We start from the raw sequence: 60948 nt of genomic DNA, 5'->3' as shown, positions 1-60948 counted from the left end.
GGGGATCCCCCGGTGATGCCGCGAAAAGTAAGTTACTAAAGTCGAATTTTAGGATTGTTGTAACTGAAAGACATGCTGGGTAAAATACCGCCACTCTGACAAAAAAAATGCTTTATACATTTGGAGCAAAATCATATTTCAGGCAGTTTTAGCTTAAAATGAAAAATACATATAGCTAATCCCCAACAGGCCTTATTCTCATATTATAGCGATGTTCTGCCAAACGACAAGCTTTAAAACACGTTTTTTCTTACTGCTGAAAATTATATCACTGATAGTAAAATTTTCCCTCCCTCTGGTAACATTAACTTGCATGCAGTGTAAGCTTCACGGTGAATATTTCTACATCACTCTTGTCAAAGTAGTCTATAGCAAAAAAAACTAAACAAAAAAACAATAGGCTATATTACATTACTTAAATAGCCTGTATAAAATGTCAAAATAAAAATTCATCAATCAGGACTTTTTAATTAAGTACATTAAAAAAATCAAGTACTTTTGTACTTACACTAAAGTAAAATTGAAAAGGAGTACTTTATATTTTTACTGGAGTAATATTTTATTATGCATATCTGTTCTTTAGTGAAGTACTTGATTAGTGCACTTCGACCACCACTGTGAAAAAAAAATTCATCTGACCCAGTTCAACATGCACAGATCACAAGCAAAAACAGTCCAAAACATTTGTAGACAAATATGTTGATATATTTTAATGTGAGAGCAAACAAAGGGATGTACTTTTCCCGCTGAAGGAAGTGTTATGGATTATGGACTGATATCTTGACAATAGTTGATGGTATAACCCCACTAAATGATGTATTTGTTTCTTATAGCCTTGCAGTTTTTTTACACTTTACAAGATGTTAATTGTTGTTAAAAGTCAAGTGGATTACTTGTGTATTGCTGTGATGTTTTTAACAGATGTTTGAAAACTCATTCTGACGGCACCCGTTCACTGCAGAGGATCAATTGGTGAGCAAGTGATGTAATGTTGCATTTCTCCAAATCTGTTCAAAGAAGAAACAAACTCATCTACATCTCGGTTGGCCTGTGGGTATGTTTTCAGCAAATTTTAATTTTTCTGGGTGAGCTATAAGTGCCATGATGCAAAAAAATTGTCAGACCAATATCTCAGACTGAGTGCAGCATGTCTACTAAAAGAGGCCCAGTAAATGTCACAGCTCAGCTCAGAGGTGCAGCAAGATGTAGAAGTCAATTACATGCATGAGTTCTTCAGATGAGGGGAGCAACATATTCAGGCTGCTCATTATCATGTCAGCGTGCAGCTCCAGACACTCATGGATGTTTTTTTACTTCGCTCTGCTGGTAACGCTGGTGTCCAACCTGAAGGAGGTTGTCAGGATATGGGGCCGTGTTGCATTGGACAAAACCAGTCATGTATTACTGAAGACTTGAGGAAAGATCGCTCCTATGGGGAATGTTACTGCGACCAGGCGAGATGACATCACACTTTTGTCACGACTATGACCTTGCCTGTCAAGTTTTCTATAATTCTATCTTTTTCAGATGCTATATTTTATTAGATTTTATCCAGAGCTTTTTATTGAAACCCTTTTTTCCTGAAAATATAATAATTACTCATTATTAACTTATCCTGCCATTAGCCTACTCCTGTCCTCAGTGTCACATGATCTTTTAGAAGTCATTTTATGCTGACCATGATACATAGAAAAACAGCATTTATCTGAAATATATTATTTTGTAACAATGTAAATGTATTACAGGGCTCCAAACTGCGACTAAAATGGTCGCATTTGCGACCATAAATATTAAAATGCGACTGAAGTTTTTGCTGAGGTCGCCACTGGCGACTAGGCCTATGTATTTACATGTTATCTCTTAAAAAATTGCATGTAATGCCTTTTTTCCTGATTGTTTTGCATTCACATCTTTTGTTATGTTCGCGCATTGAGAGAATGCGCATCGAAGTTTTAGTGGGAAAAAGAGTTTTAAACAGTCCTAAAAACGCGTGGAACTATAAAGAAAACGATAAAGATATTTAGTTTTAAAAATCGTTCTCACTATTTAAAAAAGAGTCCACACCACAGCTATAATGATAAAGACATAGATAAACAATATCATTGGAATCACTTTAAGAACTATTTTTTTCCAGCTGATGAACGATTAAAAACATTGACAGCCAATCAGAATCCTGCTATAAGAGCTGGAGAATGTAAAGCAGCGGACGAGCGTGTGCGCGCTTAGAATAAACAGATTATATCGTTCGCTGCTGTGGACTCTATTGTTATCTTAATAGTTATCATTCATTGTGTGAACGGGGCTTTAGTCTGACAGTTATTGTTATATTTTCAAATTATATTATCTGTAACCTGAAGCTTGAATTAATTGTTCACATTTATATAACAGTTTTCCAGGGATCCCCAACACAAGCATGATAAAGCTATTCAGTAAAAAGCAAACAAGATCAGAAATGGTTAAGAGAGATAGGGAAATCCTTTGAAATATTACTGATCTCTTTACAGTCTATTGGCATGTTTGTAACATTATATAAAATATTAAATATTTGTCATAATTTATTTTAAATATAGAGTAATTTACAATATAATAATTTAAAATGCAACTGAAAGTAATTCAAAATGTATCTGAAATTAATTAAATATGTAAACCAATGTTATTATCTTCACAGATTGTTTTAACGGACTCCCATCCATACTGTTGCAGCACTGTAGCAGACAGCACACTTTTCAGAACTGAGAATCAGTGCAGTTCCTCCTGTACAGAGCTGCACTGAAGGGAGCAGAGCTGGCACAAACCTAGAACAATGGTAAGTAAGAGAATTATCAAATTCTTTAATGTATGACATAATTAATAAACTTTGATTAATAATATTAACACGCCCCATTGGTATGCCTAGAGAGTCAAGCCAGGTCCTGTCAGTGGGATGGTGGTCCTGTTTTCAAGAGAGGAAACTCGCTGAGTGGTTAAGGTAGGAGGAAAGTGTCTAATATTGATACATCATCTTTTCATATCTTGCTTTTATTCATAATGTATAACATGCATTTGATTAGCCCTAACAGAAAAAATACAAAAACACAATCATAATGATTATGGCTCTATTCATTATGCATGCAACTTGTAATGATGGTGGAAATTTTTTATTTTTCTTAATGGTCAATTTCAATAAATATAGTAGTGTTATAAAAATATAGTAACACACCATTACACTGTCATAATTATTAGTATTTGTATTTTACATAACTATTAAAACTGTATTAAAGTTTAAAAAATTTAAGTGTGGATATTTACATGTTTACACTACACTGGTGAGCAAGAAAACATATTAAAGTTACATATATTTGCACTTACATAATATTTAATTTACATTTTATATTGTAGTCTGTACAAATAAAACCAAATGAATCCATCCCAAGTTTTTTGTGTAAGGCCAGATCTCTCTGTGGAAGATCGACTGAAAGGTGGACCATGAAGAGGGGGAACTCATCGAAAGGGCTGCAGAGACTGACACTGTCAAAATAAATGTTAAATAATTATGATACATGCATGCAACGTGTGCATCAAAAAGTGAAAATAAATATAACATTTTCTTTCTCTGTCACAAACAATACAATATCAATATTTACCATTGCATTGCTTGTAATTCCAACTTCTCTCCTCGCTTTAGCTGTCCTTGCTCTGGTCACACGAACCATGTGGAATGCAGGTACAATAATTCTCCAAATGGCCATTAAATGGATCTACTTCTCAAATCTAGATTGGATGAGACATGTTTTCAGAAAATACACAACAAACAATGTAAAAGGTTTGTTTGCCTACACTGAACCTGAAGGATACTTAAAAATGTATAATGTATTGACATACAAGTGGAAAAAAGGTAGGTCTGTAAAAAGATTTTAGCTGGGGTTTTAGCTTATTCTCCCTCGTGTCATTCTAAACTGTTCTGAATTTATTATGTGGGGTCTATCTAGATAGCTGACTGACGGTAACATTATTTACAACATTTCTGTATGCCAATGAACAAAGCAAGCCATATGGGTTTACAGTGACATAAGGTTGAGTATATGATGACAGCTTTATTTTTTTATTTTTGGGTTAATCATCTATTAACACGTATTGCCTTGATCCACGGAAGAGGTTTTTAAACAAACAGGCAACCACAGCGACAAAAAATAAATAATGACAATTAAAAAATTCACAATAGGCCTACATTGTGCTCGTTAATATAGTAATAAAGGTTTAGATCTTACCTAGTGTAGATTCACATGCTGTTGTCATTCTTGAAGAGGCGCCTGCAGACTGAAGTATCAGAAGTGATGTTGAAATCCTTAAATCTTACATTACTAATTTGAATCCACTTATTTCGAGTTTCTACATCCAGGGGAGAAGTGTGAAAAACCTTTGAGGAGCCTCACAAAACGGGTCACAGCAATAGCTGTGTAAACCACCCTCACAGATGTTTATGGAACTCTTCATTAAATAATTATATTACTTTGGTATACTTAATTTGTTGTATTATAGCAAAATGTATAAATATTATTTAATATTCATCGTTTATGGATAAAAGTTTGCAGCTGGTAATGCACTCACACAGAATAAAGACAGACATGATATTGGTACAGATTTTGTGTAATAAACAACGCATGACTGTATGTTTCAAGTTGTAAAAGACATTTAGCTCCCACTTTAAGTGAACCTTCATTCCCAGGTCATCTACAAGATGGATTAAAATGCTGATAAAGTCAAGAAAAGATGAGACATAAACACTTTAGTATGATTAAAAAGTTCAAATGTAAAATAAATAATTTAAATAAAACGCATAAAATATTTTTATTCTGTGGCACCTAAAAAAATCATTTGGCACCTAAGTTTTTTTCTTATAGGAGCCAATGGCTCCTTACTCGATTTTTTTGTTTGGAGCCCTGTATTATAAATATGTTTTTAAACAGATAAATACATCTTTGTTGAATGAAATTAGTTAAAAAAAAAAAAAGATTTTATATGAATGCATTTGGGAAAGTATATATTTTAGGTGCTGCAGCTGTTTATTATATCTCTTGTTTCCCAATTTTACTTTACTTTAGTCTTGTGAGTAATTGATGTTTAAATAAATCTTAATTGTGAGCAATGATATACATTTAGTACAGAATGGGAAATGTGTTGTGAGCAATAAATTGTTGCATGCATCCATACAAAAATGCATCTGGGCTTTGAAAACTTCTCACTGTGGTATCTTATAAATGTGTCTGCTTTTTTATTATTTAACACACTGGAGGACAAAAGCTTTCAAACATCTTTTTAGTGGAGATTGTTCTGTGATCCTGTCACAGTGTAATGTGTAATGGTTCAGTTAAAAACTACACTGGAGACACTAAACCTCATTTAACATGCAAGGAAGCCTTAAAGGCACAACAACAACAGTAACAGCAAAAAAGACTGTGTAGTTTAAAATTTCAGAGGGAGGGTGGAGAAAAGTCACGAAAACCTAGACTTGAGTGAAATAAATATAAAAGATTGAGTGAAAATTGAATTTTTGTTACAAACCCTTTATTTGTGTTGCTGCTGATTATCATATTTGTGGATTTCATTACTTTAGCTGCCACATACTATGAGCGAATGGAGCATGTGTTCTGGCTGTCTGGAGCCGTGTAAACCCACAATGCGCACCAGGCAGAGACAGGTGATTCAGGAAGCACGTGATGAAAGTGTACCCTGTCCCTCTCTACATCGGACCACAGGCTGTGTGGAGTATCACGACCAGCACGGTCCCTGTCTACAATCACTATGGCAATCTACAGCTCTACGAGATGTCCTTAAGCGAAGCCATTTGCCATCCATCAACACAAATGTAACATTTCATAATCAACAATGGATAGTATCTCAGTAGGTCTGAGGTCAACCCTTATACCCGTAATAAAAGCTACTGGTAGTCACACAAATGTATTTAAAATGATTTATACAACCATTATTTTTCCATCGAATTGTTACTCTTGGATGAACTCCACAGAACACATTACAACCCATTTATCTGAGGGAATATTTATCTTATATAATCACATTATCAGTACATAGACTGGTTCTGACTGTAATCAAAGGATGAACTGTAATCATCTTCGTCAGTGCATATTCTCGAGGCACTAAAGTGGCAATCTAAATGTCGCCTGTTATCCTGTGCAACCGTGTGCCTTTGAAAATTAGTTGAACCTTCTTAAGAGACTGCAGGTGAAGTATGGGGGCACATATGCATTAAAATCTCTTTTCCATAATCTTTGACCTACTCCCGTCTTATTATTTTACAGTCCCAGCTCTCATCACCATGGGTGACTATGGAAGTGCAAGGAAAAAGAGGAAGATTTTGGACAACATCACAGGGTAAGATGTGACAATCCAACACTGAAATGTAAAAAAATATTTTTTTTTTTACATGTGAAAGATATCAAAAATCACAGCAAAAAAGTAAAATGATTAATATTGTGAAACTAATCAATTTGAACTGTTTTCGATTAATAACATTTCAATAAAAGCAGTAATATTGTGAAATATTATTTTATTTTTAAAAAGCTGTTTTCATTTTGAATATATTTTGAAATGTAATTTATTCCTTTGACGCAAAGTTGAAGTTTTAGCAGCCTTCAGTGTCACATGATCCCCCAGAAATCTAATATGCTTATTTGGTGCTTTAAGAAAATACTAGTGTCACTTCCATCAATTTAATGCATCATTGATGAATAACTGTATTGATTTCACTGACTCTTAAGTATTTGAACTGTAGTTGACAAGATGTAGATTTATTATTAGGTACTTTAGCTGTAAATCAAGCGGTTATTCATTATGTATTAGATTACAAGCAAAAAATATATATACTAAGACAAGCCATTATTGTGACAAGTCTAAAATCTTTTAATGAAGTAGGCCAGGCTTTTCCAAGTAATTTAAGGTCTCAAGACTAGATCTTGGCCACTAGAGGGAACCATGACACATCTATAAATATTCAAAAGCTTGTGTATAAAACATCTTGTACTGCTTTAAGACTTGTGCACTCATTTGGAGCACTCTAGAGCCTTTTAGTAAAAAAGAGAGCAATTGCCTGTTTTATCTAGGTTAAATAAAAAATTTTGTAATACTATACTGATATTTTATATTAACCAACACATAAAATGAGCTGTAGCCTTGTATAGTGTTCCATACTAGGAATTTGTGCTCTGCATTTAACTCATCCAAGTGCACACACAGCAGTGAGAAGTGAACACACACACACAGAGCATTGGGCAGCCATTTTTTTTTATTTATTTTTTCGGTGCCGGGGAGCAGTTGGGGGTTCGGTGCTTCGCTCAAGGGTCTCACCTCAGTCACGGTATTGAGAGTGGAAGAGAGCACTGGTCATTCACTCCCCCCACCTACAATCTCTACTGGTACCAAGACTTGAGCCCGCAACCTCTGGGTCCAAGTCAGAATCTCTAACCTTTAGGCTACGACTGCCTGTATTAATGCTTGTATTAGTTATAATGTAGAGTTGAAACTGTTAACCTAGCTCAAGGACAGCAGCCAGAGCGATACCCATTACTCTATCTGCCTTCCTCTATCATCTTTTACCATCACATTCTCACTCTTTCAATCTTAGGAGCATGTCTCTGCACTGGCAGGCCGTGGGGAATTCTCAAAGCAGAGGGCTGTGGAAATGGGTCCGTCGACGAGACTCCTGTTCCTGTCCTACTGTACACCATTTTCTCTTGATCTAACTTGCACACTTCAATCAGGCTAAACGGGGTCATGAAATTTCACACTTAAAGTAGTGACAGCAGAATATGCAGAAACTATTTTGGTATCTCAAATCAGCTCTAGGCTTGTATGCCAAATGATTCAGTTGATACCTTATTACAGTTCATTATCAAGAAAAAAATGCCATATTAGTCACAGTTAATTCCCATTTATTCATAAAAGACTAATGATAATGGCCATCATATTATGATTAAAGGAATAGGTCATCCCAAAATTATTATTTTCTGACAATTTACTCACCCTCAGGCCACCGAAGATGTAGATGGGTTTGGTGTAGATTGGGTCAGATTTGGAGAAAATTAGCATTACATAATTTGCTCACCAATGGATCCTCTGCAGTGAATGGGTGTCGTCAGAATGAGAGTCCAAACAGCTCACGAAAACACCACAATAATCCACAAAAAAAATATCCACATCTTGTGAATAACATCTTGTGAAGAGAAAAAGGTTCTAAACAAATATTATTGTGATGCTTTTATCAGCTGTTTGGACTCTTATTCTGATGGCACCCATTCACTGCACAGTGGATCCATTGGTGAGCAAGTGATGTAATGCTCCAAATCTATCCACATCAATTAATTTTTGGGGTGAATTATTCCCTTCAGCATTAGTAATGTATTTTAAGCAGTAATTATCCAGTGTTTTAATAAAAAAGAAGGAATTTCATGGCATCACTTTATATAGCAGAAAATATTAGGTTGCTTTTTATTTTCTTAAAACAAATTACTTTTAAGTGTGAGTTAGGTTTCTAGTTTTTAGGGGGCTGTAGGGATACACCATTCAAAGTCATGTGAATAAACTCTTAATGACAACACAGAATAATAGGTCAAATTAATCATCTGTATCATTTATTTGATTTCCAGCCAACCAAGGGGGGAGAGGGATCTCTTCTTCAGACTGCAGAAATCAAAAGATTTCAGGACATTTTGACACATTTTTGGCTCTTTTTCCTATATAAGACAAGGAACTGGCTTTTTGTCACATACAGAACAAGTTACAGCTTCAGAGGTACAACATGCATTGAACAACATAACACACATACAGAAACAACGGCATAGAAAGTCAACAGGTAGAAAGATTACAAAACAAACAGCCTTTAGACCTACAAACAACATTATAGAAGATTTTGGGAAAGGGAGGGATTGTAAACAGTGCTCTCTTTGTTTAGTTCCCTGGAAATTCTATACGTTTACGGTAATATCTTTTAATCGTGAAATACTTCCTAAATTTATACTTCTAGTTACCATTGTTATTGTACAATTTCATAAGAAAACAAGAAAAATCTAATAAATCTTATTTGTGCTTTCTGGTTGAAATTAGTTACATAAATCTTCACAAATCCTCCCATTAATAATCAACTGAATTAAAAGTGCTGATTATCTAATAATACATGTTACTGTAAACAAAAAAAAAAAAAAAGTCACATTTAATTTTCAAACAGTGTCACTGTTGATGCTGGAAGCATCATCAGGTCATCACAGTTTGACACGTTTGTGAGGAAATTTTAATACCACTTAATTTGAAGGATTTTATTAATGTACCATGATCAATTGAAACCTGCACTGTTGTGTGGATGGGTATTTTAGACACCTTTAATGCCATCAAGCCATACAATAAGACACTGACATTGGACTAAAATTACTGATTGTCATCACTGTTTGTAGACTGATGTCAAAAAATATCCCCAAAATAATCACTAATATATAATTTGCTCTAATCTTTGTTACTGCTCTGCGCACACTGCACTGCAAGTGTTTCTGTGGGAATTTACAGAATGACATATGCAGAACATATATCAAAATATGCTAATTTCTGACATCTCTGAGCAATTAACAATGACTATGTGGGGGTGAATCTCACAAAACCTGTCATGGACATGTCTGGCATGTATTTCAACAAAAATGAATAAATAAAAAAATATACATATTGCTTAAAAAATATGAAACCAGTATTATCAACTAGTTAGATTTTTTGAATTGAAACATGTTTTACATTACAAATTTCCCCCTGATTTTTATACCCCAAAATGTATCTATTTTATATTTTCCCCTTAATTTTTAGTCTGGTATTGGTATTTATGTAGGGTGAAATCGTTCTATTTTTATTGTGACTTTTATTACAAATTAATTGTGTGTGTGTGTATATATATGTATATGTATACAGAAAATTCACTATTTCTCCCAGAAAACTGTTGCAATTACCAAATGCTTTGGTATTCTTGTGTTTATTTCTTTTGTTTGTATTGGAACGACACAAAAACAAACAAAAAAAGCAAAGAAAAAAAAGCCAAACCTGAGACATTCTACACAAAACTCCAAAAAAAGGACCGGACAAAATTATTGTCACCTTTTCAGAATCTTCAGAAATAATTGTATTTCAAGCATGTTATGCTCCTTTAATTTGTAGTTAAACTCACCTGTATCAATTCACAGGTGCTGGCAATATATAAATCACACTTACAACCAGTTAAAATATCATACTATTCATCGCCATCTGAATGAAAAAGGACACTATTGTAGGAGACCCAGAAGGATTGTGCTGCTGACACAGAAACATAAAAAAAGCCAGATTGGAGTTTGTCAAAACATACCTGAGGAAGCCAAAATCCTTCTGAGAGAATGTCCTGTGAATAATTGAGACTAAAATAGAGCGTTTTGGTAAAGCACATCATTCTACTGTCTTCAGAAAATGAAATGAGGCCTTCAAAGAAAAGAACCCTGTCCCTACAGTCAAAAAGTGGAGGTTCACTGATATTTTGGGTTTGCTGTCTCGGGCACTGAAAGTCTTGACTGTGTTCATGGCATTATGAAATCTGAAGACTACCAAAGAATTCTGGGGCACAATGTAGGGCCCATTGTCAGAAAGCACAGGTAATAGGTCCTTCAGCGGGACAATGACCCAAAGCATGTTTCAAAAAGCACCCCAAAAATGGTTTAAGACAAAGCACTGGAGAGTTCTGAAGTCACCAACAATGAGTCCAGATCTAAGTCCTATAGAGCTCCTGTGTACATATCTCAAAACAGCAGCTGGGAGTAGAAGCCCTTTGAATCTGAAAGACCTGGAGCAGTTGGCAAAAGTAGAATTTTACAAAATACCAGTAGAGAGCTGTAAGAAACTCATTGATGGTTACAGGAAGTCATTTTTTTCCCAAAGGGTGTGCTACCAAATATTAAGTTGAGGGTGTCAATTTTGTCCAGTCCATTTTTAGAGTTCTGTGTAGAATGTCTCAGATTTGGCTTTTTTCTCTCTGCTCTTTTGTGTTGTTCCAATACAAACAAAAGAAATACACACGAGAATACAAAAGCATTTTTAATTACAACAATTTTCTGGAAGAAGTAGTGCATTATTGGAGAGAAATGCAGGAGTATTTTAATATTTTTGTCTATCACTGTATGTATATATATATACTGAATATATAAAAAGAAACCATGAAGATATATTGTAGTACTGAACATTTTGGGAACAAATGTTCAATATAGAATATTGAATGGATGAAAAATGCATATATTAAAGTATTTTCTTTTGATTTTTGGGTGAAATATGTCAGACATTTCTTTGTGGGATTCACCCATGGATCATTACAAAAAGACAGAGTTGACACTGACCTTAGGGCACAGCCTAACAGGTAAAGGAAAGACAGTTTTGAATGGATTAAGTAAAGTCACATTTTAGCACTAATGGTCTCTCCATATGAATCTACTGAATTAATAGAGCATAAAATGTGGACCATACACCCGACAGATCATGGATATTATATAATATCCACATAAAAGACCACAAGTAGAGCAAGGGACTAGCACTCAGAAAGAAGCTTCCTTTCCCACCATTACAGTAAGCAGTACACATTCATAGATGATTCTTTATTGAGGGGAGAGTTAAGATCCCTCTAATTTTTTCCATCTTCCTCCCATACACGCCCTCCTCCCGCTCTCTTGCAGAAATTGGTATTCCGTTCACACCTCAGTTCAACTCAGCTAAAATCGTTGAGACAAGGATGGAAGCATACACAGACTCACAAGTCTTAGGAGAGGCAGAGTTTCCCCCATTATTTTTGCACTCCACAGATAACACATGCACACACATACATGTTCTAAGAGACAAGTATATTCTGACAATGTGACTTTTAGTGATGGTATTTGTTGACACAGATGCAATTGAGTGCATGATTTTGATCTAATTTAGCCCTCACTATCCTGGTTTTCAAATTGGATATGAGCACTAGCAGGGAGGGCTTGTGGTCACCATGGAAACTGGATATAGTCATCTTCAGGACATTGTCTACATACCTGTGAATACATGCTGGGCTATGTGTATGTGTATGGTTACAGAATGATGAGGATGGCAATGTTAGAGATAAGGATCTAATCTTTCAAGGGTATTAAGTTTGTGCAGTGTGAAAGGATTGTATCAAATTTGGAGTTAAACCTGGCCGTGCATTATGTACTGTATTACAGAGCTCTCTATCAAAAGGATAAATGCTTGGGATTAACTGGTGGTCTTAGTGTGGTCACATAATGTGTGTTGAGCCTGAATAACAACTAAGGACACAAAAGGTCCCATAAAACCTTTAATCAAATCAAATTGTTTCAAATAAACATTCTCCTTGGCAATGCAAAAGTATGAGACCATCTCCCTCGTTTTTCATGATCATCTAGAAAATATTTTAGAAATATATATTTATTCTTATATTCAGAAATATTTATGTTTGACAAAGCAGCTACTGCCATGAAATTGGTAATTCTAACTGAAATGTTAAATTGACCTGACGTATTTCTGTAAGTTCTATCTTGGTCAGATTTATTCTAGCCTTTCATCATATACCAATATCTGGTAACAACAGGGTGAGGTATGCCAATACGCATGTGCTACATACTTTTTTACATAATAAAAAAAAGTGCATCTTCTGTCATTTTTTTTAATAACACTTTTTGAACTTTAAAAGGAGTTAACCCAAAAAATTAAATTCTGTCATTTACTCACCCTCTTATTGTTCCAGACTTGTATGTATTTCTTTATTCTACGGAACACAAAAGACAATATTTTGAAGCATATTTGGGTCAAAACAACATATATATTTCAAAATATTCTTTTTTGTGTGTTACACAATAAAACTAGCACACTGGAACGAAATTAGACAAAGAATACAATGACAGAGTTTTAAAGATTTAAAGATGAAACAAGTAAATGAGGGGAGGTAAATTTAAACTCTCTTCTGATGAAACAATTAACAGTTTATTCTTACTGGTGAATATGACAAGAAAAATGTGTGACAGTATTCTACAGATAATCTTCATGTCTATATAAAAATAAATCGGTCAAAAAGAATCACACACCAATATATTTTGAAGAGTGAGCTTGTGTGCAGGAATGTTAATTATTTTATACGTGCACATTATACCATCAAACCTCCCTATTTCAAATATGCTTGCACATAAACACTCATACTGTATGTAGATCCATAACTGCAGTTAAGTAAGGCCAGTTTATTAGGAGACAGGGTATGGGTGCACTAGTAAACAGGGTATAACATGTCTCTAATGCTAATACTTAAGAGTTGAGCCCTGGACAGTGACTAGCTGATGTGGGCAGTGGCGGACTGTCCCCCTTGATTTACCTTGATTTTAACACATCTGCGCTTAAATATCTGTTAAGTTTTCAGCCTCAAGCTATTTATGCTTTAGCAACTGTAGACCAGATCTACTCTGGCTGATCTTACCCCTGCAATGCACCAATGCAGGCTTGTTAGAAGAGGAAAAAGGGCAAGAGGTGTAGGCAGTGGTACATCCTCAAGATCCTGTTCCTTAAAGATGTAATATGACCACTGTTTTCCAGTGAACCTTCCAGTGAACCAGGGTAGGCCCCCTGGTTAGGTGCCTGGAAAATGATTCTTCATTGTATATTAGTCTTTGCTTTCTTCAAAGTCCTTGACTGAACTTGGCCTTCTTTCCTCTGGAGTCCAGCTCACGGCCCTGAGGCCTCAGAGGCCCTTATCAAAAATGTTGGAATGTCCCCTGTCCCCTTTAGGCCTTCGTGAGTTCTCTGAAGCCACATGGTTCTCATGGCCAGCACTTGGGCTACTTCCCAGTGGGAATAGGCAGTTTTGACCTAGCAGCCTTTGGGCAGCTTCCAAGTGGTTGGTTGCCCCCTGGTAACCACTGAGCCGAGGCTTAGAGCTCAGGCCACCCAATAGACACTCTGATGGGCCACCTTCACGCAAGAGCTCCTCGTCATCTGTGTCAGCATCGATGTACTTGCTGATAGATGAGTCATGAAAAGTGAAGACTGTAGGGGTGAGTGCCTTTCTCTCGGGTGTCTTAGGTGGAGTCCTGCTGCTGGCTGTTGTGTAGACTGACACCTCTGGGCTTAGGAGGGAGTGGTCAGATAGAATAGAGCAATCAGACAGAGCACCACCTGATGGGCTGGCCTCCCCACAATTGCGATAATTCACCCTAACCGAATGCATTTTCTGAGAGTTTCCAAGAAGTCCTTGTTGCCGTAAACCCTCGTTGTTGAGAGGTTTAGCACCAGAACATGGTGGTGTGAGCATAGTCTCATGCTCCAAGGTGGTCTGCAGGCTTGGATTAGCACTGACCCGACCAGAGAGGCCAGAAACAGAGCTGTGGGAGAACCGAGAGCTTTCTGGGAAGAATAGACCTCCTGCCGGACTGTAGGGGAATCGTGGGTTCTCTTGGAAGTCTGTTGCACAGCTGATATAACTGTCAATACTTGACAAACTTTTCATGTCTACCACCCCTTCACGACCACCAATCAGTGGGTCAACTCCTTGACCTGGCAAGGCTTCCAGTTCAATTTCATCCCTTCTATGGCCTGCTCTGGATGAGTTTCTGTCTTTGGTGTTCAGGTTGGGCTGTGACTGAGTCTTTGCCATCTGGTTGTACATCTCTTCTAGTTTCTGTGCATTAAGCCTTTGTGGACTAGAAGCTCTTGCCTTGCTAGGAGAACCTTGGTCTGGGTTGAAGGAACGATTAGAACTGGTTTCTGAAGCTGCCCGCTTGGATGACCATTTCCATCGACTGGGTGAGAGATGGTTGTCCTGGGTTCTCTCACCCTTGTCCTTGACCACCACATCTAGAAGCTCTGCACCACGGGAAAATGCCTCTCTTACATTCATGGACACTATGCTGCCATTGCGTTTGGCTCGCTCTAGAGCCTCACGTCTCTTTAAGGCCTTCTCTTGGCGTTTCTGCTCCTTGTAGAATTCAGAGAAATTGTTGACGATGATGGGAATGGGTAGGGCAATAACTAATACTCCTGCTATGCAGCAGAGACCACCAATGATCTTACCCAGAAGTGTCTTGGGGTAAATGTCCCCATATCCTACAGTGGTCATGGTAATAGTGGCCCACCAGAAGGAGGCAGGGATGCTCTTAAACTTGGTGTCATCCTCGTCCTTCTCTGCAAAGAAAACTAGACTCGAAAAGATCATGATTCCCATTGCTAAGAAGAGGATAAGCAGGCCCAGCTCATTGTAACTCCGTCGTAGTGTGAAGCCCAGAGACTGCAAACCAGTGGAGTGACGTGCCAACTTGAGGATGCGCAAAATCCGCATGATTCGAAAGATTTGCACCACTCGCCGTACATTCTGAAACTGCAGCACACTCTTGTTGGACTCTGTCAAGAATATGGTGACATAATATGGTAGGATGGCCAGCAAGTCAATGACATTGAGAGGACCTTTAAAGAATTTCCATTTGTTTGGTGAGGAAAGGAAGCGAAGAAGATATTCCATGGTGAACCAAGCGATGCACACCGCCTCCACATGGGCCAGCTGGGGATTATCAGTTGTCTGACCAAACTCGTCTGTGTCTTGCAGCTCTGGGAGGGTGTTAAGAGACAAAGCGATAGTGGAGAGCACGATGAATAGAATAGAAATTATGGCCAAGATCTGAAAAACAAAAAAGGAAACAAGAAATCCACCATTATAAAATAAGAAAAAGCCTTCATAGTAAAGAAAATGTTGTATCTTATGTCCTCGTACATATTAATTAACACTGGATATACCATTGTAGTGATGGCTTAACAGATCATTCATACTTTGTAAAATTTTCATCTACTAACCATAAGAGAAATCCAACACTGGTACTTAAACCAAGACAACTGCACTAAAAGTCTGATGAAATGCACAGTGGCACTGTATATAAAGTTTCCACTAAGGAGTCCTTCTTTAATTTATACTGTAGGTGCATAGTCAGGATTAATTAAAGTGAGGCCAACAGAAAATGAGCTTGAAAAAAAGTGATGAGTCAGGTCTAGGCAAATCATAGCGACTGACGATACATTTTTATCTGTGACTGTGAGCAAGAGAAAATACCACTGTTGTAATTAGCTAAAATGCTTGTAGAAACATGCTTTACACCAGAAAACCTGGTTAGACAACTACATTGTCAGCCAAATCATCTATATACAATCTAAACCTTTATACTTACTGCTGAGTAGTGAATGTCAAGATATTGCATAATAATGGCTTTACCTGTGTTGCTAGGTCAAGAAGGCAGTATAAAGTAGTAAATAAATGAGTAATGCTGAGAGGGCTGAGGGTTGTTGAGAAATACAGAAATGTTGTGGAACATGTCATGCAATAACCAGTAAAAAAAAAGTTGGTAAGACAAAATCCCCCCAAAAAGTCTAATTATCGTGATAGAAAACTACACTAAAACCCCTAGTAAAAAAATAACTAGCAAATTAATAAAACTAACAGCTACACAATTAAATTGGGTATTTGAATATCTTTAGAAATCAAGAAACAAAGAACACTTGAGTCAGGTTTAGGTAAAGCATAATGACTGACAATATATTTTTTTATTTGTGACTGTGAGAAGGAGATTATACCACTGTTGTATTTTGCTAAAACCCTTTGTGGAAACATGCTTCCCACAGAACAATATAAATCTGTTACAAAAAAATGGCAAAAAACATGGTACAGTCCTAACTCTACCAAGCCAACTAAGAGGCTTTCGTACCAAATAACTCAAGAAGGACAATTGTCAGAAAATGAACAAAACCTAAACAGTGACCGAGTTGCAGAGCTCTATGGCTGAGAAAGAGAAACCTGGACAAAGCAACTCTCAAAAACCTCTTCGTAGACTCCTTGGGGGAGTAGAAAGAAGAAGGACACTTATGGTAAAAGCCTGGAGTAACTCAGTTCAGTATTGGCAATGTGACTAAAACGTTATATTGAAAGATTGCATTTTGACTTTTTCTAAAGCAAATCATGGTGGTGGCAACATGATTCAGGATTCCTAAGTTGTGAGCCAGTTTTGGCGATTACAATGAAGTATGCCTAAAGGGATACTACACCCCAAAATGAAAATTTTGTCATTAATCACTTACCCCAATGTTATTCATTTTGTTTTATTCGCGTACAAAAAAGTATTTCCATTGCTTCATAATGTCATGGTTGAACCACTGATGGCAGATGGACTATTCTGACGATGCTTTTCATACTTTTCTGGACCTTGACAGTGTTATTTACTTGACAGTCTATGTCTTAAATTGTGTTCCGAAGATGAACAAAGCTTTTACGGGTTTGGAACAACATGGGGGTAAGTGATTAATGACAAAATGTTCATTTTGGTGTGGAGTATCCTTTTAAACATTGCATAAATGTTGTCTCATATACACACTATTTGTGAAGGAGAAATTGGTCTCTTACAGCCACACTGTTGTTGTGAAGCTAAGACATAGCAGAATTAACTCTAACTTTTTCCTCTATCTTCTTATTTTAACCTGCTAATCTCTTTTTGTCAGCATTATCAAATGACTTGCCTTCATATGAATAGTATGGAAAATCATTTGTGACTCATTGCATTTGTAGGTGTTTTTTTGTGTGTATTAATATGTCTAAGAAGAGATGATACCCTGCAGTCACGTGAGTCATGAGGGTAAGTTGAAAACAGTAAGAAGATTAAAAACAGCCCATAACCTATAAACAACAAAGATTAGCCTTTTATTTAAGTTTGCCAGAGCTTCAACAGCATTATTTACACACCGGTATCAGCAACCACAATCTCTGGTAAGTCACACTGGAGCTCCCATCCCCCTTCTTTTTTAACCTCACTGTCTGATAAAAGGCAATAATATTGGCTGAATATGCATTCTGTTGCTATAAAGTTTTTTATGGGTCAGAAGTGGTAAGCATTGTAGTTCTTGTAATTAAAACTCCTCTATAAAAAACAAATGATTAGAGTAGAACAAAATGAAAATTCCCTTAAGGGAAATGACATGCATTGTCTTTAATATCTCAGTTTTTCTTCTACAGAGCAATAATATTAAATCCTGTGAAAGACTGTAGTTATCTCATACGTTTCCTTTAGATTTCAGACAAGATCTCATCATTGTCATGTTTTTGCAGTCAAAAGACAGATATTTGAATATGTTTAGTTTCAACTCAAACAATTCTCCTCAATTATTTCGGGAGCCAAATGGAGACAAATTGTTGACCTAAATTAAAGACACATAACCGGCAAGTCCATTATGTCTCCTGAGCTATGAAAGAGCAACCACTGAGCAACAACAATTTACTACAGCTCTAAGTGATTCTGAACCCTGAAGCTAAGAAATCCTTTTTAGGTCCTTTCATTTTCTTGCCTTTTACATCAAACGTGTGCACGTGCATTAAACATTATTCTTAATGTTAAAAAGAGAAAAGGGCAACTAAAAAAATACAGTCCACTTCAGTGACAATGAATCTTAAAAACAAATGAAAGGCTTTAGCACAAATTCTCAGTGTGCAATCAATTGAGCCATTGACCAAGTGATAATCTGTAAATAATGCCTGTACACACTCTGTACACACTCAAGCTGAGGAAGGCATAACAGGTTCAACTCCCTGTTTAGAGATGGCTAAGGATGCACAGGGAGAAATCTCGGGTGAGCAGCTCATTATCACATCCAGTGGGGTGCTCCTATGAGCATGTACAAATTATGTTCTCCTGAGACACACAACAAATATTCTCATGCATACAAACACGCGCACACACAAACAAGCGTATGAAGGGTTCAAAAGCTGCTGTTCACAGCAGGACATGCCATAAAGGGGATTTAAGCAGCCTCCTAAGATATAGTTTGGGTAACATGCATAGAACAGGTATACCTTTAGTTAAGATGTACCTAAGACATATAGTCTTCATAGCGCGCTAAGAGACAGCGTTATCGGGAAATGCAGCCTTCATCTTAATAGAGTCATATCCTCTGGGTCTGAGTGCAATTATTAAGGAAGTATAGGAAGTCAATCATGTGACATGTGACACAAAAATATTATTATAAAAATAATTGTAGATATTTAGAAGATTCATAGTTCATAGGAGTTCATAGGAAATCATATGAAAAATATAGACTATCATTTATAGATGTGCGTGTGTGTGTGTGTGTGTATATATATATATAATTTTTTTTGTGTATTTTCTTTGTATTATTTTTTTTTATGAGAATTTCTGTATACCAAAGTACTCTTTACTTAATGGTTACTTGACAACTGAGAGCCATTTATGATGCAAACGCTGCACTCTGTGTGTTTTTCTAGACCATATACTAATTTATCATTATATTTATTTATCACCATTTTTAAATATAAGCCTGCATAACACACTCGTTGTGCAGACGTTTCTGTGACTCTTAAGTGAAAACTTCTTCTTTGACCTTGACCGCTGACATTCAACCACTACTGCAGCATTGTCATGGCAACCTTCTTCAAGCTCGGTAGGAGGCAGTCACATGAAGAGGTTTGCTTGAAAAGTGTAGAAGTCTCTGCCCCTATTATCATCAGCATCAACACCATGCCATACTGGTTGCCTCAAACAAACATACAGCGGTCTGAAGAAGGGAAATGACAGCTGCCAGTCCTGTATTAATCGATTTTGTAAGTTTAATTCATACTGGGTACATTCATAAATCTTTTTTTTTTTTTTTTAAGGTTATGGGTTTGCCTGCTTGGAAGATTTAACAACCTGTGCTGTTTCTTTTTGGCCTTTAGTATACTACTGGAACTAGAATGGGAAATTATGTGGAACGAAATGGAAAATGTCACAAGCCAGATTTGAACTTGCACTACTCAGTGTGCCAGTCAGAGCATGTGCTATAAATGTTAGGCCACGACTCCAATAACAATATATCCCATTGACATCAGTGATTGATTTTGAGTGTATGGCAATTATCACTGTGAACAACCCCCTAACCTTAAGTACTTGTGTGTAATTCACCCTGCACCATTACTGCTCAGGACATGAATGATACCACAAATCATACTTAAAGTAAGGTATCATATTAATATGACCCCTTATGAAACAAAAATATATTGCAGTATATTGTAAAATATCATGTACTTTATTAGGCATATATTCTTATATATATTTATTTTTCCAATATATTGCAATATATTGAAAGCGGCAATCATTTGTATATTTTGCAATATATTATATAATATATATATCATTCATATATTATTAAATGTATTCAAATATATAATATATTAGAAAATAAAAAGGGAAAATAATATATTACAATATATCACAATATATTTTAAGAAATATATTGGTAAATATATTTTCCTTTTGTAAGGGTTGGTTCCGGAAGTCTTTTTTTTTTCTTAATTTATTTCTTTTCCACAGGGACTTAAAAAGAAGACTTGATTTTAAGCGTTATAAACCATGAACCAATCCAACCAGTCATGAGGTGAATGATAACATTACACACATGTATTTAAAGCAAAAAAGTATTTAAATATCTGACAAAAAGACTAAAGTAAAAGTCTGTGTACTTGGAAGGAAGCAATTAAAATCCCATGAAGCATTGAAAATTACAATCTAATTTAAAAACTATCCATTTAAGACTGTTGAATATATACAGGTAGCAATGATTTTGACCTAGCATCATGGCTAGGAGTTTTTCTTCTAGTTAGTTCTAGCAGAAAGACTCGGGGAGGTGATACTATTCAAAATCATTTATTTTACAAAACCAAGACATAAAAAACTGAATTATTTGGTGTAGACCCCATCTGTAGCTTGAATCTGTAGGATTAAGATTCAGCTATTACTGGCGAGACAACGGGAGGTGCGGAGCTTACCCCCTGTATGGACAGAGCCAACGTGGTGGTGGTGGAGAGGATGGAAGGGAACGTCAATGTCTCTTTCTGCAAACTACAAAGGAAGGATGAGTAAAGAGCTTATATATTTCTTGTACTGAGTAATAATTGGCTAGATCTAATTCTAATGCGTGACATAGCATTAAGTCTTCCTAGTTAGACTTCTGCTAAAGTTTCCATTTCCATTCCATTATCAGTTATGTGATTGTGAACAATCATTTAAAAAATGCAACAATGTGTGAATCCAGACAGACCCAGACTTGCCGTTGTTGTGGGTTGTTGTAAGGGGAGCGGGAAAAGATGAGCTTCTGATAGAGTTGCGGAACACGCCTTCACGTCCCTCTGAAAGTGACACTGTCACCATGGTTACCATAAGAGACCATGTCTTCTACAGTTTCCACCAAACAATGGCATGGCAAACCACTCAAATGCACGCACACATATCAATGCAAGACAAATAATTTAAAAATGCTTTATGAATCGTTCAGTTTTAAGTTACTGTCCTTGAAGAATCGTCCTTGTCTCCTGTTTGTCTCTTGGAACAGCTTTGACCTGAGCTGGAAGACAAGGTTCGGCTGTATCTGTGAAGCCCTTGAGATACATCGGAAACAGCTGTGTCCTCGTGTGTGTGCATAAAGACACAGAGCTAGATGACCTGAGTGACTGGTCCTTGACAGAGCCCTATTTTTTTTTCGTTCATTATTCATTTGTCTGCAATGAGAGGGAAAATCCAGTTGCCAAGTCTATATATAAACCTGCCCAGCCCCTGACATAGTTATTAATAGCTATAGACGGGCAGCTTTGGGATCGTACAGGAGTCCTCTCTTAGAATACATAGAAACACTCACCCCTCATACGACAATCCAGCAGACAGCATGTGGGAATATTTCATGCTCCAATTTTTGTTTTAATTATGTTACATTTCATTGTAGGCAATTAGAAAAAAACATAAGATTTCAGCATTTTTTTATATTGCCTGTGCAAAAGTCATTTCCATGAAGCCAAGATTTTGTAGGTGGTTTCCAGGTCATTGCTGTGGTGTTATTTTTTTGCTATGCATTTTCTAGAGAGTTCTTGTGGTTGTAAGGTGGCTGCTCACTGACCCATAAGTCTCTATGATGTTCAGGTCACTACTTTTGCCTTTAGTTTCTCCTTTAATGTGTGGCTATGAAATATTTTTGTCTATTTTAATGTGAAATCCTGTCTGATTGCTTTGAAACGTAACAGCAGACCTCTCTTCAGCAAGCCAGATTATTTGAAGTATCATTCATGCCTGTAGTTAAACCAGCGCAGGATGACTTACACAGTGAAATGCAATACTTAAAGGGATAGTTCACCCAAAGAATAATACATTTTGAAGAATTTTGGTAACCAAACAGTTTTGACTGTCATTATATTTTTTGATCATACAAACCATATATTGGTCTGGTTGCCAACATCCTTCAGAATATCTTCTTTTGTGTTCCACCGAAAGACTGGGATGAATTGAGGGTGAGTAAACGATGACAGAATTGTCATCTTGTCTTTAACAATTAGGTCCCTAACCCAAGTATGAGCAATACGAATAGTTCTGCCCAATATATCTCATCTCTCATTTGTGTGTCATTCAGGAACATCAAAAGATGAGAAATCAGACAGTTTTGCATCGCTCAGTTGTCACACACCCGACCACACAAACGTATTCACATACGATGCTGACACAAAGAATCAAACACAAACCAAAAAACAGCGGTATACAAAGTAAACACATACACACGCCACTGCTTATCCTGGCAAAGACAGCTGTGCATTCAAGCGTCGCACAAGACACAGTTGCTATGGTGACAATGACAACACATTTTTTAACATTGCAGGGATGGGAGAGAGAAAAGAATGCATGTGTGTGTGCGCGCACGTGTGTCTCAATGGAAAAGCAGACAGTGGTGAAGGCATGTACGAAAACAAAAACGCAACAAGCTGAAGATGAAAAGTTAAGTGGAGAGCAGCAACACATCCTAATGTAAAAAGACTAAACCCTTGACAAGACGTGCAGTTGGTGTGTACACACCCAAAAGTCAGCTAGCAGCACAACATATCATGTTATTTGACTCTTGACCTGAATGTTTAAAGTTTAAAGGCAGTGACACCGTGCAACAAAGACATAGTGATCAGGATTACACTTAGGTCAAGGGAAAAGGTAATTAAGAGAGGCACACCACAGCATTCACATTATTTTTTAATGCATCTCCGAGATAAGTCTCAGTTATTTTCCACATGGAACCTACATTAGAGCTTACACAAGCATAACTAAGGCTCATTTACAGGAAACTGACATTTGCTGATATTTAATGTATAACTTACAGTATACGGAATGCAGTCACATTATTTAAGCGCTTTGACATAGCTTAGTGTGTAATGCAAAAAAAAAAGAATTGTCTGTCACGTTTGCTTAATGTCATGCATCCTTTTTGAAAAACAGCATAATTTTTTTAAGAAATAAAAATCTTTCTCGCCCCCAAATTTTAAGCGGTAAGCACAAGTGTCACTGTTTTCTAAGAAAGTTCTGTAAAATGTCTAACAGTTATATAAAGACCTTCTTTCATTTGTGAGTCTGGTTCTAGTCAAAATTCTTTGATGGTCATTCGCTCTTGCATATGCCTTAGAATCACATACTGGTTTTGATAAATCTTTCCCATCCATTTTTTTTTTACCCCTGTCCTTTGCTTCCCTGTCAAATCCATTCCAGCGGCAATCCAATCTCTGACACCCAGAGAAGGGTCTGCACTAAAGATGCCCTCTGTGCTTTAGTAGGCCTTGTGTAGTGTGTCTTACGGTCATTTCCATTGATTGCACTGACTATAATGTAGCATAGTGAGAGCTACCTGTCACTATAAACATGACAAGCCAAGTGGCAGGGACAGAATCAAATGATTACATGGGATGGTAAACTGTTGAAACCCACTCTCTTTCTATTTGCCATTCCTGTGATTTGTTAGCCGGTCACTCATTTGAATGGAATTTCTGTGCAATAGAAAAAGAAATGTTTTTTTTTAGGTCTAGTTTACACTAGTGCGTTTTCTTTTTAAAATGCCATTTTAGAATTAAAACATTTCACATTTACACTGGCGTTTCAGTTGCGTTTCAGAAACGATTTCCGTCTACACTGCATAACCTGAAAATGCATGTCACGTGACCATTTATGCACACTGGGCATGCGCGTAAATCACTGGCAGGTTCAACAATGAGCATGATGGCGAGGATGTTTTTGTGTGGACAGATGATGAGGTGGAATTGTTGCTCAAAGAAACTAAAGTAACTAACATATTATCATTTAAAAAACATTGCAATAATTAGATGTTTTGTTTCCAGCCAAGACCTGGAGAAACTTGTTCATGCCTTCATCACCAGCAGGGTGGACTATTGTAATGGGCTCCTCACCGGCCTTCCCAAAAAGACCATTAGACAGCTGCAGCTCATCCAGAACGCTGCTGACAGGATTCTGACTAGAACCAGAAAATCTGAGCATATCACACCAGTCCTCAGGTCCTTACACTGGCTTCCAGTTACATTCAGGATTGATTTAAAAGTATTTTTACTCGTCTATAAGTCACTTAATGACCTAGGACCGAAATACATTGCAGATATGTTAATTGAATATAAACCTAACAGACCACTCAGATCATTAGGATCGAGTCAGTTAGAAATACCAAGGATTCACACAAAACAAGGGGAGTCCGTCTTTAGTTACTATGCCACCCGCAGCTGGAATCAGCTTCCAGAAGTGATCAGATGTGCTAAAACACTAGTCACATTTAAATCTAGACTAAAAACCCATCTGTTTAGCTGTGCGTTTGTTGAATGAGCACTGTGAGATGTCCAAACTGATTGCACTGTATTTTACGTATTCACTTTATTTTATGTTAAATCATTTTATATTTCTACTTGTTTTAAATTAATTTTAAATTAGTCAATTTTTAAATAATTTCCAAAGTTTTAAAATGGCTTGTTTTGTTTTTGTTCTTTCATGATTATTTTACTTTATTTTATGTAAAGCACTTAGAATTACCATTGTGTATGAAATGTGCTATATAAATAAACTTGCCTTGCCTAATGATTACAAGGCTGCTGAAAATGTCAATTGGGAGTCATGCCAAAACAAATACAGCGACATAATCGACAGAGACATGATATGGTTACACAGTCGTCAAGTATACATAGAGATCACGTGGGCAGCCACGCCATCATTTCCGAAAGTCTCAGTTTTGGTTCGTTTACACTGAAACACAACCACAGAGTTTTCAAACTAAAACGGGGTCAAGTGGCGTCTCATTTTCAAACGTGGAAAACGCAGGAGTAATGTAAACGCTAGGCGTAACCGTAGCAAAAGTTGTGTTTTAAAACGAAATAGTGTAAACTGGGCCTTAAACAGTAGATACTAAAGAATTCATATTATGAATCCCCCCCCCCCCCCTACACACACGTAGGCCTACACCTTCCTCTGTTTATCTCACACTTACAGTCTGTTCCTGTTTCAGTCAAGCTCATGTCTCAATAGAGTATTAATGGCCTGGGAAAGACATCAGTAGAATGAGACACCATGTTCCTCTGTGATTCACTGACTGAAACCACTTTGATTATCTCTCCCTAGATTAGCCTACTCTTGTATTCCGGAACTTTCTGATCATTTCATAATCGCTGACATACAAGATGTGTCTGCTAATATACCCGGTTCACATTAAAAAAAGAGCACTGAGCTCTTCTATATAGCTGTTTCAAACCTTGTGAGGTGCCTTACATGTATAATTTGCAGAAAAGGCAATACAAAAATACATTGTGAATAGCGGAATTTGTTGATAATGTAAATAAATGTATGAATGAAAATTAGATTGAGGAATGTAAATTATATTATGAAAATATATAATAATAAATAATTTTCCCTAAAATAAAAATTATATCATATATTATTTTCTATTAATATATATTAAAATAGGTTTTATCTTTTTCATTCATATATATATATATATATATATATATATATATATATATATATATATATATACATACATACATACATATATATATATATATATATATACATACTGTATATATATATATATATATACATACTGTATATATATGTATTTTATAAAATGTGTATATATATATAAATATATTAATATAAATATATTAAATGTATAACAATAAAGATGATCATTATTTTTTTACACTACAAAATGCTCAATATTCCATACTACTGTTCTACTGCTAAACGACATATATTACATATTGACAAGGCTAAACTGTATACCAACATAATACCTTTTTGGGTAGGATCATGAAGTCCAGTAAAGGGACTCTTTAGATTTTCTTAATGCATCAACACATAGACCTTATGTCTAATGTCATATGAAAAGGTTAAACAAGATGGCGAGAAAACAACATTTAACCATGCTAGAGAAAGCCCTTTAATTTTATTGTAGGTCTTCTATTACATATTGCTCATGACAGTAATATACAGTAGCTTTTTGTGTGCACAAAAATATTACTCATCAAATCATGTTAATTAAAAGCTGTGCATCTGTATTGGATTTGCTGGTTCTGTTTATTTTCAAGGGTGATTTACACATTATGAAAAAAAAACTCTATTATGCCTTATCCAAGTGCTCACATTTCTGGAGGTGGCAGATAGTTCTTGTAAGGCAATTAAAGGCGTACGCTGTAGGCGTTTTTTTTTTAAGAATACCACGTAAATTGTCCCTTCTACCTGGCAGATATCACTCAAATAGGTGTCCTGAGAAATCAGACCTGTATTAGGGTGTACTCACATTTGTATTTTGGTTCTCTTGGTTAGTTTGGTCAGGACCTAAAAAGAAAACGATAAATTTGGTCCTGGTCTGCTAAGCATTCACACTGGTACTTTTAACAGCGAACCTAAAGATACTGAACCTAGAGGCAAAATGATACATTCAAAACCTGATTTGGTTGGTTGAATTACATATATCTTGCGACAGAACTCACTGAACACCCTAAACAAAAGCTGTGTTCTACTTAAAGTTCAGTGTCATCAAATCATGTCGCATAGTCATTACTTCCTGTTTTTGGTTCTTTAGAAGTATTTGGTCTGTGTTATGTTCATATTTCATTTGAACTGCACCGAGTTTATTTGGAAGAGGACTAAGACCCATCTTATGGCAGTGAACCGCACTAACAGAGCAATCACACCAGAGTTCGTTTTTAATCGAACCGAACATGACAAGGGTGAACACACCCTTAGTGACAGCCCTAGGCTCTGTAAACAGCAATAAATAGTTCGGATGGAAGCCTGCAGTTCTTTAGCTGATCAAAAGCTCTCTTTCTGCCTGCCAATTTAAGCTTTTGGGATTGGAGGGCTTTAGGGAGTGTGAATGAAGTTAGTTAGGCAAAACCTTTTGAAGAACCTTTTTTAAAAAATTTAGAGAGTGCCATGTGTTCACTTGGAACGATTTAGCTTTCAGCAGTTTAATACATGCACTGGGAAGCACAGTAGTGTTGCTGTGAAAAGATATGTGTAAAGTTAGACTTGAGTATTAAATTTTAGCTGGTGCATCATGTAAACTAACAATCAAATGACTGGCACAGTATTCCATATGTTCACATTTGGTTCCTTGCTATTCAGCAAATTTCAATGAGAGGAAAAAAGCCAGCAGTAGTGGAAACAGTCTCACAGATTGTGTTGTCCTTGGGCAATACGATGCTATACAGCACAGTATCAGTACCCTGTACATGTGTATGTTGTGAAGACTTGGTAGTCTCAGTATTTCTTTTCTTTTTCTTTTTGTTAGTTTTTTTGGTACTTATACTGCAATGATCACATATTTATAGCGATCAAAAATAATTTAAAGGGTACATAACATACACCTAATCTCATGTTAATCTTGAGTACCTATAGAGTAGAACTGCATCCTTCATATCTCCAAAAAGTCTTTAGTTTTATCATATTTATAAAAGAAAAATACAGCTTTCCGATTTTTTCCGGAAAAAGCCTAGCTCCTGGAGGCGTGCTGTTACTGAAATGACGAGAACACAAAAATGCACTTGATACACTCCGTTGCTGCCCCGGAAAAACAAACTGCATCCACTGTTCGTGTAACGCTGGGTTCTTTGGGAATCTTAACACGGTAAACTTTCCCTCATATCCTAAAAGACACTTATTTGGAGACATTCTCCAACAAATCCTATGCAGCACTGGCGATGATTTCCCGATGAAACACGTTGATGTGCGCGGTCTCGCTCTCCTCTCTCTCTCATATATAAATAAATAAATATATATATATATATATATATATATATATATATATATATATATATATATATATATATATATATATATATATATATATATATAGACGATAATGTAGGATGAACTGCTGAAGAATTAATAGATATTGTATTGATCTAAGTGATCTTACAAATGTAAGCACTTACAAGGTTAGTGACTATGTAGTATGTAGAACGGGTCAGTACCTATATGTAATGATATAGGGAAATTAAATCATGAATAATCTACAAAAAAAAAAAAATCCAAAATGCCTGCTATAGTTTCCAAAATCCCATTAGAGCAAACAAACATTAGAGCAAAGAAAGGAACATGTGTCAGTGGTATTTCATACACAATATGGTATTTCTGAGTCTGCTAAGCATGCTGGTCAAACTTGCAAGTTTCAATAAGGAAATCAATGTAAGCTTCATTATGTACTCACTGCACACTACATACTCTTTCTGCAACACAGAGACACAAGCCATTGCCCTGGAAACCGATGGGGTTTGCCATGGCAACAGAGGCTCTGCTGCCATTTGTGTAGGTGAATGGGAATGCTGTGATTAGTGATGGATTAACACTAACTGTATGTAGAACTTTCGGGAGTTTACAATTTATCAGAAAATGTATCAGGTGCATCCCAAATCATGTATTAATGCACTATTATATGTAGTATAAACAGTGCAAGTAGTGCATTCACACTGAATATTCCAAAAAGAAAAAGTGCATTGTAAATACCCAGATGATACACTTAAATAAATGTGGGATGTTGGACACTTCAACTGTTGCAGCTGTAGAGTAATTATGTAGTGAATGGGCAGGGGTTATCAGACTCAGATTATGAATGACAAAATAACCTTATATAATTCATACTCTACATAGTCAAGTACATAAGCATATAGTGTATAGTACATAGTGTTTAGTGTGTCACTTGGGATGCAGCTATTGTTTTTTTTAAATTGCTATTTTGCTACTTTTTTGCATATGGGTTAAAGCTGTCACACTGCTGCTTTAAAGCTTTGATTATGTAAAGTCATGCCTAAAAAGGCAAACAAACATGTTTGCAAAGAATCAAAATTTACAATTCTGCAGTAGGTCAAACTGCCAGGCTTAATGCCAATGCCTTTAGTTAAAGGAACATTTCATTTAAAAATCTAAATTCTGTCATCATTTACTACAAACCCGATTCCAAAAACATTGGGACACTGTACAAATTGTGAGTAAAAAAGGAATGGAATAATTTACAAATCTCATAAATTTATATTTTATTCACAATAGAATATAGATAACATATCAAATGTTGAAAGTGAGACATTTTGAAACGTCATGCCAAATATTGGCTCATTTTGGATTTCATGAGAGCTACACATTCCAAAAAAGTTGGGACAGGTAGCAATTAGAGGCTGGAAAAGTTAAATGTACATATAAGGAACAGCTGGAGGACCAATTTGCAACTTGTTAGGTCAATTGGTAACATGATTGGGTATAAAAAGAGCCTCTCAGAGTGGCAGTGTCTCTCAGAAGTCAAGATGGGCAGAGGATCACCAATTCCCCCAATGCTGCGGTGAAAAATAGTGAAGCAATATCAGAAAGGAGTTTCTCAGAGAAAAATTGCAAAGAGTTTTAAGTTATTATCATCTACACTGCATAATATCTATGCAAAGATTCAGAGAACCGTAAGGGTCAAGGCCGGAAAACCATACTGTATGCCCATGATCTTCGGGCCCTTAGAAGGCACTGCATCACATACAGGAATGCTACTGTAATGGGAAATCATAACATGGGCTCAGGAATACTTCCAGAAAACATTGTCGGTGAACACAATCCACCGTGCCATTCGCCGTTGCCGGCTAAAACTCTATAGGTCAAAAAAGAAGCCATATCTAAACATGATCCAGAAGCGTAGGCGTTTTCTCTGGACCAAGGCTCATTTAAAATGGACTGTGGCAAAGTGAAAAATTGTTCTGTGGTCAGACAAAATTTGAAGTTCTTTTTGGAAAACTGGGACGCCCTGTTATCCGGACTAAAGAGGACAAGGACAACCCAAGTTGTTATCAGCGCTCAGTTCAGAAGCCTGCATCTCTGATGGTATGGGGTTGCATGAGTGTGTGTGGCATAGGCAGCTTACACATCTGGAAAGGCACCAATAATGCTGAAAGGTATATCCAAGTTCTAGAACAACATATGCTCCCATCCAGACGTCGTCTCTTTCAGGGAAGACCTTGCATTTTTCAACATGACAATGCCAGACCACATACTGCATCGATTACAACATCATGACTGCGTAGAAGAAGGATCATCATTTGGAAATCATTTGGCACATAATAAAGAGGAAGATGTGACAAAGAAGACCTAAGACAGTTGAGCAACTAGAAGCCTGTATTAGACAAGAATGGGACAACATTCCTATTCCTAAACTTGAGCAACTTGTCTCCTCAGTCCCAAGACATTTGTAGACTGTTATAAAAAGAAGAGGAGATGCCATACAGTGGTAAACATGGCCTTGTCCCAACTTTTTTGAGATATGTTGATGCCATGAAATTTAAAATCAACTCATTTTTCCCTTAAAATGATAAATTTTCTTAGTTTAAACTTTTGATATTTAATCTATATTGTATTCTGAATAAAATATTGAAATTTGAAACTTCCACATCATTGCATTCTGTTTTTATTCACAATTTGTACAGTGTCCCAACTTTTTTGGAATCGGGTTTGTAACTCTTGTATCATTCTAAACCTGTATGGCAACAGACAACACACTTCTAAAGACTACATTCTTTTCCATGCTTTAACGATGAATATGAACTAAAAAGTCTTCCGAACTTCTGTCTGTTTTTAAAGTTATCACATTGATTCCAAAAACTTTGGAAGTTTTTTTCCCTCAATATTTTATCTTATTCCACAAATAAAAAATAACCTCAAATTTTGAATGACATGAGAGTGAGTATATGACAAAAATTTCATTTTTGTATGAACTCTTTCTTTAAATGTAGCACAAAACTGTTCTTTAATGTCAAAGCAGGACACGCTGCTCCAGAAAAGTCGCTTCTGTTCATGCCGAAACACAGACATTAGTCTCTTGTATTTCTGACTTGCGGCATGTTTTCGGTAGTTGTGCGCGTGACTGAAAAGAGCTAGACTTAGCCCAGGTTGAAAACAACCTTCTGATGCATAACTATTTTGCACAGATAAGCAATTAGTGGATGATGGTTAATGTCTCTAGAGCTCAGCAGTCACATCGCATTTCAAAAACTTACATTGATGGGTCTGAAAAAATAATTACACTTCTCTATTCATTAGATTCCAAGACTGCCTAGCCTCCTAAATGCAACAAATCACTTCCTAATGAGGTTTAATTAAAGAATAATTAATTATATATGCAGAAATATGGGCTGCTATTAATAAGATGGGGCCCAAGCTGCAAAGAATGTCATCTACTTAAAAAAACAAGACCACATTTTTACTCTTAATGCTTGCAATGCATAAACCTAATTGGCACCAGTTTAAAGTGTTATTCTTTATGAGATCACGTCACATTATATCTTACCAAAGAAGTGTCCAGTTCAACAACGAAGGACACTTTACTTGACCCACTTTCATAAATAAGGTGAATGCGATGCAACAGAAAGGCGATTAGGCCTGATTGCACATTAACAAGCCACATGGCTTCTAGCATTTAGATATAAAGCTCACCAAGCATTAGATGATTCATATCACATTGTTGTGATTCATGAGTATGTGACTCTCAAGAAAAAGTCTGCATCCTAACTTCTGTGTCACATGTAATTAGGCCATAGTAACCGCAGCAAACCACAGGTTAAGACCCTTGTATCATGATGGGCTTCGTGAAGCCTCTGCTGAGGGCTGCACAAAAACTGCAGAACACCTTCTAATTATACATGAGTGTTCAAGTTACATGGCAAAATAATTTATTGATATTCGTTTTTCATACATTAACTCTTACTCAGTGCTTACTGAAGTACAACATGGACATAATGTACAATTAATGGCATTCTCTGGAAGTGGCATTGGAATGACAGGAAGGGGAATTTACACATTTTAATTTAAAGAAATGCAACACATTCTGGATGTGTTCATCCATCTGTGCGTCCATCCTGGTCCAAACAAATATGATGAAATATACAAACAAATGTCACTGAGAAGACCAGACTGAGAGTAAAAAGTAGCATATATACTGTGAATTATTTCTTTGTTTATTAAATTCTGTTTTATTCCTGAACCAAAGAGTCAGTGTTGGGTCGTGAAGAGAAAAAGGAGTCCAATACACAATAGCAGAATCAGAGTGGCTGACGAAGTTGCTAAATTAATTTTTTTAAATGCCAACATCAAAGTCTATAACTAAACACAGTGAAGCTGACCAAAACTTTCACCACTTTCTCGAATATTTGTCCAACACAAAAAAAATGCATGTCAAAATACTGTAAAACCTAAACATTTATGTACAATCTTGTCATTATATTAAACAATTATATACACTTAATTACTTAAAGGGGTAGCCCGCCCTTATTTACTCTTCCCTAATGTTGTTCCTATATGAATTCAAAATATTTTATGTTCCGCTGAAGCAAGAAATGTATGCAGGTTTGTAAAGACAATGGTGAGCAGGTTACTCTTTCTGGAACTTACGTCATTACAGCCAGTTGGTGGCGACAAATGACGTTATTGTGAACCACTGACTCATCGATTCAACTGATTCTTTCAAAAACTGCGATTCATTCAGTAACGAAATAGTACTGATGTTTATTTATCAATTTTGAAACAGTTGTGCTTCAGCTTTGTTTGGAACTATTTTCAGGTTACTAGTAATATTGTGGCTAAACACTTAACTTCTTTTTTTTTATAGAACTGTTGTATAGAAGCAGTGTAGCTAGTTGTTTAAAAGTGTTCTAATATCATCTAAGATTATTTTGAGCAGAGCTAATGTTTTTAAATCCAAAAATAGTATTTAAGTACATACATGATACTTTATTTGTGGTTAAATCTGAAGTTGAAACTGTATGTAATATTTACAATGCATTATACCATTTATCACTTTCAGCAGTGTTCAAATCATGTTACATCAAACCCAGCTATAGTTCTAATTTTGATACCAGGACCTATTATTAAATAAACCTCTTACACATAAACAGTGAAGTTTAATAAATCACACAAATTACTCATTTGCCATTGTTTGACTACTGGATTAATGGTACAGGGTGGAGCTTTAGAAATATTATCAGGAATGTCAAATTCATTTCACTTCATTCAGTCCTATCAGTTAATACAGTGAGATATGATTTTAACTTTTATCAGCTGAACTGGCAAAAGGAATTGATTCCAGCCCTGGTCACAAAAAGTGGAGTATTTCCGTTGATTTCTATTTTTGGGTTAGCCACCCTGACATTAGACACCTTTACAGGCACTAGTCAGATATCCTCATAAATGTTGCATTGATCGAATGGATGGCTTATTATCTGTATCTCTCATATGAATTAATGTCCCTTGAACATAATAGTAGTAAAATTTGCAGTAGTATTAACTAAAACAGGGAAAAAGTTGTCTTTCTCACAATAAACAGGGTCACCTTCAACCGTTTTTTTACGTGCCATTTGTTTTTTGTTTTTTTAAATAAGTCATGGTTATATTAGATCTGCGTAAATGTCCCGTATCGGCTCTCTAGTATCACTGAAGGCTTTGCAAACCAGAAGGTAACTGCCATCTCAATGCTGCAAGGGCTTCTGGAAGGACATTGGCTGTACATAACCACATCCAGTGATTACTTCCCTTTATATGAAATGGAGATAGTAAATAAGGTTGGTGTTTTGTGACATCTCTGAGAATCAGGAAATATCCACATCCTCGGGCAGAGGGCTGGGTCACAACTGTGGGTCTTCCATATATGTGATGGGCTAAATCATAAATTAGATTTTTTGAAAAAAGCATTTGCTAAGTACTCCGTCTTAACCTGTTTGTGCTTATAGCATGAACTCACTATATATATATATATGTGTGTGTGTAAAGAAAAAGAAAAAAAAAACATTTAGGACATTCACTGTTTATGAACATTTACTTAAATCTTAAAATAAAAACTACGGAAAATATCTGTGAAAAAATAAATGTATACAATTCCATCATATTACCCTATTTTTTTTTTTACAACCTATGAATATTAGAGCTTTTTTTTTGACATTGTGGCATCTATGCATATATTGAAGACTTGTGTTAAAATGCATAGATTATAGATGCATAACCTAGATTTACAGTGTAGTTAGTCAATACAAGTTATAAATGGCACTGAATCAAGGTAGAGCCTATTACGTGATAAACTGCATGTACAGTTGAATTAAAAACAACATTTACTACCTCAGCAATCTTGACTGAAGCTAAATACAAGGTCCTTAACTTAATGCAAATGCCACCTTCTATTTTTTTAAACACTATTAATTAGTAAACTACTAGTATCCACTAAATAGCATGGCAATGCAGGACTTCAATGCCAAAACGGTGAAGTCTAGCTATGAAATATGACCAGGCGGTAATTTGCAATGATATGACAGCGGTCTGACATAATCTTATTGTGTGGTAGGGCCATGCAGCAAAATCTGATTTGAGACAGACGTAGACAGAGACTGTTCGAGTGAGAATAGAGGGAGAAAAGGAGGGGCTTAAAACAGAATGGGACATAAAGTCTCATGGAGGATAATTAATGTGACATTTCCCTGACATTTAGCCAGAAGTGCAGTGAAGGAGCTTGAAGACAGAGGGAGGGAGAGACGGAAGAGGAAAAAGCCAAAAAGCCTGACTCTTTGTTCAGTTCTTATTTAAATACAGTGGTGTAATGTAATGAAGTAATAATTCTTCTGTAAAGTACTTGTGGATTTTCTTTTTGAGAGAATCTGTACTTTACTTGAGTTTTTATATTTAAATTTTGCCAATGAAAATTGTTCCAAACAAATATCTCAGTACTATTTGGCATCTCTGAGCAACACACAGGATAGTGTTTCTTTATTGAATGAATCAGCTTTTTGAGTGAATCGGTTGGATGAGTGATTAAGGGACTCACTCATTACTATTCAATACTATTCTGGAGTGCGTTTTCCAAAAAGCATCGTTAACTAACTATGGTCGCAAGTTCCATTGTTACCAACATAGTTCAACGATTCAGTGTTTCCCGAAACCATAGTTCAAACGAACATTCGCAAACAGCGTCGCAAACATACGTGGTAGGAACTACAGCTCTCGACCTGTGGTTAGAAGCATAGTTCCCTGTCAAGGGAACTTCGAACTGCATCCTCTGAGGGGACACTATGGGGAACACCTCGTCGTGACCCGTGTCTGAAGCATACTTTGAAAAACGCCAACGTGTTGGCCGGCGACAGCCTCTGACATCACTACCAGCGCGACTATAAATACGCGCCCGTAGGACCCGTCACTTATCTTCTTCGTCTTCATTGACTGTTTTGTTTGAAGCGTGCATTTGAGAAACGACCAAAACGGTAAGAGCGATCTATCATTGTTATCATGGCATCCACTAGCAAGGCATTTAAACAGTGTGTGCGTCCATGTCAGCGTTATTTGACACCTGATGACACACATAGTCTTTGCGTCTCTTGTTTGGGCGAAGAGCACGCGCGCGATGTCCTTGAGGGGGCAATCTGCGTGCACTGCGAGCGTTTTTCTGTGAAAAAGCTCCGCTCTCGTTTGTCTCTCTTTTCGAGGGAAAGAGGGACAGCCATCTGGTCCCCGTGGCTCAGGTCCCACCGTTGCAGAGGCACGGAGGAGAATGAGTTCGTGGGGATCACAGGTGGATCTCGCTGAGGAGTGTAGAGAGGGATTTTCCTTTCACACTCTCCGTCGGCAAACGAGAGTGAACTTCAGGAGGAAGATGCGTTGTCATTAACCCTTTCTGATACTGAAGTTAGTGCTCTGCTGGGTTCTATCCAGAAAGAGCAGGAGATGTCTGTGAGTGGCGAAGAAGCTGAGGCTGAGCCTTTTCAATCCTCCTGCCCTTCGTATGGGGAGCTGTTAGAGGTTATGGATCGCGCCACGGCAAAATTAGACTTGCCATGGAAGCGTGCCAGAAAGGTAACGTCGCGAGGTCGCCTCGATGAGCGTTATTTGTCTGACCATAGCCCTCCAGCCCAGGTGAGCCTTCCATTCTTGCCTGACTTACATGCGGAAGTCGAAAAGGAATGGAAGAGGCCGTTTTCCTCTCGCATCCATCGGTTTCAGCATAACTCGGGACGAGTTATTATATTTTTATTAGCATATTAGTTATGCTAATATCGAGGGCATGCACGAAAACGACTATGAGAGGATGCCCCCTGTAGAAGAAACGCTGTCTAGCTATCTCTCTGTGGGGGAAACATCCTCTCTTAAATCTCCCTCTTTGCCATCTAAGCCCCTCCAGGATACATCCCGCTTAAATGGTAAATCATACGCAGCAGCAGGTCAGGCTGTGGCTTCGTTGCATACAATGGCAGTGCTTCAGGCTTACCAGGGTGACCTGCTGAAGGACCTGGATACAGGCGAGGGCCTTTCAGCTGACCAGGTAGCCGAGCTGCGCCGCACCACAGACCTCTCTCTCCGGGCTACCAAGCAGGCCGCCTCCGCCATGGGTAGGTCTATGGCGTCCATGGTGGTAACGGAGAGACATCTGTGGGTGAACCTGGCAGACATCGGGAGGGAAGAAAGGTGGTTTCTTCTCTATGCTCCAGTCTCGCCTTCTGAGCTTTTCGGTACCTCCGTCGAGATGGTGGTCGAAAAGTTCAGGGAGGCAAGGGTGCGCTCAGCTGCCTTTAAATCCTTCATTCCACGAAGGTCCAGGTCCGAGCCTGAACAACAAAGGGGTCCTGGCCCATCTCGATCTGAGGATGGAAGACGGGGCCCAGAAGGCTAGTGTCGCGACTCGCGCTACTCCCCCGCCTAAGGGCAGGGGCAAGAGGAATCGCGGGTCACAAAGAGGTAAGCAGGGTCTGAGGGATGTGATTCAGATGAGGCAGCGTCCTCGTCCGGATCGGAGCGATACCTAGGAGTTACTCACTTCTTTTGGATGTTTTTAACTTCTGTTCTTATTCTCCCCGGCCTAATTCCCCCTGTAGCCACCAGCTCTCCACCTGATCGAGGTTAGGTGGAAAGTTTCTCACATAACAGTGAACTATCCAGGACCTATGATGTTTCTGGTTGGTCCTATATTCATAGTAACCACCTTACTGACGGTCCGGACCAAAAGGGGGCGCCCCTTAAGCGGGACTCCAGTACAGGAGGGTGGGTGAGTATGTAACCCTTTCTTTATCTGCTTATGGGTGTTATGTTGCTGGTGGTTATATGTCTACTAACAAACTCTGTGAGTTTCCTTTACAGTGCTCAGTTCCGGCCTCGTGCTCTGGTATTAGGGGGCCAAGATCACAGACTTTTGGCAGGCGGCCGCGCCGCGTGGGTTCTGACCCCCGGGGCGCGACACCCAACGCAGAGTGAAACCCGCGTGTGGGAGGCAAACACTCTGCGGTTGTCCATCCCACACCCCCTCCCGAGGAGCCTGGCTGGTCGTTAGAACCCGCACAGCACTGCAGGGAATTTCATGGATGTCCGGCCAGGTCACTCTGAGGGGCCGACTGGCCACTTGGCGCATCCGGGGATGTGTTAGTTACGGAAGACTTCTGTATGTACTGCCTCGGGTGATGCTCCCCTCGCTTGAGGGTTGGAGCCTGCCTCTTTCGTGCGATCCAGCGCCTCTGCGATGCTTAGGAACCTTTCTGTACACACGCTAAGCCTGTGTACTTTCTCAAAACCACATGGTGGTCAGTGTGCACGTGAACACTTTGCGCACTTTCTGAAATCCACGTAAGTGGTAAGTGTGCATGCAAGATTTTGCGCACTTTCTGAAATCCTGTACGGTAAGGGTTACGTGCTCCGCTTCGTTCCCTTTCTTAAGATGATTAGCCCTGGGTTCAATGGGCTTCATTCAACCAGTGTGTACAACCCGAATTCCGGAAAAGTTGGGACGTTTTTTAAATTTTAATAAAATGAAAACTAAAAGAATTTCAAATCACATGAGCCAATATTTTATTCACAATAGAACATAGATAACATAGCAAATGTTTAAACTGAGAAAGTTTACAATTTTATGCACAAAATGAGCTCATTTCAATTTTGAGTTCCGCTACAGGTCTCAAAATAGTTGGGACGGGGCATGTTTACCATGGTGTAGCATCTCCTTTTCTTTTCAAAACAGTTTGAAGACGTCTGGGCATTGAGGCTATGAGTTGCTGGAGTTTTGCTGTTGGAATTTGGTCCCATTCTTGCCTTATATAGATTTCCAGCTGCTGAAGAGTTCGTGGTCGTCTTTGACGTATTTTTCGTTTAATGATGCGCCAAATGTTCTCTATAGGTGAAAGATCTGGACTGCAGGCAGGCCAGGTTAGCACCCGGACTCTTCTACGACGAAGCCATGCTGTTGTTATAGCTGCAGTATGTGGTTTTGCATTGTCCTGCTGAAATAAACAAGGCCTTCCCTGAAATAGACGTTGTTTGGAGGGAAGCATATGTTGCTCTAAAACCTTTATATACCTTTCAGCATTCACAGAACCTTCCAAAACATGCAAGCTGCCCATACCGTATGCACTTATGCACCCCCATACCATCAGAGATGCTGGCTTTTGAACTGAACGCTGATAACATGCTGGAAGGTCTCCCTCCTCTTTAGCCCGGAGGACACGGCGTCCGTGATTTCCAACAAGAATGTCAAATTTGGACTCGTCTGACCATAAAACACTATTCCACTTTGAAATAGTCCATTTTAAATGAACCTTGGCCCACAGGACACGACGGTGCTTCTGGACCATGTTCACATATGGCTTCCTTTTGGCATGATAGAGCTTTAGTTGGCATCTGCTGATGGCACGGCGGATTGTGTTTACCAACAGTGGTTTCTGAAAGTATTCCTGGGCCCATTTAGTAATGTCATTGACACAATCATGCCGATGAGTGATGCAGTGTCGTCTGAGAGCCCGAAGACCATGGGCATCCAATAAAGGTCTCCGGCCTTGTCCCTTACGCACAGAGATTTCTCCAGTTCCTCTGAATCTTTTGATGATGTTATGCACTGTAGATGATGAGATTTGCAAAGCCTTTGCAATTTGACGTTGAGGAACATTGTTTTTAAAGTTTTCCACAATTTTTTTACGCAGTCTTTCACAGATTGGAGAGCCTCTGCCCATCTTTACTTCTGAGAGACTCTGCTTCTCTAAGACAAAGCTTTTATAGCTAATCATGTTACAGACCTGATATCAATTAACTTAATTAATCACTAGATGTTCTCCCAGCTGAATCTTTTCAAAACTGCTTGCTTTTTTAGCCATTTGTTGCCCCCGTGCCAACTTTTTTGAGACCTGTAGCAGGCAATAAATTTTAAATGAGCTAATTAAGTGGATAAAAGTGTAAAATTTCTCAGTTTAAACATTTGCTACGTTATCTATGTTCTATTGTGAATAAAATATTGGCTCATGTGATTTGAAATTCCTTTAGTTTTCATTTTATTAAAATTTAAAAAACGTCCCAACTTTTCCGGATTTTGGGTTGTATTTATTATACACCTCAAGCATCGCTTCCCTCAACATGAGGGGTTGTGTGGATGTACTGTGGTTATCAGCTAGTAGGCCTCACCAGGCCTCCCTGGAGTTGAGCTCCCACATACTGTGGTGGTCAGGTAGTAGGCCTCATCAGGCCTACCTGGAGTTGAGTTCCAAATTACTCTCAGTTTCCACTTAAGGTGGTTATCTGGTAACAGGTAGTAGGCCTCTCTAGGCCTCTCTGTAGGTGAACTCCCACATATTGTGGTTATCAGGTAGTAGGATTCACCAGGCCTCTCTGAAGGTGAGCTCCCACATACTGTGGTTGTCAGGTAGTAGGCCTCACCAGGCCTCCCTGGAGGTTTAGCTCCCACATACTGTGCATTTCCACTAAATGGCATGGTTTTTCAGGTAGTAGGCCCCTCCAGGCCTCTCTGTTAGCGAGCTCCCATGTTTTGTGGTTGTCAGGTAGTGGAGTTGAGTTCCAGATTACTTTCAGTTTCCACTTAAGGTGGTTATCTGGTAACAGGTAGTAGGCCTCTCTAGGCCTCTCTGTAGGTGAACTCCCACATATAGTGGTAGTTTAGCAGCGCTCCCCTTTTCCAAAGGAAGTCGCCTATGAGCGTGCTACTCTGAGCTCGGAGCCCTCCTCTCATAGGAGACTGAATTCTCGTTTTCTTCAACAGAGCGCTCCAGTACTACATACTGTTTTTGAGGGGCTGAGGCTCGGGGAATGGCGCCTTCGAACCAAGGTGTTGAAGTTGAGTTGGAGAGGTTGGCCAGACTTGGGTGGATCGGTTTCGCGGCTCGAGAGAGCATCGCACTATCCCCTCTGGCTTCCTCTGACTCATCCAGCTCCATTGGGGCTGGACGCCATGGTACAGACGGGGCCGAGGCTTCATCTGTACATTCCTTCCTCCAATTGCTCTGCTCCCGGGCCATTCCATCTACGAGCTATCAGAGTGCCACGAGAGCCCCTCCTTAGAACAGTAATTGTAAATCCATGTTATGGTAAGTGTGCACGTGAAGCCTTTGCACACTTTCTGAAATCCACACTGTGGTAAGTTCGCACACTAGTACTCTGCGTTCTTTCTAAAATCCTATATGGTGAGGGCTTCGCACGGCTGCATCGTGCCCTTTCTTGAGTCGGTTAAAGCCCCGTTCATCTTGGGCGCCACTCCAACCAGGTATCCTCTGATACCTATCTAGAACAGGGCGTTGGTACTAGAGTACTGTTGGGACAGCTCTTTCGCGCAAGTTTTTTTGCAAAAGCTAGCAGTAGCCCCTGTGTGACAGGCAAGACTTGGTAGAAGAAAGTGCTAGGTTCTTAGCCGAATCCCTTTAAAGGAATCTTTTGTGATTCCAAGCCTTCAGCTCTACCCTGGGCCAAGGCCCTACAGGTAAGTTGGGTATGTAGCTTAGGCCTTTGGCCATAAGGGATAATGTCATAGACAGCCGTCGAACCGTCCCGGGACTCCCGGTGAAATGGTAGAGTTGGTACTTAGTGTTTGCCATGATTCTGGCCTGCACTTCCCTCAGCATGGTGGCGTGGGTATACTGTTCCCCATAGTGTCCCCTCAGAGGACGCAGTTCGAAGTTCCCTTGACAGGGAACGTCTCTGGTTACGAATGTAACCATGGTTCCCTGAGCGGGAACGAGACACTGCGTCCTCTAGCTCCCTGCCATGCTTCGGATGCAAGCTTCAAGAAGAAGATAAGTGACAGGGCCTACGGCACATATTTATAGTCGCGATGGTAGTGATGTCAGAGGCTGTTGCCGGCCAACACGTTGGCGTTTTTCAAAGTATGCTTCAGACAAGGGTCATGATGAGGTGTTCCCCATAGTGTCTCGTTCCCTCTCAGGGAACCATGGTTACATTCGTAACCTGAGACGTTTCTTGTTACTTCAGTTAGAAATATGGTCTTAAATAAATTATGCTTTTGGGCACAATAAGCAAGCTAACATGCAGTACAATCTATATTTTCCAATCTATTTAATTATATTTACATTTGAAACAATACATTTTAGCGCGTCCTCAATATGCTCCATTTTTGAAGCGTGTGCATATGCCTAATTGCCTAAGGGAAACCCAGAGTATGACATAAGAGGAAACCCAAGATGAATCAAACATCAAATAAAGCAAAATGACAGGGGAAAAAATTCTTTATTATTACTCCACCACATGCGTGTGATGTCATTAACAATGGCCCTAAATTGTTGAACTAATGGGGTTCAAATGATGGAGATGCGACCGTGTTCGGGAAACAGTCGTGACTGGCTAGTTAGTTTCCATAACAATGCATCGTACTATGGTGGTTAATCAATGAGTTACATCGTTGTACTAGAAATGCACCCCTGAATACCTAACTTGGACTCAAGTAATATTTTATTCAGTGACTTCAACTTCTACCAAAGTCATTATCAGGTAAGATATTTGTACTTTTACTTAAGTGTGGCTTTCAGGTACTTCATCCTCCACTGTTTGAATACAAATATATATGTGCAAGTGTACCAAAACAATGGTCTACATCAGCTACATCAGCCAGGGGGTTATGCTTTCAAAGTGATAGAGTCATCTCTCTGTTGCCTGGTAACAGGAAGGACAGTCACTGAACTGTCCCTCCCAATCCCATGTGACTATATATAAGCACAGGTACACAATTATGGAATTAGAGCAAGTAAAATAGACTTCCACTGGTGAGGGACAACCAAAGTTTAAAGATAGGCACTGCATCTCTAACAATACCATGCAACAAAGATGCTTTTCTTATTGATTTTAGACCAAAGATGTCAAGCAGAAACCATTTTAAACACACATAAGTGTCAAACCTGCACCTATGACTGATGTTTACATGGAAATATTACATTTTGAATTATGTGAGAGGCACAGGAGTGCCACTCTGTTGTGATTGATTACACGACTGCCACAATTTGGTTAGAGTCCAGAGGCTTGAACTGCACTTTTTACATTGCCCTTTTAAGCTAATTGAGTGTTGATATATGCTTATGTGAAGGTTGTGTTTTTTTTTCTTGGCAGATGAAGATGTTTGATGCACAATGTTGAATGCTGCTGGAATGCTATTGTTTCTGACACATCTGATTACACTGCACTGCATCATATTTGTTGTTTGAAATCCAGTATGATTATTAATAATTTTGGGGTGCTGATTTGAAAAATAGTGCCAGATTTGTTTTAGCATGTCACACTTTCTTACAAAATATGTGCATTTCATTGCATTTTTGCTTTGGACAATCATTTGTAAGGTGAAGAAGTCTTGTATTCTTGTATCCTGTCTTCCTCTGAGCCAGTTTACATATATTCATCCAATTCTCAGCCAATATTCACATATATGAATTATTCTGAAGATATTCATGCCTAATCCTGATTTTAATGTTTTGGCCAGTTACAATGACCCAGATGTTTTCTGCTACATCTGTGGGTGTTTTACCATATCCAAATAGTGACCGAAAATGGAAGATTTTGCAAAAAATAAAAAATAAAATAAATAAAAACGTATTTATAAACTTGAGTTTCTGGAGAGTTTTTACTTTATATTAGGCATTATAACTTTTTTTTCATTCCATTTTCAGTTTGTCATTTAAATGATAAATTCGGAAATATTATTATTAACTTTTGACGTTCGACTGCTTTTGTTATTTTGCTAAGTGCATTAAGGCTAATACGTAAAGCATATTTAATTTGAAAAAATGTTTTTTGGGGAAAAGAGTTATTGGTATTTTTAACTCTGCATCATCAAATTAAGTGATATTAAGACTTTTTTGCAAACCAGCTTCTTTTTTTAAGATGTGTAATTTATAATAGCTGGAATTAAGAACGGGTTTCCTTTTCTCTCTGAACTAATGCATAATATTGTAGAAGTTGGCCTGAAAATGTGTTCATATGTCTGAATCTTAGCCTATTTATCAGTCTGATAAGATGCTGTCTATCGTGTTGTACCTTGGCTGCTACAGATGAGCCTGGTTTCTCTAGTAGATCCCACAGTTTCCTCCTTTTCTCTGAACAACAAGTATTATCGAATTCGTCGCCCTCCTGGTCCTTCAGAGTATCAGCTTCCCTTTTGAGCTCCTCGTTCATCTGCTCTTTCTTTTGATGGTACCGCGCCTGGCAACAGGACTCCAGGTAGATCTCATCCACCCCCCAGTAGTCCAGCTCCTGGCTGAAGGACAGGGCACACATTTCCTCCATCATGTGCAACTTCCCAGTGCGGTAGAAGTTCAGTATAGATGTGAATGCTCCAGGATGCCGGTCAAAAAAGTACTCGTTGTCCTCTAGGTTGTAGTCGTCGCATACGTCCATGAGTGATTCATGAGTTTTGCAGTCTCGTAACTTTCCCAGTCGTGTGCGCGGCAGTCGGTCCAGGGTTCTCCACAGGACCTCATGCGGCAGACCCCCTACGTTCAGTTTGACACGCCGGTAGCACGACATACTCCGGATTATATCCACAGGCTCTGGGGGCAGAGAGGCTGTCGAGCGAGAACCAACTTTACTCATTCCTGCGGAGGGTTTATCCATTTTATTTTTGTTTGTTTGTTTTTTTTTCTGTGCAGACTACCTTATGAATTTGGCCATGGGACAAGCGGTGTTACCAGTGGTTCTCTGGGCTGTTTCTTTTTATTTGGGCTGTTGAAGAGGAAAAGAGAAACAAGAAATGAGCTGCATGTTTTATGATGTGTGTTAAGTGCTCTGTTAAGGTTTATCCCTGCAAAACAAATAAATTCTTAAATCTGCCACTTACTAACAGAAGCATATTTTATTAAAAGTCTGGCTGATGAAATAATTCAAAAAGCAATCAATATTTTAATTCAGTTATAAATACCTGAGTGATTTGCATGAATTTTGATTCTGATAACGGCTCCTGATCGTGCAAGTGTTGACATCGAATCTACATCGTGATCGGTATTTGATTCCCAAACGAATGACTCTTATGAGCCGGTTCTTTTTAGTGAATCAAAAACATGTAGCACCACCAGTGTAATCTGATTCCCTAACAAATGACTTTAACGAGCCGGTTCTTTTCAGCGAATCATTAATAGCACGACTAATATAGGTTCAAATCCTAAATGAATTACTTTATAGTCGGTTCTTTTCATTGATTCAGTAACGTAGCGCAACCAATGTAGTCTGAGCTGGTTCTTTTTAGGGAATCCAAAATATATTTTCCGAACATTAACTGGGTTGGGTTGTATTCATGGCGAAAATTCATAAACAGGCCTATTTGGCAACATACTGTTAAGGGCAGTAACTGCAATTATATTTTTAAATAATAGGCTACTAAAGGAATCTGAAGTGCTAAATTAAACGTTAAGGAACCAGAATCGTTTAGATAAATCTCAGTCATTCACTTCCTTACAAATCCCAAAGCCCGAGAAGTCGCTGTCCACTATCGTGGTGCTGAATCGCCTGCTGCTGTCCTGACGGGCAATTTTTAAACGCCCGTTTGTCTCTATAAACTCCCAAAAGATAACAATAACATTTGAATCCAAATATATTGGAACGTACGCGATCCATCTGTAATCCTCTGAAAGGAACATGCTATCTAATCAGCAACATTCAGTATCTCTGCCGTTAATATCCATGTTGTTGTGCAGAAGATTAAAAGACCCCATCAACTATTCAGTAAAAGACTAAAAGCTTATATTGAATTTCCATACCTTGTAACTAAAGTGTTAAGTGTAACGTCGGCTGGACCCCGACCGTACAGCTGCAGCAACAACAACATGCAAAACAAGAGGAAAACATGATGGCATGATAGACATTTTGATTAAGCCTTTATTATACTGCGAAGCTAATTAAAATTGATTTTTATGAGCGTCGCACGTCTTTTTTGGGATAAAATGTTACTAATTGCATCAGGCGGTCACCACTGACATCAATGTATCAATGCAGCTGCGCTTATGATGTGATTCATTGATCGTCTTGTACACTTGAAGGAAAAAGTGACGCTAATTACGCAAGGCGGGGACTATAACAGATTACATATTCAAAACATATAAACAAAGTGCTATTATAAAGACATTCAAATATAATTTAAACGTTGTAGGGGTGGCATCCACTAGTATTGATCCTGCATCATGCATAGAAAAAAAAATGCATGTTTAGACATGTTAACGGCACAAAACAACATTAGCTACAACCTCAATGCAACTGTTATTATTTGTATGGCATATGCAAGTACAATTCAGTATTATTTAGTAAAAGCTTATAGCTTATCTGCACAAAATGTCACACTTTTCCAATTAGGTTTTCGGCAGAAATTTTCAAAACGATCAATAATACCTAAGCATACGGTAAAAAAAGAAAAAAAAGAAAAAAAATATATATAAATAGGTAGAATAATAAATCTATAAAAACCACCCACCTTAATTTTTGAAGACTCATTGCTGGCAGCGGTGTGAAGTTAAGCAATTAAATATGGGAAACCGCAGAAACGTCACCGTTTTAATAAAGCCAGTAGACAGCAGCTCGTTCTTCTCCAGACTTTTCATTTTTTGTTTATGGAAACAAATCAACAAGTACTGGCGTGAATCCACACTGTTTTCGTTCACTTATGTCTAACGTCTCTTTCGTGAAACGACAGCTGCTTTCCTTGCAGATGGCTGGCTCTCCGTAGTCTCACCGTCCAATGGCAGAGAGACGGCGCGTTTAACCCTTGCCACCCAGCACCAAGAGGCTCTTGGAGCAGTTCCTTCTGTCGTTACGAGTAACCTGTGTAAAAATGGCGTCTGAAGAGTGGACATTACAGAAAACTAGCTCCTTTTATCATATTCGTTTTGAAACACATCCGCTTTTTAGAGCAGTGCTCAAAGAAACCTCTGAGTCAGTTCTGCCGTAGCTGTAGCTCCTTGAATATATGAGGTTTAATCTAATATTTTACCATGGTGAAGCACAGCAGCTGTACTCAGATGCTCACATTCTTTGGTCTCTAGTTATCACATTTCAGAAGGCCTTGTATTGAATTTCAGCCAATCTCTCCTAGTTATTTTAAGGGTACATTTTAAACTTCATGATCTGTTGAGACCGACTTGTCTGTCTTTTAAATTATATAATTATATCTATCTATCTATCTATCTATATATATATATATATATACATACATATATATATCTTAAATTGAAGAATTATATCTAATTAGATTTTAGATATTTGGGGGGGGGGGGGGGGGGGATCATGGTTTAACCTATGTGTCTTTGACCAAGTAAAAACACTGTAGAATGATCAAAGCTTTGACTTGTATAACAAAGCAGGCATGCATGTTTCCAAAATGTGTTATTTACTATAGTAGCACTTTTACTTAAGTTTCACACCAGTTTGACCCAGACAAACAAAATATTGAAGAAAAAAATACAATAAAACAAGTGTGTGCAATTGTGTATTTTTCATGGGATTTAAAACATATTGAATTGCATTTGAATTAGGAAGTTATTTGAGGCCTTTGAATCTCTCAAACCAAAACAAAAAAAAAAACTTCAGAAAAGTGGCAAATCTTCAGAAAAGTAAGGATAATAAAAACCTCAAAACCTAAAAATGACATCAGGTCGAGAGAGAAATGAATAAAACCAGAGTTTGAAAAATACAATATTTATTGTTGCAATAAGTTTTCAAGACACTGTGGTAAAAAAGCCTATTGTTATCTGTACAGTTTTCCTTAGATTTGGTGTATTAATCAAGATCTTATTCTGTAGCGTATCTCTAGATCGCCAGCAGGTTGGAGAATGCCAAAGCCATATCGGCTGGGGTCTACCAATGGCAGCTTTGCATTCTTGTCACACAGTTCCACGTCAAATCGAGTCAAGATCGTGGACACATGCCTAAAGGGATTGGAAAAATAATAATTACAAATGTCATTATACTGTAGTTGCTAACAGACACATAAAATTGGTTGAATAAATGGATGTATTTAAAGCATAACACAAGGACTAAAAATGCGGTCACATTAGTGAAATTTTGGTAATAATTTCACAGACAAAAAGATTCTTTGATCATTAATTTTTAGACAGGAATGAAAATGAGGCTGTGAGGGACAGAATAATGGTGCATTCAATGGACTGTACTTTTGTTTAACAACATAACAATTGTTTAGCTGATGAAACATATTTCTGGAAAAAAAACTTTTTAGTAGAAAAAAAAACAATGAAATATTTTTGAAAATCATCTAGGACTTTTATACAGTGCATGCCATTGTAAAGACAGCAATTTTTCCTTCATTTTCATCCATGTTAAATTCAGTATGGCATGTGATTAATCTGTAAATGTATGAAGCTTCTTATCTTATTGAAATGATTGGGTTTTGCAATGGTAAATGTGACCGCACCTTATAAGTTTAATGCTATTATACGCACTCTTTAATTGCACTAATTGCAAATTGGCGTCCTGGACACAGGTTGTCTTTGGTCCCCCAGGGCACGGAGGGACACTTAACCCTCACCCCTTCCTTAAAGAAGTCCTTCTTCTCGGTCCCATCTGCATTAAGGAAGCGGTCAAACTGAAACATCTGTAACATTACGAGAAGACAAGCAGAATTAGCATTTTTATTATTATGTCTTTTGGTGAAAATTAATACATTATATTGATGTTTGTACCATTGGATTGTCTTGATAAAACACTGAAAAGCAAGAAACTGCGCTCTTGTGATATGTCTGTGAGACACATTTAATGTTTGCTTGCAGGAACAACATCTCAGTGTGCTGTTAATCAAATCACTATTAATCAGTGTTCTTGACATGGAAGCTTGGATCAAATCTTTAGTTGTGTGCTAATACACAGCACTACGGTATGCAATGTTAGCATTTCGGCCTACAAAGCCTTGTGTATGGTGTGAGCATCTGTTTCTCACAGATAGTAGGAGCAGTGACTATAAACTGTGAGCCCCTTCCCCCTATTTGTCTTTGTGCCAGTGACAGCATTTCAATGGCTAATCCCAGATATCTAACTAGATTAACCCTTGGACCTGTGCAGAAATTAATTCAAGCTTGATCATAATTGTCGAGGTCTATAAAGTTCAAGCTAAGTAGGTTTAGGTTATAACAACTAGTGACGTGTTAATAAAACAATGTACTAAGCATTGAATTGTACTTTTTTAGAATTTTAACTTAATAAAATTATAAATTAATTAAATTTAACTTATAAATTATAAAATAAAATAAAAACATTTATGTTATAATTGATGTGATTGTGTGTGTATATATATATATATATATTATTATTATATATTTTTTGGGGGGAAATGTTCAAATTCATATTACAAACTGAAAACTCAACAACATGCTAGGGTTGTTGCTATGTGGTTGATAAAGTGTGAAAAGTTAAATATATATTTTATAATTTGAAACCTTTTTTTTTTCATTTTCTGATAGCAAATGTGTTAAATTAAATTACATTTAAATATACTGTCTATCATTTTATTTAGTTATTTATATATATTCATTTTCTGATTCTTATTTGCCCGTGGAAAGTTATTATATACTAGATGTGGCTTGGTACTTTTAATGTAAGTCTATGGAAATTTTTGGGGCCGTTACATAATGCAGTGTAAGTTAAGTGCTTGATACTATTTCAATTCCACCTATTTTTGACAAAGTTAAAAAATCAATACGCATTTCATATTTATCTAAATTCTGCCCAGATTCTTCATGTAATGAAATGATTTCTGCCACAAGTGAATCTCATCTCTCCGCTTGGTTGAGTTTAGGATGGAAGTAGAGTCTGAAAGTGCACCTCTGGCTGTTGGTGGATCCGTGGGTCCATTTGAGGGCTGATGAAGGGGAAAACACACAGCCGATCGCCCCGTCGGAGCTGGTATTCTTGCCCATTGCTTAAATGAATCTTCTTATCTTGCTTCACTTCTCTAGTGATGAGAGCAGCTGCAGTAAGACGCAGTGTCTCACTAAGAACGCTATCTGTAAAAACAGATTTCAGAATTTTTTTTCATTTCACTGAAATATGATGGAATTTGATGGAATATGATGGTTTTGTAATTGCCATCTTGAAATATATATGGGTGTGTCTGTAGGATTTAGGATGTTAGAAAAATTATAGCACAAATATGCACAAATACACAAGATTTTTTGTAAATATTACATGATGATATAAATAATTTCTCTTATGTGACCTACCAAATACTGGAGTGTTTTTCCGTCTCTCTTCTGGACAGAGGTGCTTGCCACCTTGGATTTCCTCTCTCACAGCTCTTAGAGCTTCAGGGTGGGTGAGTAAGTAGCCCAGTACCCAAAATGCAGCAGGGCCTGCATTTCCCTGAGGACAAAAACATTCCTTAAATTACAGTCAAACCTAAATATGCTAAATTAAATGATATATATATATATATATATACACACACACGTACATAATGGATCAATTTCTAAGCAAACAGGTGTTTAAGAAAGTGATGGTATGGTGCTTGTTGGTCTTAAACATTTTGGAGGGAACAAAATCAAAAGGCTGACTGAATATCGTTAAAATATTTTCAAGGTTTCAGTGTCACATTATCCATCAGAAATCATTCTAATATTAAAAGTTTTTGATATAAAAATAAAAAAATACCCCAAACTAATTATTATTATATTATAAATTACCCCAAACAAAGTATGGATGAGTTCTGCTTCAAAGCATAATACTTATTGGTAGTGGTTTATTCAAATCCCTAACCTTAAATATGAGAAACAATCATAGCACCATTAATTATGCACTGAAGCTGTTTCTCTAATAGTTATACTGCTCTCATGTGGTTTAAACAGAGAATTGCTGCATGATGGCTTTAGAAATATAAATCTATACTCAAAATGTAAAAAATGAAGGAATCGTTGCAATTCAAGCAATTGTATATTATACAGTATTACAAAATGTTTTTCTTAATTTTACTTGTCATTTCAAACCCTTTCGACTTATCTTTGTAGTCATATAAACTATTATTGTTGAGTGAATTAATCCATTTAATTATGCCTCATGGTGTTTAGGCAGACATTTTATATGTGATGGTATTAACAAGCTTGATTCAAATTTCTCTAATATGCATGTAATAATTCTGTCAAATGCATTTTATATGTAGTAGGGATGCTTCCACACATGCGTTGCCTAATTCCCTTCAGTTACAAAGGAATCATTCAGTAGGTGTTGTTTGGCCTCAGGCTATGGCGTCTCAGGTGTGCTTTGAGCAGCTTGTCATGTTCTGTGGAACTGGAGTGAAATCACACACTCACTCATTCCAGAGGTGACAGAGTCTTTTGTTTAGAGTGAGATCACTAGTGGAAAACAGCCTATTCCTGTCAACCTCGAGGTATCACTGTGTCACTACTATGTAGTTTTGAGTTATTAAGCATGCTATCAGACAAAAGGAATTTTTAAAGGATAAGTTTACCCTAATGTTCATGATAATGAACTACTACTTTACACAATAGTTTGTATTGTTCCAAACCAATATTATTTTTCAGTTTTCACTGTGAATTACAAAACAAGGTCATTTATATTGCTGAGCTCCAAAATAGACAAAAAAGCACCATAAGCCTTCTGAATCCATAAGGTTTATTGTCTATGTTGGGGCATGTCAGAATAAATGATCATCCACTTTTCCTGAAAAATAACAGGAAAAGTTTGAAGTACATAACCATTCAAAAGTATAGGATCAACAAAGACATTTTACAAAAGAATTCTATTTCAAATAAATGCTATTCTGTTCAAAGAATCCTAAAAAATCATGTATCATGGTTTCCACAAATATGTAAGCATCGACTGTTATAAATTGATAATAAAAAGAAATATTTCTTGAGCACCAAATCAATATAATTAGAATGATTTCTAAATGATCATGTGACATTGATGACTTGAGTAATGGCTGCTGAAAATTACATTTTAAAATATTAAAACAGAAAAAGTTTTTAAAAAGTGTAATATTTCACAATATTACAATTTTTTCTGTAGTTTTATATCAAATTAATGCAGCCTTGGTGAGCATAAAAGATTTCTCTTAATAACATCTTACCAACCTGAACTTTTGAATGATAGTGTATGTTTATTTTCACAATGTCATCCTGGAACTTTTTTTTCGCAATGCATTTGATGTTTTTTTGCCAGTATGTGTTGTGAAAGGACAGCTAGGTGACAGACACAGGGAAAAACTCACCTGCGTGACCCATAGCTGAAGCAGTACGGCTCTCCTCTGAGTCTCAGCATCAACGCCTTCATCCTGCAGTTGCTGTACATAGTTCCCCAACCATGACTGGTGTTCTGACTTTCTATTTAAACATGTAGGAGTCAGCCATTTCCACAGTTTTTCTCGTGCTGAACTTGCAATTTGTTTCTCTTCTAATGCATGTATATAAAAGAAACACAGGTTAATTATATGAATAACATCTAATGAAAATTAATGAATGAACATCTGTTTTTCTAAGCAATTTCTTTCAAATGAAACAGCATTACCTTTGTTTACAGTAGTTCGAGCCAGTTTAGGCAAAATCTTGTCAAACTGGTGAAACGCCTCAAATATTTCTGCTAATTCTGTGCTATTGTTTTTCTCTGTGGCGAACACAGTGAGATAGCCAGTCCTGTAGAGAAAATGAAAAGCATAAAGAGGAATGAGGTTATACAGCATTAAAAAAAAAACATTCAGCCTTAATCGTTTTCCCATGAAATCAGGTTTTTCCAGACTTTTAAAATTTGTAGTACAACGTTCAAGCCTTTACTTTTCACCACTGTCACAAAATACCATGTTGCATGACCTGAAGGCATTCATGAGATAACCAAGCTGCACCTAGTGGAGACATGACATCAGGTCTTATCTGTACAATAGTGAGTAATAATTATTGTTCCAGCTTTTGGGTGGGACATTCTCAGCTTGTTGATGGGTACAGAATGAATGCCAAACAAAGTATTAACCCTACATACTCAATAGTGCATAAGTGAAGCATTTGTGTATCTGTTTCATAAACAGTTAATGCTCTACATTAAGTACTTGCTCCAATAACGGCCATAAATTATGAAACGGTTATCAGTAAGTGACAACTGAGATTTAGAGTTCAGCTCACTAAGTGTGAGAAAATTAGCCTCAGCTCTGAAGCTGTGCAGTTGTGGTGAATTCTGTAATCTGATAATAATTTCTTGTGAGAAACAGCTCTTACAGATTTCAGAGGGTTTCTAGTATGTTGATTTTAGAGGTTGGCGTACTTAAACAGCAAGCTGTAGCAAAAATGGAAGAGTCCATCTTTTTTCCACTCAGATACTTCAAGGCCCATTTCTGAAGGGGTCACAAGGTGCTGGAGGTTGTTCTGCATTGAGCTGCACAGTTGGGTCAAAGCTGTCCCCTGAAAATGTCTAGTCAAACACACACAGACACATTTACACATGGTTCAAATTAATTGATATTTCAGCCTTGATGTTACCAAAAGATCTATTCAGTATCTGAAAGTATCTTAAAAAGATTTAAAACAAATTCTCAAGATGACAGAGATTTATCATAATTAGAAACCTACATTTCTGCCCTTCTCTTCTCAGATTCAGGGTTGTGACTGGGCAGATTCAGACTAAAGATTCTCTTCATTAGGACCTGAGCATAGCTGGTCTGGTCAAGCAAGACCACATCGGACAGGACAGCATCATAGCAGTTTGAGTCCAGTAGAACAGTGATATATTGTCCAGCTGCACGCACCTGCTTCACATTAGATTATTGTGGTTAGTGCTGAAAAACGTCAAAGGAAGTTGGCACAGGAAATGACATGATTGAGAGCAAGATTGTCATCTTAACCATTATACTGTTGCAATATCTAGATAAATATGTAATAAGAATACAGCCTAATAAGGGTAGGTTAAAGGCTAGGGCTGCATTTCCCAATACCATTGTAAGCGTGTGTAGAATCACTGCCACTAATGGCAGTCCCTCGTCCCTACGATCTACTTAGCTTACAATGCATTTGAGAAACACAGCTCAGGACATTTCCTCAGTACTTCGGATTGTCAAGGGCCTCAAGTTAAGAGGGCTGAAGTGCCCCAACACTAGCAGACCAACTAGCGGTTGCCAAGGGGAAATCAATCCTACTTTTCCAATACAAATAAGACCAATCTACCTTTTCATAAATGAATTTAAAAAAATATGACCAGTATCAAAGAAAAGAAAAATTAGATGACTAATTTTTTAAGAATAGTCTAAACATGTAACCGGCCACTGGAATAATTGCTTAAGCTACATTGTTGTGTACATTGTTTTCACTATTAAAATCTGTAAAATGCATAGTGTTCATTCTTATAAATGTGACGTTTACTAGTTTATTATATTCTATTAATATTACTATTCTGCAGACCTATATTCATTTCCTAATCAGCACCAATGCATCAGTAAAATGTACCATTGGGAGAAGCTATAGCTGTAAATCTTAGCTGCAAGTATGAACAAATATTCAAAGTACTAATATTGGCACTCACATTTGCAGAATTGTGACAACAAGAATAAGTCATAAGTCATAACAAAAATCATACTATAGATAATAATATACAATATTTTATGTAAATGTATTAAGTTATGCATAACTTAGGTAAAATTAGAATATATATTCTTCTACTCTGACCTATATAGAGAGAAAATATATAAAATATTTGTACTTTTAACTATTTAAGCAAACTCCAAAGTATACACACACACACACACACACACAGTATACAGTATTTGTCATTATTTCCCGACTTCCCCTTAACAGAACAAGCTGCACATTATAGCTGGCTGCTGATTTAATGCTCGTGTTATTTTACTCGACCAAAACGTGACTTAACAAGAACTCACGGTAAAAATGTCGCCGTGCTTCCGTTTCATTCGTGTCAGGAATTTAGCAGCATCTTTTCCAAACTCAAGCGCGTGTCCAAGCCAAGGAATCATTCCCTTATCAAGAGGAGGTTCATTTCTTCGTCTGCAAAAAACGACATGTTTAATTCTTAATAATTTAGGCGTCTTTGTAAAGCTGAAGTGTCGTGTGTCAGCCTCAGGAGCTGGTCGGACTGGTTCGGACTCACCTCGTGCGTCTCGTGCATAGCAACAGAACAGCGAGTCCCAGCAGGAGAAGCGCGGTCCACATCCTGACCAGAGTGTGTGATGAGCTGCCCTAGTTTCCAGAAGTTAAATACTCAAGTGAAACCCTAACATGCGTCACTTCTCATTACGAAATTGAAAACTACAGTCAAAGTGCTGTAGAAATAACTGAAAATGACTTAACCTGACGATGACTATAAGCAGTTTCTGTTTACGGAAACAACATGACGGCTCATCATGACGATTAATGGATCAGTCAGATCAAAACGTACTTTTAGGAAAAACTAAAGTACCCTTTTTAAAAAAAAAATAATCTAACTTTTACAATATTAAACAAAGGCCGTTGGTAATATAGCCTATAACAATGTTGCAAATGTTTTGTCAAATACACCGCCCGATGCAGATCCTTAAAGGGTTAGTTCACCCTAAAAGGAAAACTCTGTCATTATTTACTCATCCTCAAGTTGTTCCAAACATGTCTGAGTCTCTTTCGTTTGTTTACAGTAAAAAAGAAGATAAACAAAAGTATGTATTTTGAAGAATGCTGGTCACCAAACAGTTGACAGAAGTTGACCTTTTTGTGGTTACAAATTTAAACCTATATAAGAATAGTTATAGAAAGAATAAACAAATATTGTGAAACCGTACTAAATATAAAGAATAATAATACCTAAAACCACTGTCTCAAAGAGTCTAAAATGCAGAGGTTTCTTTATATGTTTTGCAATAGTTCAAAATATTGCCAGCAAAATAATAATCAGAAAAGTAGATGTCAAACACAGTTCCCCTAAATACAAAATACTTCCTTTTTTTTCACTCATCAGACAATGTTTACATACATTTAATATATGTCGCTTAGTAATATTCTGGAATTGACTATGTGTTAGAATGCTCAGAGACGTCAATCATGTGAATCATGTTAGGTGTATCTTTTATTGCTCAGTCATTTTTAGAGATCAAGGGTGTGTTTGTGTGTGTGCGTGTGTGTGATGTCTTCATGTTCATTTCTGATGACGAAGTATACATCATTGTAGACGTGTTTGCCAAATGACAGGTGGGGCACTAAAGCTATTCAACTTGATCTATGTCTTTTAAATATAAGAAGGAAGGTGATATACACAATTTTTCTTTATGGGTATCTAGATTCATTAATAACAAAAATGACAGTTTGTCGTGATTATTATTGGCAAAGCATGCAAGCAAAACTTTTAATTAAAGATATATATGCTACAAATATATAGAAATATAAAATATCCTAGTATATTATAATAAATACGAAACAATAAATATAATACATATTTAGAGTGTAATTCAAAATTACTTCAAATCTAAGGCCTGTCAATTCCTGACTGTTTATATCTCATACCCACATGTTGGCCAAAGAGGCTGAATTCTATGCCAAGAGTATTTGTGGTAAAGCTCAATGACAGGGAAAGCAAAAGCTTTTACATAAGGATTATGCCTATTAATTTTCGGAGTGAATGGTTGACTAAAGTCAGCTGATGAGCTTTACAAAGATGAAAGATGAAGCTGCATGAAACAGTCCATAAGGTGGCGACCGAGTCTCAGTGATCCTGAGTTTCTTCTATACTCCAATGTTCCAAGAGGTCCTCATACCACTTCTCAGAGTTTTACAAATTATAAACTGCTGTTTTTTATTTCAGTGTTCCTTATGCTGTTGAGATGTGTAGGCTTTATTTCTGTATCATTAAAAAAATAGTTTTGTGGTATGTAATTTGAGAATTTGCGTTGGAAAGGATTCCTTTGTGCTAGTTACGTAACTGGAAGAAAGAATGTACTCTGTTGTCATACTTCAATACCTATTATCTAAGTTTAACAGGCACTGAAGAATGTAACATTAAAGAGTCATTTCATGTGCCATATGAAATATTTGACATCCCAAGGCTTAAATGCAAAAGCACACAGTAACAAAACAAATAAACCCTTAGTAAATTTTGATTATATGCAATGAAATAGGCTACAACATTATATTCATTCACGCTCACGTTATGGAACTCATAATGGAATATTGCACAATATTTCATACTTCATCCTATGCCTTTATTTATAACGTGGCTTACATAGACCCCCCCCCCCCCCCCCAAATAAAAAACAGGCCACCTTTACAACAATGGACTGTCATGTCTTTTGGTCCCAGCAGTTCAAAGGCCACTCAAACTAATGAGGCATTGTGCACAGGACTGCACTAATCGATATGACAAAGGCATCATTTGACTGCCAGGATCACTCTAAAGGAAAAAAATAACAATTCACCATGATTAGCAGAAGAAAGCTAACATCTTGGCACAATGTATTATATTCACTACTTAGTGTCTAAATCTATAATGTCACTATTTGTGGCTTCAAAAAAGAATTTGGCCACACTTTGACCAGTTCTGGCCACACTTGAAATATATGAATGCCACTGAATTCATGGCAAAATATCAAGTCCTAACCTAAGTTAAAGGAAGTTTTGAAAAATTTTGACAGAATAATTTTAGTAAAGTGACACTGCCATTTCTCAAGGTGTTTTAAAGGAGTGTTAGCTGAAATTATGTAATGATGCCCAGGAGTTGTTCTTTAGAGAGAAAGTGTTAGAGCAGACATTCTCAGAAAAACTCTTACGCAGTTAATGATACATTTTAAGGTATAGCTCACATGACTGTTTTGGTCGAAACTTTGGTCAGTTATTCACACTCATTTCATTTCAAACTATCTGTATATCTATATGGGATGTATCTAAAAACACCTTTAAAAGACAAGAGCTGACATGTTTACTTCGTGCCCATATAAAAGTTCCTGTTTTTCAGTTATTCAAGTGTCCTCTCAACTTTCCACTGAAGAATTTCCACTGCCTCAACAAACTAATTTTAAATGAATAAATAAAGTAACTCGCAGATATGCATCTCGTAGGCAAGGAACTCATTTATACTTGTCACAATAATAACATCAAAGCCAGGGCATTTAGATCCAAGGTACAGATATAACTTTTTTCCAGACCCATGAACAGTACATCACTGATTAAATCATCTGTTGTTGTCTACAGCTAAATCATAGAGTACTACATAAAACAAAGATGGTACTGTTTTATGCAGTTTAGCACAAATTTTACAATGGATAATTATTATATTAACTTTGTAAATGTATTACACATTATTTGTCCTTTCTTTCAACATCCTTCTTTGTGTTTTTGTTCAATTCAATTAGGACCTGACATGACAGAAATCCTGTTGATGTCTCTGTTCTGTAATTGACTCCTTACTGTGGTTATGCCCTCTAGCACTTTAAGCCTTGTGCAATGTTTTTCTACACTGTATATTGACCTCTATTTTGCAAGACTTATCTTTTTTTTCTGGTATCAGAATCAAGCAAAGTAAATGTAGTTTCTCCAGGTTGTCAGTACATACAATATGACCATTTAACTTTTACTCTATCAGTTACATTATTGAGTAAGCACTCCAAAATAAAATGGATTCCTGTTAAAACCCGTAATTTATTATTCTACACTTACTACAATAATTTAAAACTACAATAATTTAAACAATTAAAGCATGGAATTACAGTAATAGTTCACTGAAAATGAACATTTGCTGAAAATGTACTCGCCCTCAGGATATCCAAGATGTAGACGAGTTTGTTTCTTCACCAACAGATTTGGAGAAATGTAACATTACATCACTTGCTCACCAGTGGATCATTTGCAGTGAATGGGTGCCGTCAGAATGAGAGTCCAAACCACTGATAAAAACATCACAATAATCCACAAGTAATCCACATTACTCCTGTCCATCAGTTAACATCTTGTGACAAGCTGTGTATTTGTAATCAAATTTATCATTAAGACAGATCAAGCACCATTTACAAGCTAAAACAGTTCTAAACAAATATGTTTGATGTATCTTGATATGAGATCACAACAGGGAATGGACTTTTTCACTGTCGGAAGCATTATTGTGGATTATGGACTGGTATTTTGGCTAGAAGGAATGGTTTAAAGTTAAAACGCCCTAATTATGGATTTGTTTCTCACAAACATGCAGCTTCTCGCTTCCTGTCATGCAGAACAAAAGTTATGGCCATATTTGATTTTCCAGTTCCAGTGTGTAGATTCCTTGGTATGGCTGACTATTACCGTCATTTTTGACACAATTTTTCTTATTACTCACACATAACCCAGCATGAATACTCATTTTGTTTGATTTAGTGTGAGGCAGCTAGAGGGCTTCAACAGCTCACACGCAATGATAATTTAGTTATAAAATAAGTCGATTGAAAACATCATTAGTTTCACTACATTGTGCACTGAAATCAGCATGCAGACAATAAAGCAATCAAACAATTTGCTTCCAAAATGGTAAATTATGTGAATATAACGCATTGCATAAGAACACCCACTGCACATTCACACGTGAACGCCTAGGCTTCATCAGACATGAAAAACATTTCCTCATTAGGTCTAGATATAGGAAGGCTCCCCGAGGAGAATAGAATAGAGAGAGAGCTGGTCTTTTAATCCTGCTAATTAAATCAGAGGACACAAGAAATGGTGGGGATAGTCTGACCTGACACTTTCTGTAAGAATCAATGTGCCCACTTTTACCCTGAAAGGGCTAATATTCTTGACTGACTTTATGTGTGTGTGTGTGTGTGTGTGTGTGTGTGTATATATGTATATGTTTCCTTTTTTCCTCACAAAAAAATCAAATGAAAAACAAAACCTTACAGTATCTGTTTTCATGATAAAAAGCACCCTTGTACTTTGTACATCACAAGCATGCATCTTTTCTCAGCTCCTGTATTATTTGGCCAAATTTCACATTCCCCTATCATTTTGGATATCCAGTAAGCTGTTGACGAGAGATATTCGATTTTCTACTATCTCTTGCAATGCTGTAGTCACTTCTTAATGCTAATAAGGGTTGATGGGTGAAAAAAGAAAGTTTGCCTGTGCTTTATTTCAGCCCAGATTGCTATGCTGATATATTGCGATAATTTCTCAATTTCAGACAGTTTCTAAATATTTTTGACCAGTTAATACTCACCCAGCAGTTCAAGCTACCACTGCTTGCATGCCACATCGAAGCAATGTAGCAGCTTCTCCCGTCGGATATTTCTCATTTAATAAAATAAGTATCCTCAGAAGAAAATAAATAGTTTAAAGCACTGCCAGTTGTAATCAACAAATTTCAGTGTCTTTTTGACTGTGCAGGTTTATTTAAAAAAATCAAAGCAAGTTTCCTTTAGTAAAAACACAAGGTTTTTAGATTATCAGGGATGAAAGACCAGCCTACAGAGAGCATTAAAGCAACAGTTCATTAAAAAATGAAAATTGTTAGTATTGATGTTCCAAAGCCATATATGGTTATTTTTTCTCCATGAAATTCCATGAAGCTCCTAGCACAAAACTTCTATGACGAGAGAGAGAGCTTTGTTTCTAACATAAAGCTGTGCATGAGTTTTACACAACCTCAGGGTGAGTAAATAATAACAATTGCTTGTTTTACATAAATTGTTAAACATACACGTGTTCAGTAAAATTAGAAATCCATTAAATAAAGAGTGATTAGCAGAACAGAGTATGGCAAAAAGTTATAGTACCTCAATTAATGTGCAATGCAGGTATAGTGCCTAATATTAGTTTAAATTACTGATTGCAGGTGCGAGAATGACATTTTAGAGATTGTTTTTTTTTTTTCTGTGATGATGAACCATTGGGATCTATCCTTTGCCCTGAACAGTTTCTGTGAGGATGTTAAAAATTCAGCTACAACTTTTTTAATGTTACTTCCTGTTCTAAAGACATTTCTGCCATTGTAACTCCCTATTATTACTTCTTCGCTTCACTTTTCTTCTCCTACTAACTCTCCTCATCTTTCTACATTTTTCTCCATCAGTCCCAGGTCATGTATAGTTTAATAACTATAGTAATATACCTGAAAGTTACTTCCTTTGAAGCAGAATGACACACAGTAGAGTCACCTTTGGGTCATTATTGGACTGCCGGCAAGAAAAAGAGTCCTTTGTCTGTGTGACCTGCTGAAAGACTCATTAAGACCTGTAAAAATGCTAACATGGATCCAAGCTTCCTCTCCAAAAGCACAAAAATCAATGATTCAATACACAAACACAAAATCAATGCACAAATAATAAATTGTATCATTTAAAATATATATATTTGTCATGTGTTGTTAGGATAGTAAA

General features: G+C 37.2%; 2 protein-coding genes and 1 long non-coding RNA gene across 7 annotated transcripts; 1 reads left to right on the top strand and 2 right to left on the bottom strand.

The window, feature by feature from the left end:
* Positions 1-683: 683 nt before the first annotated feature.
* LOC132151246 (uncharacterized) lies at positions 684-7954 on the top strand. The gene is made up of 3 exons (XR_009436355.1): positions 684-1054; positions 6297-6369; positions 7619-7954. It is a non-coding gene; the product is annotated as an uncharacterized LOC132151246 (long non-coding RNA).
* Positions 7955-12986: 5032 nt separating this feature from the next.
* Positions 12987-46401, bottom strand: LOC132151629 (potassium voltage-gated channel subfamily B member 1-like). 5 transcript variants are annotated; one of them, XM_059559879.1, is made up of 4 exons: positions 45094-45231; positions 44296-44363; positions 43680-44206; positions 12987-15682 (listed from the first exon to the last, which is right to left on the bottom strand). In XM_059559879.1, the coding sequence occupies exons 3-4, from the start codon at positions 44166-44168 to the stop codon at positions 13754-13756; spliced, it is 2418 nt and encodes an 805-aa protein (XP_059415862.1). In that variant the 5' UTR covers positions 44169-44206; positions 44296-44363; positions 45094-45231; the 3' UTR covers positions 12987-13753. The 5 variants fall into 5 exon arrangements, with proteins under 5 accessions (XP_059415862.1, XP_059415863.1, XP_059415860.1 ...); XM_059559880.1 differs by lacking the exon at positions 45094-45231 and adding an exon at positions 44560-45079; XM_059559877.1 differs by lacking the exon at positions 45094-45231 and adding an exon at positions 46102-46401 and having other exon boundaries at positions 43680-44363.
* A 904-nt stretch (positions 46402-47305) lies between these two features.
* LOC132151628 (prostacyclin synthase-like) lies at positions 47306-54933 on the bottom strand. Its single transcript, XM_059559875.1, has 10 exons — positions 54732-54933; positions 54505-54628; positions 53204-53379; positions 52899-53045; positions 52155-52279; positions 51859-52040; positions 49856-49994; positions 49458-49639; positions 48083-48234; positions 47306-47551 (listed from the first exon to the last, which is right to left on the bottom strand). Exons 1-10 carry the CDS (start codon positions 54791-54793, stop codon positions 47407-47409), a joined length of 1434 nt encoding a protein of 477 aa, XP_059415858.1. The 5' UTR covers positions 54794-54933; the 3' UTR covers positions 47306-47406.
* Positions 54934-60948: the final 6015 nt, after the last annotated feature.

Source organism: Carassius carassius, chromosome 10 (genome assembly GCF_963082965.1).
Source record: "Carassius carassius chromosome 10, fCarCar2.1, whole genome shotgun sequence".
NCBI classification, from domain to species: domain Eukaryota; kingdom Metazoa; phylum Chordata; class Actinopteri; order Cypriniformes; family Cyprinidae; genus Carassius; species Carassius carassius.
Note: the sequence above shows the minus strand (reverse complement) of the source record. Positions and strands in the feature narration are given on the sequence as shown.

Coding starts and splice junctions, on each gene's coding strand:
- LOC132151629 (XM_059559877.1), bottom strand. CDS start 44,255: ATGGATAAACCCTCCGCAGGAATGAGTAAAGTTGGTTCTCGCTCGACA. Junction 15,683..43,679: donor GCTCATCTGTAGCAGCCAAG/GTACAACACGAT, acceptor TTTGTTTTTCAG/ATCTTGGCCATAATTTCTAT.
- LOC132151628 (XM_059559875.1), bottom strand. CDS start 54,793: ATGTGGACCGCGCTTCTCCTGCTGGGACTCGCTGTTCTGTTGCTATGC. Junction 49,995..51,858: donor TTCAGCTATGGGTCACGCAG/GTGAGTTTTTCC, acceptor TTTTGTCCTCAG/GGAAATGCAGGCCCTGCTGC. Junction 48,235..49,457: donor GGATCCACCAACAGCCAGAG/GTGCACTTTCAG, acceptor GTAATGTTACAG/ATGTTTCAGTTTGACCGCTT.